Source organism: Bos mutus, chromosome 21, assembly GCF_027580195.1.
Source record: "Bos mutus isolate GX-2022 chromosome 21, NWIPB_WYAK_1.1, whole genome shotgun sequence".
NCBI classification, from domain to species: Eukaryota; Metazoa; Chordata; class Mammalia; order Artiodactyla; family Bovidae; genus Bos; species Bos mutus.
This window is the reverse complement of record NC_091637.1, coordinates 27,021,866-27,092,848: the sequence shown is the minus strand read 5'-3', so window position 1 is coordinate 27,092,848 and position 70,983 is coordinate 27,021,866. Positions and strand designations below refer to the sequence as shown.

Below are 70,983 nucleotides of genomic sequence, written 5' to 3'. Positions count from 1 at the left end.
CCAGAGAAGCCCACCTCAGCCCCAGACCCCAGACATCTGAGCGCTGACGTTCAGACGCAGGCACGGAGTTTCCCAGACAGAGGCCAGGCCAGGCCTCCACCCGAGTCCCCATGTCCCAATGCACAGAGTACAAGGTCAGGCCTAAATGTCCTCACTGCAGAAAGCGCACAGTCTCAGAAACATAATCAGTGTAGACAGGACTTAGAGAGGTCTAAATCTACCATGTAGACAGAACTTGGTCAGGTTCAGATGAGTTTACGGCTGGTCTCCCAGGAGGCACAGGTCACACACATTCAGGGTCTCTCATCGTTGGACATGGGAACTAGGATGTATATTTCTTGAAGAAGAAATCATCACTGGGATCCACACTTCACCCACATCAGGAAAGTGAAAGGTGTGTGTCATTACATATTTCAAAACAACAATGTTACAAATTTCTCTGGGCACATGATGGTCAGGATCCAGGGGAGATCCAGGAATTTCTTAGTATGCAGGCCAGTGTCCTGTAAAGACAGACAGGAAGCGGCCTGATTTCAGCATCCCAGGCTTCCAGCATGAGACAACCACACTGGAAGCCTTCTGGAAAAGTATATACTTTATCAGAATAAAAATATATTGTTGAAATTGCAAGCATACTAGTTATTATTTGCAAACCTAAAATATTCTTAAAAGCTTGGCACCCTGATCGTTGCAGTTATCATTGGTTCCTTTGTATTCAGATTTTCTGGGTAGAAACAAGCCATCATTTCAAATTAGTTTGTTCTAATTATGTTATTTATTCTTACATGAATGAAAGGTCACAGATGAAAAAAAAGGAAGGATTTTTTTGTATTTTCAATACAAAAAAAGTATTGAATTTGCAAACACTAGTGACTCAAAGAGCCCATAAGCTTCATGTCCTTTGTCTTCTAATAGTCTCATTTTTTCCCTGAAGAAACCTGAACAAATAGGCCTCCTGATTTTTTTGCTTCTCTGTTCAAACTGAGCTAAAATGAAATTGATATTCATATCAAAAAGTAACAGTTTTTGAGTTTTGAGATGTCATACCAGCGTAACAGAGGCTGGAGAAAATGGAACGCTCCTATGCTACTGGTAGGCAAACCACATTTTAAAATAAAGCTTTGGATGTTGGTTCAAGTACGTGCCAGAATATTGTCTGAAGTGTTATTCATTCAGTCGTATCTCTGTGACCCCATGGACTGTAGCCCGCTAGGCTCCTCTGTCCATGGGCTTCTCCAGGCAAGAATACTGGAGTGGGTTGCCATTCCCTTCTCTAGGGGATCTTCCTGACTCAAGGATAGAGCCTGGGTCTCCTGCATTGCCAGCAGATTCTTTACTGTCTGAGCCACCAGAGAAGCCCAGAATATTGTACAGACCCAAATTAAAACTGTCTAAAGCTTTCTTTGGCAGGGTCACCACCTTTGGGCATGATGATGTCCTGCAGTTGTCTGACAATTCCCCACAACAGCAACCTTAAAGGTTTCGCTTTTGAGTACTTAATATTCACCAAAATTGCTGGGCACTAAATGACACTTGATGTCAAGAAGACTCCAGAGCTAAAGAATAAAAGATGCAAAAAGGGTCAAACTGTCAGAAGAAAATATCAGGAGGTAAATACAATCTATTAGATTTTCTTAAGAAAGCACAGGAAAAGGTTCTCAATTAGGTGAATAATTAGACACAGGACAATCAAAATGACAATGATGTATGGCCATAGAGAAGTCCAAAAGACCACTCTCAAAAAATCTAAGAACGCGAGAGTGGGTGAAAAAAAAAGACCCTTAGATAGTGCTGGTGAATATTTATTGGTAACTGTTGCTATGAGGACATACTTAGATGTGCATTTTAATGGTTGAGATAGACGAACCATATAATCTGGCTGAGAGTGTATGTGGAGAAAATCAGATTTTGGAAAACCCATGCACACAAACATGCACCACAGCAGATTGCAAAAGAGCCCAGATGTGGAAGTAGGCAAACATACAGGGACAGATGAATGGATAAAGAAAAAGTAATACATGCAAAGAAATATGGCTCTGACTTTAAAAAATGAGATAATATCAACTGCAGGGACACAGACAAATCTAGAGGTAATATCATTAGGTAAAGTCAGTTAGATGGAGACAGAGTTATATGATATCATGTACAGGCAGGAAAGAGGTACTCATTGCATGCATGCATGCATGCTAAGTTGCTTCAGTACTATGAGCTTACTGATGTGAAATAAATAGTCTTAGGCAACAAAGTTATGGTCACCAAAGGGGAATGGTGGGAATAAGGCATAAATTAGGAGGAAGGAATTAACTCATACCCACAAATACATAAAAAATAAATGATCAGTATGGGCCTACTTGAGAAAGGGTGTTGGACTAAACACACTCTAATAATCTACATGTTAAAAAAAAAACCCAAAAGATGAATAGATATAGAAGTAAGTATAACTGAACAAGATTTTGTACACCTACAACAAACACAACCTGGTAAGTCATTTTTACTCCAATTAAAAAATACGTATTACTAGAAGAAACAAAAGTATTAAAGAGACACAAGCTTTGGGTGGCTTCTTCTCACATACTCCACTCTAGTTTACAACTGTGCTCTAAGGCTACAACCCAAGCCTTGGATATCATAGTAACAAGACTTGGGCATGGAGGCGTTCCTCTGCCTTGTGCCCATTTTTCAAAACAGCAGCCTAAAAATATTGCTCTAAGTTACTTCATATTCACAAGCAGTGCTGGGGTCTAAATGATACATGAACTTAAAAAACTTTCAAGGGAATCCCATCAAAACAAGTTAAACATTGGTAGACTCTCAAGAAAAATACTTTCAACCATAAATTCTCAACATGCTGTTTAAAAAAAAAATAGCCAACGTGCTGAACATCATGATTTATAAGAGGCATGAGAATCAAGAGCACACAAAAAAAAAAAGAATCAAGAGCACAATGAGGGATCATTTTGCACCAGTGTGAAAGGCCATCCTGAACATTTTGCAGAAAGGAAACGGTGAAAATGCACAGAGAATAGGGAACCCATTTATGGTGCTCATAGCATGTAAAAGATAAAAACAGTATAGAGATGAAAATGGAACTGCCTTAAAGAAATAAGGGAGCTTCTCTGGCAGCTTAGACAGTAAAGAATCTACCCGCAGTGCAGGAGACCTGGGTTTGATCCCTGGGTCAGGAAGATCCCCTGGAGAAGAAAATGGCAATCCACTCCAGTATTTTACTGGAGAATTCCATGGACAGAGGAGCCTGGCTGGCTACAATCCATAGGTAGGGTCACAAAGAGTCAGACACAACTGAGTGACTAACACACTTAAAGATATAAGATTTTGCAGAATTACTCCAAGGAATAGTTGAGAAGACAACGTTTTGAAACCTGTGTGCAACCAAACATTCACTGGACGACACTTTGCAATAGCCCCGAAATGGAAATAAACATATTGTTTATGGGGAGATAAATGAATAAAGAAAAAGAGATCCAGGAACATAATGGAACATGACTCTACCAGAAGAAAATGAAATAATGTGATTTTCAGGAGCACTGATAAAACTAGGGATGATCAAACAACGTGAAGAAATCCAGAAAAAGATATATATCTTTAGATATCATTTATGCTGGAATTGATAAACACACAACAATTTATTCACTGAGAAACATGAAGACTTGGCAACCTAGAAAACAGTCTTCTGATTATTAAGGAGAAAGCAAGTGGAAAGGGATAAAATAAAAGGCTCATTGAAACATGTATAATATCATGCATGAAACGAGTCGCCAGTCCAGGTTTGATGCACGATACTGGATGCTTGGGGCTGGTACACTGGGACGACCCAGAGGGAGGGTATGGGGAGGGAGGAGGGAGGAGGGTTCAGGATGGGGAACACAGGTATACCTGTGGCGGATTCATTTCGATATTTGACAAAACTAATACAATATTGTAAAGTTTAAAAAAAAAAAAAAAAGTTCAGTTCAGTCACTCAGTCGTGTCCAACTCTTTGCGACCCCATGAATCGCAGCACGCCAGGCCTCCCTGTCCATCACCAACTCCCGGAGTTCACCCAAACTCATATTAAAGTAAACAAATATAATCATTCCATGTAAAAAAGGTAATCATCAAAGACCTAGGTATAACAAAGGATTTCTGTGAACACATTGTAATGAACTGCACATGAAAAATGCAAATCTGGATACATGTATATGTATATATATATATACATATATGTATATGTAAAACTGAAAACACATTCGGTTTACCTGCCACACACAGCACATTTTGTATCAGTGTTACTACAAAATGGAATAAAGCTTAATTTAAAAAAGAAAGCTAGGGAAGAACATACAAGCTTTTGGGTGTTTGCTCAGGTACATTCCACATTAAATCACAGTCCTGAATGAAAACTCTTAAAGCTTTCATTTCCAGGGTAACCACAATTGGGCATTAGAAAATCCTGCAGCCTTGTGGCCATTCCCAGCAACAGCAACTGTAAGTTTTCCTTATGAGCACCTTGTTGTTGTTCAGTCGCTAACCTGTGTTCAACTCTTTGCAACCCCATAGCCAGGCATCCCTGTCCTTCACTATCTCCCAAAGTTTGCTCAGATTCATGTCCACTGTGTCAGTGATGCTATCTAACCATCTCTTCCACTGTCTCCCCCTTCTCCTTTTGCCTTCAATTTTTCCCAGCATCAGGGTCTTTTCCAATGAGTCAGCTCTTCACATCAGGTGACCAAAGTAATGGAGCTTCAGCTTCAGCAACAGTCCTTTCAGTGAATATTCAGGGTTGATTTCCTTTAGGATTAACTGGTTTGATCTCCTTGCTGTCCAGGGGACTCTCAAGAGTCTTCTCCAGCACCAAAGTTCGAAACCATCAATTCTTCAGTGCTCCGCCTTCTTTACTGTCCAGCTCTCACATCCATACATGACTACTGGAAAGACCATAGCTTTGACTATACAGACCTTTGTTGGCAAAGTGGTATCTTTGCTTTCTAACACACAGTCCAGGTTTGTTATAGCTTTCCTGCTAAGAAGCAATTGATTTCTAATTTTATAGCTGCAGTCACCATCCACAGTGATTTTAGAGTCCAAGAAGAAATCTCACATCCATGCGTGACTACCGCAAAAAACCATAGCTTTGACTATATGGACCTTTGTCGGCAAAGTAATGTCTCTGCTTTTCAATACGCTGTCTAGGTTTGTCAGAGCTTTTCTTCCAAGGAGCAAGAGTCTTTTCATTTCACGCCTGCAGTCACCATGATCTTAGTATTTTTTAATATTGAGTTCTAAGCCGGCTGTTTCACTTTCCTCCTTCACCCTCATCAAGAGGCTCTTTAATTCTTTTTTGCTTTATGTCATTAGAATGGTATCATCTGCACATCTGTAGCTGTTGATATTTCTCCTGGAAATCTTGATTCCGCTTGTAACTCATCCAGCCAGGCACTGCTCATGATTTGCTCAGCATATAGGTTAAAATAAACAGGGTGACAGCAGGCATTCCTGTGTACTCCTTTCTCAATTCTGAACCAATCACTTGTTCCATACAGGGTTCTAACTGTTGCTTCTTGACCCGCATACAGGCTTCTCAGGAGACAGGTAAGGTGGTCTGGTATTCTCATCTCTTTATGAATTTTCCATAGTTTGTTACAATGCACACAGTCAAAGGCTTTAGCGTAGTCAATGAAACAGAAATAGGTGTTTTTTTCTGGAGTTCCCTTGCTTTCTCTATGATCCAGCGAATGTTGGCAATTTGATCTCTTGTTCCTCTGCCTTTCCTAATTCCAGCTTGATTGTCTGGAAGTTCTTGGTTCACATACTGCTGAAGCCTAGCGGAGGATTTTGAACATAATCTTACTAGCATGGTATGTGACTGCAATTGTCCAGTAGATTTGAACATTCCTTAATACTGCCCTTCTTGGGGATTGGGATAAGGATTGATCTTATCCAGTCCTGTAGCCACTGCTGGATTTTCCAAATTTCCTGACATATTGAGTGCTGTACTTTAATAGCATCATCTTTCAGGATTTTAGATAACTGCTGGAATTCCATCCCCTCCACTAGCTTTATTGGCAGCATTGCTTCATAAGGCCCACTTGACTTCACACTCAAGGATGTCTGGCTCTGAATGAGAGACTACACCATCCCATCATGGTTATCCAGGTCACTGAGATATTTTTTTGTACAGTTCTTCAGTGTATTCTTTCTCTTTTCTTGATCTCTTCTGCTTCTATTAGGTCATTACCAATTCCATCCTTTATTGTGCCCATCTTTGGATGAAATGTTCCTTTGATATTCTAATTTTCTATGTCTACCAACTTAAAAAAAAATCACTTATCTGTGTACCCACTAGATTAGGCACCAACTTTGCCAACTTCCTGTTCATACTCCAGCGCTAGCCCCCAACATAAGGAAATCATGAACATGTGCTGATGCAGAAGAACAGAAATTCTGAGGTCAAGAATCCTTATCCTTAAACAGTTTGCTCTAAAAAAATTCTCCATAACATCCTTAGGAAGCCCTTCATCCCAGATAGGTGGCCCTGAGGCTGTCAGCTGTCCTCTATGCCTTCATCCTGCCCCCACTTCCACATAGCAGACACACTGTACTCAACCACCCCATTTCAGAACAGGAGTAATTTATTTCTATGGATACGATTTTAATAATATTCAATAAGTATTCAGTAATCAAAGCTTTCTCTAAATCAGGAAAAAAAGAATCCAAAGTAATCAGCAAATATTTTGTGTGTATATATACACACATAAAATTTTTTAAATCTCTTTCCATAATTTAGTTCTGACTTCTAAGTGACAGAAGCAGTGAAGGACTTGATGTTGAAGCACCCTGTGATAAGGTTTTTTCAGGGTGATCAGGTTCTTGTGGATTATTCATCAGGCTTGCTCCAATTCCACAAGGACTCCACCACAGTCACTGGGATGGAGAAAGATCACTGGTTTTCTGTGTGCTCCTATTTTGGCCTCTTCACTTAGAATACAAAACTTCTTTTCTTTCAAATCCATCACAGCTTCATTTATATTATCCGCCTTCAGAAAAGGAAATAAACAAGAACACTTCTGAGACCACAAAAAAAAAAAAAAAACAACACCAAATTATAGTATCATAAGACTTAGAAAAAACTTTGCAAACTCATGTGTCTAACTCCTCTGCTTTGGGGCAGAATAAGTCTTTAACCATCACAAAAATCAGCTTAATACTTCTAGAGACCAAATAAGAGGTTGCTAAATTTTCATAGGTGAGGAACCACAATGCTTAAGAATTTTCTCCATTAGTAACTATTTCTCCTTAGGACCTAAATGATGTCTGCTCCACTCCATAGCATGTTCCTGTGGCAGCTCTATTGATAATTCTTCACAAATTATTCTTCCTAAGAGCCCTGGGTGCCTCATTTACAAGAGGGAGATGAGGCCTGCCATATAAATGGCCAAGAGATCAAAATGAGATAACAGATAACAAGTTCTTAGCATAATTTACAGAAGGTACTCAACAAATATGAGTACTTCCCTAATCTCCAAACCTCCCTTCTGCTCAACTGTCTGATTATTACTTTTATTTTGACTGTGCAGTGCAGCATGTGGGATCCTAGTTCCCTGACTAAGGAATTATGAGCATTTCTAGGGAGTTACTGAGCATGAGGGTGGGTTTGGAAAACCCTAAATTTGCAGATGGTATCGAGGGAAGATGGTCTTCTGAAGGACTGTGTGTCCTTTAAACCTGAATTTTGTTGTTGTTGTTGTTCAATTGCTCAGTTATGTCCAACTCTTTGCAACCCCATGAACTGGAGCATGCCAGACTTCCCTGTCCTTCACTATCTCCCAGAGCTTACTCAAACTCATGTCCTTTGAGTCAATGATGCCATCCAACCATCTCATCCTCTGTCGCCCCCTTCTCCTCCTGTCCTCAATCTTTCCCAGAATCAGGGTCTTTTCCAATGAGTTGGCTCTCCGCATCAGGTGGCCAAAGTACTGGAGCTTCAGCTTCAGCATGAAGTCCTTCCAATGAATATTCAGGGTTGATTTCCTTTAAGATTGACTGGTATTGATCTCCTTTCAGTCCAATGGACTCTCCAGAGTCTTCTCCAGCACCACAATTTGAAAGCATCAATTCTTTGATGATGGCTGACTTTGCAGCCAGCCATCTGACTGCAGTCTGACTAACAGGCATCATATTAATTAAAGTTTACATACATATGCATCCATGCTAAGTCACTTCAGTCATGTCTGACTCTTTTTGACCCTATGGACTGTAGCCTTCCAGGCTCCTCAGTCCATGGGATTCTCCAGACAAGAGTACTGGAGTAGGTTGCCATGTACACCTGTACGTGTGTGTGTATGTATGTATACATATATACACACACATACATTGTGTGTGTGTACAGGTGCACATGATGTCTATTGTATGCATTATCTGTGTTTCCTTTTTTATTTAAGATGTCTTAGCAATTTTTCCATGTCAGTATATACAGGTCAACAACTTTTAACCTACTACATAGTACCCTAAATAATTATTTTGTAGAAATACAAAAGGTGACCTAATCCTTCCCAAACTAATAAACCTTTGGGTTATAAGAAGGGAAATAGGCTCTTCTCAATGGTTAGGTGATAAACTATGCTTCCCTGGTGTTGCCTGTTGAACAAGAGTTTGGTGCAAGTTTGTGGACAACACTCCACTGGCATCTGAGGCCACATGCACACAGCAGGGACTGGCGGAGACAGAAAAAATATACTAGAGTGAAATTAAGAGATCTGGTGTACAGCTTCAGATGTTCAAACAAACCTGAGCTAAAGAAAAAGGGACCAGATGGAGTAACAGTAGAAATATTTGAAGAGATACTTAATAATTCTATATAATCAAAGAGAGATATGAATTCTCAAAGTAAAAATGCACTTGTGAATGAAGCAGAATAAAGACAAATCAATACCAATACACATAGTAGAGAAACTGGATATCATCAGTGATACAAAGAATATCTTAAGAGCTCTGCAAGGCAGGAACAGAGGCACAGACATAGAGAATGGGTTTGTGGACACAGGTGGGGGAGGGGAGGATGGGAAGAATTCAGAAAGTAGCACTGACATATACACACTACAATAGCTAGTGGGAAGCTGCTGTATAACACAAGGAGCTCAGCTCCGCACTCTGTGATGACCTAGAGGGGTGGGATGGGAGTGGAGGGTCACAGGGAGGCTCAAGAGGGAAGGGATATATGTATGCATACAACTGATTCACACTGTTGTACAGTGTTGTATGGCTTTTGACTATGCCAAAGCCTTTGACTGTGTGGATCACAATAAACTGGAAAATTCTGAAAGTGATGGGAATACCAGACCACCTGACCTGCCTCTTGAGAAATCTATATGCAGGTCAGGAAGCAACAGTTAGAACTGGACATGGAACAATAGACTTGTTCCAAATAGGAAAAGGAGTACGTCAAGGCTGTATATTGTCACCCTGCTTATTTAACTTATATGCAGAGTACATCATGAGAAATGCTGGGCTGGAAGAAACACAAGCTGGAATCAAGATTGCCGGGAGAAATATCAATAACCTCAGATATGCAGATGACACCACCCTTATGGCAGAAAGTGAAGAGGAACTAAAAAGCCTCTTGATGAAGGTGAAAGAGGAGAGTGAAAAAGTTGGCTTAAAGCTCAACATTCAGAAAATGAAGATCATGGCATCTGGTCCCATCACTTCATGGGAAATAGATGGGGAAACTGTGGAAACAGTGTCAGACTTTATTTTTCTGGGCTCCAAAATCACTACAGATGGTGATTACAGCTTGAGCTTGTTGTTATTCAGTCACTCAGTTGAGTCCAGTGCTTTGTGACCCCATGGACTGCAGCATGCCCAGCTTCCCTGTTCTTCACTATCTCCCGGAGTTTACTCAGACTCATGTCCCTTGAGTCAGTGATGCCATCCAACCAACTCATCCTTTGTCACCCCCTTCTCCTCCTGCCTTCAGTCTTTCCCAGCATCAGGGTCCTTTCCAATGAGTTCGATCTTCAGATTAGGTGGCCAAAGTATTGGAGCTTCAGCTTCAGCATCAGTCTTTCCAAGGAATATTCAGGGTTGATTTCCTTTAGGATTGACTGGTTTGATACCCTTGACGTCCAAGGGACTCTCAAGAGTCTTCTCCACGACCACAATTCGAATGCATCAATTCTTCAGGGCTCAACCTTCTTCATGATCCAACTCTCACATCCATGCATGACCACTGGAAAAACCATAACTTTGATTATATGAGCCTTTGTAGGCAAAGTGATGTTTCTGCTTTTTAATACGCTGTCTAGGTTTGTCACTGCTTTTCTTCCAAGGAGCTAGAAATTTCATGGCTGTGGTCACCGTCCTCAGTGATTTTGGAGCCCAGGAAAATAAAGTCTCTCACTGTTTTCATCGCTTTCCCGTCTATTTTCCATGAAGTGATGGAACCGGATGCCAAGATCTTAGTTTTTTGAATGTTGAGTTTTAAGCCAGCTTTTTCACTCTCCTCTTTCACCTTCATCAAGAGGCTCTTTAATTCCTCTTCACTTTCTGCCAGAAGGGTGGTGTCATCTGCATATGTGATGTTATTGATATTTCTCCCGGCAATCTTGATTCCAGCTTGTGCTTCATCCAGTCTGGCATTTCACATGAAGTACTCTGCATATAAGTTAAATAAGTAGGGTGACAATATATATCCTTGATGTACTCCTTTCCCAATTTGGAACCAGTCCATTGTTGCATGTCCGGTTCTAACTGTTGCTTCTTGACCTGCGTACAGGTTTTTCAAGAGGCAGGTAAGGTGTTCCCATCTCTTCAAGAATTTTCCAGCTTGCTGTGATCCACACAGTCAAAGGCTTTAGTGTAGTCAATGGAGCAGAAGTAGATGTTTTTCTGGAACTCTCTTGCTTTTTCTATGATTCAACCAGTGTTGGCAATTTGATATCTGGTTCCTCTGATTTTTCTGAATCCAGCTTGTACATCTGGAAGTTCTTGGTTGACATACTGTTGAAGCCTAGCTTGAAGGATTTTGAGCATTACCTTGCTAGTATGTGAAATAAGTGCAATTGTGTGGTAGTTTGAACATCCTTTGGCATTGCCTTTCTTTGGGATTGGAATGAAAATGGACCTTTTCCAGTCCTGTGGCCACTGCTGAGTTTTCCATATTTTCTAGCATACTGAGTGTAGCACTTGAACAGCATCATCTTTAGGATTTGAAATGGCTCAGCTGGAATTCTATCACCTCCACTAGCTTTATTCATAATGATGCTTTCTAAGGCCCACTTGACTTCACACTCTAGATGTGTGGATCTAGGTGAGTGATCACACCATTGTGGCTATCTGGGTCATGAAGATCTTTTGTGTATAATAATTCATCTATGTATTCTTGCCACTTCTCCTTAATATCTTCTACCATTTATGTCTTTTATTGTGCCTATCTTTGCATGAAATGCTCCCTTGGTATCTCTGATTTTCTTGAAGAGATCTCTAGTCTTTCCCATTCTGTTGTTTTCCTCTATTTCTTTGCATTGTTCACTTAAAAAGTCTTTCTTATCTCTCCTTGCTATTCTCTGGGACTCTAAATTCAGATAGGTATATCTTTCCTTTTCTCCTTTGCCTTTTGCTTCTCTTCTCTTCTAAGCTATTTGTAAGACCTCCTTAGACAACCATTTTGCCTTTTTGCATTTCTTTTTCTTGGGGGTGGTTTTGATACCTGCCTCCTGTACAATGTTATGAACCTCTGTCCATAGTTCTTCTGGCACTCTATCAGATCTAATCCCTTGAATCTATTTGTCACTTCCATTGTATAATCATAGGGGATTTGATTTTGGTCATACCTGAATGGCCCAGTGGTTTTCCCTACATTCTTCAATTTAAGCCTGAATTTTGCCATAAGAAAAATTTGAGCCACAGTCAGCTCCCAGTCTTATTTTTGCTGTCTGTTTCGAGTTTCTCTATCTTTGGAAACAAAGAATATAATCAATCTAATTTTGGGACTGATCATCTAGTGATGTCTATGTGTAGAGTCATCTCATGTTGTTGGAAGAAGGTGTTTGTTACATAGGTATACATTATACTTAAACTTACTTATAAATAAATAACGTTATTTTTAAGATTTTTTTTTAAAGGAAGATTGCTGTTAAGGAAAGAGGTTTTCACCAGACACCTAATCTGCTTGCACCTTAACCTTGGACTTAACAGCCTCCAGACCTGAGAGAAATAAATGCATGCTGTTTCTAAGTCCCCTGGTTTATGATACTCTGGTTTAGCAGCCTGAAAGAACTAAGAACTCCTTCCACAAATGTTACTGCTTGGGCTAGATCCTAACTTTTCTGGCAGGAAGAGGACCATCACGTAGGGTAACAGACTCTCATCAAGGTGCCAGATACACAGTGGAGAAACCTCCAGGACTGCCACCTGCCTTGTGTTGGGTGCATCCAAGAAATGGAAGAGATCCCCCCTCTGGGGGACGCAGTTTGGGCTTGGCCAGGGAACCCAGGCTGGCTGGACATCAGTGCCTCACACCATCCCACCCCCACCCCAACACCTCAGCATGGGGCCACAGCATGCAGTGACCACAGGCGACACAAGGTCTCAGGTCCACGTCAAAAGGCGGCTTCTCCCCAAAGCTTCCACAGCCTGGACCCTTCCCTCTGGAGCAACATTTCCTCTAAATCCCTTGGACCTCTCATCACCATGCAACCGCATCTCATGATAAACAGCTAGGGTTGTTTCCAGAGAGGCAGGGTACGGCTTCTGCTGATTTTCCTTGGGAGAACCCATCTGGTGCTCACGTCTTCATCTCACAGCTGGGGTGGGGGGCTTGACAGCAGGCGACACGGTGTCCAAAATGAGCATGGTTGGAGGCCCATGTGGATGTGGGGTCCTGGCATCTTAGAGGAAGATGCTATTCAACCCTTTGTGCCCTCCCCATGGCACAGCAGCCAGGCACACCTCCAAATAAAATGCCAGCCAGGGTTACCTCTGACTTTCACAGCCAACGCAGATAGCCAGGACACATCTCTCATTAAGTAACTCCGGTGAGGGGGTTTCAGTGCCAACCACTGGAATTCCTACCGTTCACCACTGGGTAGGGAGAGGCGAGTGAAATGTGTGAACTGAAATATGCTAATGTGGCAGGGACCCCCGAACCTGTCCTTCATGGAGCCCTGAGAGTAGAACACTATCTGGTAGCACAGGCTGGACACAAAACACCAGGAGCAGGGGCCGCTGTTGAGGGCAAAGGCAACTTACCTGTGCGAAAAATACACTCATTGAATAAATTGGTTCTAATAAATGGCCTTCCCAGGTGGTGTTAGAGGTAAAGAACCCACCTACCAAAGCAAGAGACATAAGAGATGAAAGTTCAGTCCTTGGGTGGGGAAGATCCCCTGGAGGAGGGCATGACAATCCACTCCAGTATTCTTGCTTAGAGAATCCCATGGACAAAGGAGCCTGGGGGGCTACAGTCCATGGGGTCCATGGTGTCGCAAAGTTGGACACAACTGAGCTGACAGACACACACACAGGAGGAAGAAGTAGATGCAGCAGCCAGAGAACCCCAGAAGCACCAGAGACCTGGCTCTGGTGGGGGTGGTCTGGGTCTGAGCCCTTCTGAGGAAGACACTGGGGTGGGTGAGTCTTCAACAGAGCATAACCATTCACAGTCAGAAACCTGAGGCTCCGGGAGTTAAGGGTGGGGATACAGGCCTCCCAGCTGGCACCAAGGGCTACTTTGAGGGAAGCATGAGACCCAAAGTCTAAGTGGGAGGGGTCAGGGGCAGGGCAGGGCAGGGCTGCACCAGAGGTCAAAATGGGCAATGGAGGCAGAACCTGAGGCCATCTGCAAGCGTTCAGGCTGATGGAGAGGAGGACTGACCAAGGAGGGTAAATAGGCAATGCCCCCAACAGCTGATTGTGAAGTCACTCAGTCATGTTCGACTCTTTGCAACTCTGTGGACTGTAGCCTACCAGGCTCCTCGGTCCATGGGATTTTTCAAGCAAAAGTACTGGAATGGGTTGCCATTTCCTTCTCCAGGGGATTTTCCCAACCCAGGGATCGAACCCAGGTCTTCCACATTGTAGGCAGATGCTTTACCATCTGAGCCACTAGGGGAGCCAACAGCAACATCCCCCCAAGCTGACCTGGTGCCCCAGTACTGTCCTGAGCCATAGCCCCTCATCCAAAGTTTAGATCAGGCTCCCTGACCTATCCAGCCTTGCTGCACCCAGCGCAGTGCAAGTGGCCAGCAGAGGGGCAGACTCTGTGGTGCATCAGCACCAAGGACAGCGCACGGCCAGCTCAGTCACCATTCCTGAAGAGGACCATCTGTTCGCTGCTGGAATGAACTGGAGGGACCCGGCAAGCCCAAATCCAAGCATCTGTTCACTCCAGCAGTCTGGGCCTGGGCTTGGTCTCTGGCGGAGAGACAAGCTTTTCTCCTGGGAAGGCTGACAGTGGTCCTGGCAGGGTCTGGAGTCCACCCTCATCTCCTGGGGCACCCTCCTGTGCCATACACCCTTCTCAGCCTTTCTAAACTGTCCGTGGCATGCTCTAATGCAGGGCTGGAAGCTATTCTTGGTTAGCTTCCTATCACCACATGGCTGTGCCTTTCTTAGTAACCAATTAGCACTGACCGTGATCTGAGTGCTTTGGGGTGCAAACCCCGTGACTGCCTCTGTCACGCTGTTCCATCTCCCAATCTCATGCTCAGCAATGTGGTCTTTCTCTCTGAACAGAAGCTGTTGCTACATATTCTCCTATGGAACCCAGAACTTCCTGGGGAATGTTATGTGAATAACCGATCCCCTGGGATGTGTCTCAAGTTCCTGGAATATGTAGGGGATGCTGACGGTGTTCAGGGATGGAAGATGCAGGGGGGCCAGCACCGTGCCCCAGTCCCCCACCCACCTCTCTGTTCCCTGTAATCTGCCCTGGAAACACACTGCTGACACATTGTGCTGTTTGAGTCAAAGCAGTGCAATTCCAGCTCCACACACAGCAGGCGCCCTCTTCCTTGGCACCTGTTCTCATAGACGCTGCCCACTCACCCCCTGGTGCTCCCACTCAGGAGCCTCTGCCCTGGCCATGCACCTGAGATGCTCAGGGCCTTCCCGATGTCCTGCCCCTCAGCCCTCTCAAGGCTCCCAGCCCCCTGATGGCCCAGCTCTGTCCCTCTCTCGTCACCATCCTCAAGCCAGGTCCTTCACTTCCACCTGTTCTCCTGGCCCTGTCACAACCCCAGATCCCGCTGCACACTGAGGACACCCACGACCTCTATGTTCAGCCCGCCTGATTGATGGATTCCCCAAAGCCCCCCTCAAAGTTCCAGGCCTCCCCGTTTATCACCCACAAGGGAACCTGTCCCCAGGAAGCCTGCCTGGGACTCATGGGCTGGGCAGGTGCCTCACTAAGCACCCAGCCCCACCCAGATGGATGGAGAGTCTCTCCCTCTAGAACGAGGTTCTCCATGCAAGCTCAAGTCACTTTCATCTCTGCACCCCAGGGCTTAGCACGTGACAAGGGCAACTTTCTTGGGCCACATGGAGGGCTTGCAGATGCAGCCAGGCCAGGAGATCGGGAGTGGTGTTGGTGGGAGAGTGAACTCTGAAGGAAGGCAAGTTAAGTTCAGAAACTCTGGAGCCACCACCCTCATAGGGAGGGGGGTTGCCCCACACCCGCTAATGCAACAGCAGTTTCTTTACAGCTCAAAGCCCCAGTGTACACAGAACTGCCTTGAATCACAGGAACACCCCGAAAGTGAAGTCAACTTATGCTTAACAATCTTTAAAAAAAAAAAAAAAGACATCAAAGGGAACTTCCATAAATCTAACAGTGAGTCAATAGGACTTGCTGCCCAAACACAAGCTCTCACGATCTAAACTTCTCAAATTTATGAACTCTTCTGGGGAAAAAATAATGTTCATGAAGGCTTTAAAAAAGCACATATATGAAATGGAATATTACTCAGCCATAAAAAGTGATGAAATTGGGTCATTTGTAGAGATGTGGATGGACTTACAGTCTGTCATACAGAGTGAAGTCAGAAAGAGAAATAAATATTATGTATTAATGCATATGTATGGAACCTAGAACAATGGTACAGATGAACCTTTTTGCAGGGCAGGAATAGAGACACAGACGTAGAGAACAGACATGTGGGCACAGTGGGAAAGGGAAGGTGGGACAAATTGAGAGAGTAGCATTAAGGTACATATGCTACCCTGTGTAAAACAGATAGCTAGTGGGAAGGTGCTGTATAGCATAGGAAGCTCAGCTCTGTGCTCTGTGAAGACCTAGAGGGGTGGGCTGGAGGGATGGGAGGTTCAAGATTGAGGGGGATACATGTATACGTATAGCAGATTCACTTTGTTGTTCAGCAGAAACTAAGACAACATTGTAAAGCAACTATACCCCAATAAAAAAAATATTAAAGCAGTTCATTCTCATTTGTCCACAGAATTAGTCAAATAGAAGTTCCTTCATATGCATATAATAATCATATCTTCTTTTTATACACATGTAAGTTTTATTTTGAAAAGCAGCTTTTCAAAAGTGTTTTATTACAATACACACTTACTTTGCTATAATTAAGAAAAAAGTAGATTACGCTTAAATCTACTGGCCTTATTAGCATGCATTTCTTCTCCAAGACTGTCAAACTTCCAAATAATTATTTGCAAAATGGTTATTCACAGTGAACTGCCAATCACACCAAGGGCCCCAAGCTTTCAGAGAAGTGTCATCAGATTCAACCGCCCCTGTGAAATGCACTCAGTCGCTGCCCCTCACTGCTGGGCTGCCCCAACCACTGGCTGCTGCTGTCTGCACTTGCCAGCAGTACCAGATGCCTGTGACTGACTGAAACCACCTGGGGAGGGACAACAGTCTCAGGGACCACCCCTACCCGAGCAGATCCAGAGCAAGCAGGGAAAGGACCCAAGCTCTGCTGTGGAGCTGGGTGTCTGCTGGGAGCCCTGGCTGCCAATCAGCCTCAACAAGATTGCCTCAGCATTTACTACAAGCATCCAATGGGTGAACAGGAGTGGCAAGGAAGTCCACATATAACTGAACACGTGGAGAGCTGGCTCGAGTTCTGACCTGCGGGCTGCACAGACACCTTTGCTCTCACCCCCTCCCTCCACTTCCCCAGGGCCAGCCAGAATCTTACCTCCTCTTGGGGCCACTTAGGCCTCTCTTCCTGGGTCCTGGTCTTGAAGCTCCTCTGGGCATCGGCAGGGTGCTTGGCCTCGAGGGAGGTTCAGCAACTTGGGCCTGCCCTTGTGTCTGCTGGGGCCACGGCCAGACTTGGCAAGTGGGCAGACCTCTGGGGAGTCGCTGGCCCTGGCTCTGTCCACTCCTCCACCACCTCCTGGCACTCATCCATCTCCAGATGGCATCTCTAGGTGGGCTAAGTAGCCCTGCCTGTTGCAGTCCATCCCCTGCAGGTAGCTGTTGTCCTTGGGGCAGTAGCGGATGTAATAGGTGATGCCCTCCTCTTCAGGCAGCCCTCGTCATAGTCCTCCTCCTCCGAGGTGTTGTTTACTCTAGTTGGAGCCAAAGTACCCATCAGGGCCGCCCTTCTGGGCAGGCAACGGCCTCTCAGGCCACAGGGCCGCTAGCTCCAGTCCAGTGGGCATGTACTCTTCCAGGGCTAGTTCCTCCACGTCCTTGCTCTTGGGTTCCAGGCCCGGTCTCACCCTGTGGTCCAGCAGGCTGCTTACTGTGCTCTGACGCTTCCAGTGGGCCATGGTGGGGCTCATACGGCCATCGTCACCAGGCGGCAGCCACTGCAGGGAGGAAGGATGACAGGAGAGTCAGAACCTGGCCCGTTCAGATGACAGGACACCCCACCTCAGCTGACTCCAGTGTCAGGACCATTGCATGCCCTGCCAAAGAGACATGAGGGCACCAGGGCTGGAGGAGGAAAAGGGGACCCTGGTGACTCCCCAGGACACATGCTGCTTCCCCTCAACTCCCTGCTCATTCATGACTTCTCTTTTATTTAATTGGCATACAGTTAGCTAACCATGCTGTGTTAGTTTCTGGTATATAGAGAGTGATTCAGTTATATACATATAGGTATATATATATATATATATATATATTCTTTTTCAGATCCTTTTCCATCATATATTATTACAAGATATTGAATATGTTTCCCCATCCTATACCACAGGTCTTTGTTGATTGTCTAGTTTATATATAGTAGTGTGTATCTGTTAATTCCAAACTCCCTATTTATTCCTCTCCCTACCCTTTCACCTTTGGTAATCATAGTTTATTTTCTATGTCTGTGAACCTGTTTCTGTTTTGTAAATATGTTCATTTATGTCATTTTTAGATATGATGATATTATATGATATTTGTCTTTATTTCATTTCATTTACTTAATATGGTCATCTCTAGGTCCATCCATATTGGTGCAAGTGGCATCCTTTCATTTTTTATGGTGGAGTAATATTCCATAGGATATATGTACCACATCATCTTTATTCATTCATCTGCGGATAAACATTGAGGTCATTTCTACATTTGGCTACTGTAAATAGTGCTGTACTGAACAACAGGGTACATGTGTCTTTTTTGGATATAAGCCCAGGAATGGGGTTGCTGGATCATATAATAGCTCTATTTTTAGTATTTTAAGGAATCTCTATACTGTTCTCCATAGTGGCTGCTGCTGCTGCTAAGTCACTTCAGTTGTGTCCGGCTCTGTGCGACCCCATAGACGGCAGCCCACCAGGCTCCCCCGTCCCCGGGATTCCCAAGGCAAGAACACTGGAGTGGGTTGCCATTTCCTTCTCCAATGCATGAAAGTGAAAAGTGAAAGTGAAGTCTCTGAGTCGTGTCCGACTCTTCTCGACCCCATGGACTGCAGCCTACCAGGCTCCTCCATCCATGGGATTTTCCAGGCAAGAGTACTGGAGTGGGGTGCCATTGCCTTCTCCAATAGTGGCTGCACCAATTGACATTCCCAGCATCAGTGTAAGAAGGTTTCCTTTTTGCCACACTCTCTCCAGCATTTATTATTTGTAGACTGTCTAACAATGGGCTCTCTGGCCAGTGTGAGATGGTACCCTACTGTAGTTTTGATTTTCATTTCCCTCATGATCAGTGATGCTGAGCATCTTTTCATGTGCTTGCTGGCCATCTCACTAATGACTTCATGAAGATGGTTCCTAGGTGGAAGAGCCCAGGTGACCGAGGCAATGGTCATAAGATCAGGTTATTTACTCTCAAAAAGAAAAAGAGAAGCCTTCATTCCAAAAACATGAAGCCAGGGAGGAGGTGTCCTGCCCTTCCAAGTCTAATCTGCTGCCCCTGAAGCCCATCTCCAGTCTCCCTACTGCTCCCCTCTGACTCCCAGCACACACAAGCCTCTGCTTCCTCTTTGCTCCAAACAACACCACTGACGGGATTTGCCAGGAACCGTCCAGGCTGAGTGCCACACAGACACTGGATGTGAGCCCCAGCCTCATAGGCTTGATGTGGCAGGGGTCCAGGATGAGGGGACACCAGAGAGAGGACGGCACTATGGGCCACCACAAGAGGGAACCCAGGAGGGTGCAAGGGATGTAGCTGCCACTTCAGGGGTACAGGTCATGGTACTGCAGGGCATTGCAAAGATCCCATGGGCCCAAACCAGGGAGGTCCTGAACCCCACCATCCAGAACCCTACATTTCATCCCACAAACCATAGAATCCCTGGGCAATTCTCAGCAGGCACAAGACTTACAGGATTTCTCTTTCAGCCCCTTGGAGAGACAGTGGAGGATGAGTGCCTGGGGGAAGGGAGGTCAGTGGAAACCCTCTTCCTGTCCTCTAGGGAATGTGAGCAGCTCATGTGTGGTCTTGTCTCTACAGCATCGCTAGATGCTGGCAGATCCACAGTGCTTCCCCAGAGCAGCTCACACACCAGACGCAGTCCCACAGCAGGAAAACTGTCACTGAGATGGACCCTGCAGGGTCTGAACATCCTCCTCAATCACCCCAGCCCCAAACCTGAAACTGATGGGAACATTTCAGAGACCTGCTCCCAGGGAGAGGCAAGGTGTCCAGTGTTTCCTAGAACACAGGTGACCATGAGGATGCACCAAGAGTACAGAGCATCACTTTACAGCAGACTTCCCATGTTCGCTTTGCCGCGCAGCAGAAACTAACACAACATCGTAAAGCAATTACAGTTCAATAAAGAGATGAGAGAGGAGAAAAATGAAAACGGTTATAATTTTTAAAAGGCGTAACCTTTCTGGAAAGTAATTTGCAAATGGAAATTTAAAGCCTTTCAAAAGATGTATGCCCTCTGGTCTGGCAATTCCAAATCTAGGAATGTACACTAGATAAACAATCGTGTATATGCACAAAGATATAGCCTAAAAAGGATGTCCATCTCACCATTACACTGTTTAAAATAAGGAGAAGCAAAATTATTTAATGTCCAATAACACACAATTTGTACATTACAATAAAATAGTTTGATGAGTATTACAGTCATTAAAAAGATTACAACCATTTCATGAAAAATACAATAAGTAAAATACACAGGTTGTAAAATACTATACTCATTTATGAAAATACATATCTATATTAAATAAATGAATTTGTGTAAAAAACAAAACGAATCAAGGTTACAGATGGTGGCCAGACCTACCCACTCCAAGGGTACATGTCCAGTCCCTCTCATGGGGAGTTTGTATTCCTGGAAACTGGGGCAGTGGCACAGCTCACAGGCCAGGAACTTCCGAGTGAACACTTCCTGCCCACCAAGCGGCGTGCAAACATGTCCCCTGAAACAAAGATGTGGCCTAGAACAGCCCACCTCTGTCCACATTTAAAAAATAGAAGCTCTTTCCTTCTTCAGCCTCAACAAAGAAATCCAAGTGGCCAAGTCACTGCAGCCAGTCTGCTGAAAAAATCATCTCACGCCCTACTCCATACTGTCCAACAGTGATGGCATTTTATACACATGACATCAGGTCTTTTCACTCAAGATATGTCTCCCTGTTTATTCAAGCCTTAAATGTCAACAGCACTGTGGATTTCTACATAGCTGTAGACACAGGAAGCTTATTCTAAGACATGTGTTTTTGTAGCCATGGGGAACAGATTTTTCTCTTATATATCTGTTCAGTTCAGTTCAGTTCAGTCACTAAGTCGTGTCCGACTCTTTTCGACCCCGATGAATCGCAGCACACCAGGCCTCCCTGTCCATCAACAACTCCCGGAGTTCACTCAGACTCACATCCATCGAGTCAGTGATGCCATCCAGCCATCTCATCCTCTGTCGTCCCCTTCTCCTCCTGCCCCTAATCCCTCCAGCATCAGAGTCTTTTCCAATGAGTCAACTCTTCACATGAGGTGGCCAAAGTACTGCAGTTTCAGCTTTAGCATCATTCCTTCCAAAGAACACCCAGGGCTGATCTCCCTTAGTTACTGGTACATTAAAAAAAAAAAAAAAACAAAGAAAAACTCTGATCTTGTATCAGTCTTTTTATTTATTTATTTTTGACTGTGCTGCATCTTACTGCGAGGGCTTTTCTCTAGTTACAACGAGTAGGGGCTACTCTCTAGTTGCAGTGCATGGGCTTCTCACTGCATCGCAGTGGCTTCATTTGTTGGGGAGCATGTGCTCTAGGGTTCATGGGCTTCACTAGTTGAGGCATGTGGGCTCATTAGTTTTGATTTCCAGGCTCTAGAGCACAGGCTCAATAATTGAAGAACATGGGCTTAGTTCCTCCACAGCATGTAGGATATTCCTCGATCAGGGAACAAACCCATGTCTCCTGCAATAGCAGGCAGATTCTTTACCACTGGATCACCAGGGAAGCCCTAAAAGCCCATTTTGAAATTCTAATACTTATAGTTGACCATTTCTCTTTTCCAGCATTCTGTCTGGCTGCCCTGGCCTTTCAGTTACATGATGGAGGTACTGAGGCATCCCTGACTTTTTCCCAGTTTTGGGAAAAACTTTTTCCCAGTAATGAAAATGCCTTTACTTTTTAAAAATTTTCATTGTAGTTGCTTCACAGTGTTGTTAGTATCTGCTGTACAGCAAAGTGAATCAGCTACACGTTTACATATACCCCCTCTTTTTGGATTTCCATTTAGGTCACCACAGAGAACAGGACTGTCATGCAGGCTTCCCAGATGGTGCTAGTGGTAAAGAACTAATCTCCCAGTGCAGGAGACATAAGAGATGGGGGTTCGATTCCTGGGTCAGGAAGATCCCTGGACGAAGGCATAGCAACACACTCCAGTATTCTTGCCTGGATAATCCCATGCACAGAAGAGCCTGGCTGGCTGCAGCCCACAGAGTCAGAGAGTCAGACATGATTGAAATGACTGAGCACTCACACAAAGTGAAGTGAGTCAGAAGGAAAAAACAAATATCTGTTAAGGAAAATGCCCTTATTTTTTAACCAGGGCTGGTCCATGGTAAGGTAGGCATGACCCTCACCTCAGGTGCAAGATTTAACAGGGTGTCAAAGGCTCCAGTCCATGGGGTCGCCGAGGGTCGGACACAACTGAGTGTGTCCGACTTTTCACTTTTCACTTTCATGCATTGGAGAAGGAAATGGCAACCCACTTCAGTGTTCTTGCCTGGAGAATCCCAGGGACGGGGGAGCCTGCTGGGCTGCCGTCTATAAGACTGAAGTGACTTAGCAGCAGTAGCAGCAGCAAAAAACTCAGGAATCAAAACAGATACAATTTTAATGCAAGACTTTTTTTAAAAAACTAAAAATTAATGCAAAATCATCCATGATGAACAAGATATTAAAATGTTCAAGACAAGATTGATTATTACTGATTTGTTTCTTTGGGCTTCAGGCTCCAATAGGGCTTGGCTGGCCCCTGTGAATGAAACTTTTTTTTTTTCCTAAGTTTTCCCCATTACAGACTTCCCTGGTGGTTCAGTGGTAAAGAATCCACCTGCACAATGCAGGAGACATAGGTTCGACCCCTGATCTGGGAAGATCCCACCTGCTGTGGAACAACTAAGCCCAGGAACTGCAACTACTGAAGCCTGAATGTCCTAGAGCCTGTGCTCCGCAACAGGAGAAGCACTTGCAAGAAGAAGCCCTCACACCATGCTGGAGAGTAGCTCCTCCTCACTACAACTAGAGAAAAGTCCATGCAGCAATGAAAACCCAACGCAGCCATAAATAAATAACTAAATAAATAAAATTATATACAAAAAAGAACCCACTTTCCAATGTAGGGGACTAAGGTTCAATTCCTGGTTGCTGCTGCTAAGTCGCGTCAGTCGTGTCCGACTCTGTGCGACCCCATAGACGGAAGCCCACCAGGCTCCTCTGTCCCTGGGATTCTCCAGGCAAGAACACTGGAGTAGGTTGCCATTTCCTTCTCCAATGCATGAAAGGGAAAAGTGAAAGTGAACTCACTCGGTCGTGCCCGACTCTTAGCGGCCCCATGGACTGTAGCCTAGCAGGCTCCTCTGCCCATGGGATTTTCCAGGCAAGAGTACTGGAGTGGGGTGCCATTGCCTTCTCCAAATTCCTGGTTGGGGAACTATTAATAAGATCCCATATGCCAAGAGGCAATTAAGCCCGTGCCCCACAACTAGAGAAAGCCCACAAGCTGCAACAAAGAACTGTCACGGCCAAAATTAAAAGCAAAGTTTTCCCCCATTAAATACAGTGCTGTTGTCGGCTTTTCCAGTGCTTGATGGTGCAAACCATTCTCTCGTCCGTGAATGCAAATGGAAGGACCCAGGCTGGCTGCCCAGGACGGAGGTCTCATTGTTGAAGGTCTGCAGAATTAACCTATGGCACACTTGTGGTGTAAGAGAAAGTCTATTAAAGATGAAGCCAGGAGGTCCTTGTTTCAATTCAGACTTCCATTTACTGTCAGACCCTGAGCATTATATTTAATGAACAGATGGATGGCCTGCCCATCCTGGGAAACTGGAAATGATGGTCCTGACTGCTGGGCTTGAACAGGAGTGAACAGGAGAGCAACCCACACCGGCCTCAATCCTATGAACGCTTTTTTTCCCTACTATCTACAAGGAGTGGAGAAACATTTTTTTTTTACTCTCTCAGCCGCACCACACGGTATATGGGATCTTAATTCCTTGACCACAGATTGAACTCAGGCCCCCTGCATTGGCAGCGCTGTCTAAACCGCTGGACTGCCAGGGAAGTCCTGAGAAACATTTTAAGTGAAACATGAAGAGAAGGCAGTAGAAACCCTCTATTAAGTATTATTTAATGGCTATATAATGTTTCCTGTCCCAATAAATGTCGTCTGACTCTTCCCCTATTAAATACACGAACTGTGTCTTATTTTTGTGTAATAAATAGTGTCTTGGTGTTTCCGTAAGGATATGCTCCAGGCCTTTCTCTGCCCTCCAGGACTTTAACCAGGACCCTTAAAACACTTTTTTTTTTTTCCAATGCGAGGTCCGGTCCTCAGAAAAGGCCTAGGAGGTATGGGGCCAGCAAAGTGTTCACCACCTCTGTGATGGGGGCTGTAGGCAAACATGTTGAGGGTCTCTGCTTATATATATAATTGAAATATACTTGATTTACAATGTTGTATTAGTTTCTGCTGCACAGAAAAGTGATTTAAGGTCTATATATATATTTTTCATATTCTTTTCCATCATAGTTTATCACAGGATATTGAATACAGTTCCCTGGCCTACACTGTAGGACCTTGTTGTTTATCCATCCTAGATATCATAGTTTACATCTGCTAACCCCAAACTCCCAACCCTCCTCCCCCCACCCTCCTTGGCCCCACAACTCTGTTCTCTGGATCTGTGAGTCCATTTCTGTATTGTAGATAGGTTCATTTGTATCACATTTAAGATTTCACATATAAGTGATATCATATGGTATTTGTCTTTCTGTCTGACTTACTTCACTTAGTATGATAATCTCTAGGTCCATCCATATTGCTATATGCCCATGGGCCCTGCGTGGGCACATTGAGGCAGCTCTGCCTTCCTTATTGTTGTTTTCAGTCACTCAGTCATGTCCAACTCTTTGCAACCCTATGGACTGCAGCATGCCAGGCTTCCCTATCCTTCACTATCTCCCAGAGTTTGCTCAGACTCGTGTCCATTGAGTCAGTGATGCCATCCAACCATCTCAGCCTCTGCCTTCCTTGGGATGCAACTGACACCTCCTCCCTCCCCCTCCCTCCCTTCTGACACTCCCCCTCCCCAGTTTCCTTGCAGGGTGCTCCCTCAAAAACATCCACACATATTTAATCCTGTCTTGGGTCTGCTTCTCAGAGGACCTGACCTAACACAGTTCCTTACAGGAAACAAAACAGAATAAAAGTGACATACACAAAAAAACAAACTCCAATACCCTTTAGAAAGCACAGAACCAAAGACACAAGTATATTTATGGGTAAATTTACAATAAAAGTTCTAAGAAAATATGAGAGGCAGTGACTATTGTCGCAGGAAGGTGAGAAGCTTACATCAGCTGACTGCCCAACCTCAAGACTTTCTGAACATTTTTTTTTTTTTGTCAAAATAATCCTCAAGCAAAAAAACAACAGCATAAGGCAAATAGTTTAGCCTACTATGCTACATCACTTCAGTTGTGTCCAACTCTTTTGCGACCCCATAGAACATAGCCCACCAGGCTCCTCTGTCCAGGGGATGGAGTGGGTTGCCATGCCCTTCTCCAAGGTATCTTCCCAACCCAAGGATTGAACTCATGTCTCTTTATGTCTCCTGCACTGGCAGGCAGGTTCTTTACCACTAGCACCACCTAGGTCCTGATACATGACTATTAAACACCCTGGCAACCCCAGCCAGGTAGATAGACCTTGCCAGCCGCCCGAGGCCTCCCTAATGCTGCTCAGACACCAAGACCTCACCCTGTGTGCCCTGACCACCTTGCCTGTGTGGTCATCACTGCCTCACTTCTCCTTAATCATTTTCCACTGAGCACCCAGCCCTCAACATTGATTACGTCACCTTCAACCCATCGGCTTCTATTTCTCTATTTACCCTTGCAATCTATTCACTGCAGACACTGAATCATTTGTCAGGAGGGCATTTCCCTTGATTGAGATTTTGATGACTGTCCCTACAGCTGAGAACATCCCCTGACCTCTGCACTCCAACAGACTGGTGGTGGGAAATGGAGGCTGAGTCGGGTTCAGATTAGAATCCGGAGGCAAACGACTTTCCTGGCAACGTGGTGCCCTTCCTCAAGAGGCAGGAGCTCTGGACACCACTCTCTGCTACATCTCTGGCATCAGCACCACCACCCAAGGTGTCCATTCATGCATCCACATGCTGGACCCCTTCTTAACACAGAAACCCCCTCACCTGCTGCAGGGCTGCCCAGTGCTGCAGCTCGTACAGGGAAGCAAGACAAACAATTCAGTCTTTTCTGTTATTTACCAAAGTTCAAAAAATCATTCTCCAAAGGTGACCAAATAGGTTTTTTTTTTTTCAATATCATTCAGAAGTTACAGAAAACTCTAATTTGAAAAGATACATGCACCCCAGTGCTCACTGTAGCACTAGTTACAAAAGCCAGAACAAAGAAGCAACGTAAATGTCCATCAACAGAGAAATGGGTGAAAAAGATGTAGCACCTATACACAATGGAATATTACTCAGCCATAAAGAGAATGAACTAATGCTACTTGCAGCCACGTGGATGGACTTAGAGATGATCGTACTAAGTGAAGTTAAGTCAGAGAAAGACAAATACCGTATGATATCACTTATACAGGGCTTCCCAGGTAGCGCTAGCGGTAAATAACCTGCCTGCCAATGTAGGAGACATAAGAGACAAGGGTTTGATCCGAGTCAGGAAGATTCTCTGGACGAGGAAATAGCAGCCCACTCCAATCCATCTGTAATGCGGAAGACCTGGGTTCAATCCCTGGGTTGGGAAGATTCCCTGGAGAAGGGAACGGCTACCCACTCCAGTATTCTGGCCTGGAGAATTCCATGGACAGAGGAGCTTGGCAGGCTACAGTCTATGGGGATGCAAAGAGTCAAACACAACTGAGCAACTTTCACTTTTCACATTTTTCTAATATTCTTGCCTGGAGAATCTCATAAACACAGGAGCCTGGTGGGCAACTGTCCGTAGGATTACAGAGAGTCAGACACGACTGAAGCAACGTAGCATGCACGAACACATAACTTATATGTGGAATCTAAAAAAAGTTACAAATTTATTTACAAAACAGAAACAGACTCACATACATAGAAAACAAGCTTATGCTTACTAAAGGAGAAAGGGAAGAGGGATAAATTAGGAGTTTGGAATTACCATATACACACTACTATATATAAAATGGATAATCAGCAAGGGCCTCCTGTATAGCACAGGGAACTCTACTCAATATTGTTAATAACCTACAATGGAAAAGAATCTGAAACAAAATAGATAACATGTATAAGTGAAGCACAGTGCTGTACACCTGAAACTAACACAACATTGTAAATGATCTATACTTCAATTTTTAAAAAAATAACTCCAGATTTAAACTTCCTAGATGCATTTCAATCTGCTGCAGTTTTTCCTCTTGCTGATGTCCAAAGTGTCCCATCTTTGGTCTCTTCAAGTCCCAGATCCTTTTAATACCATTCCAGTGGGTCTGAAGGTTCCTCTGCTCTGACAAAATATTCCAGGTACAACTTGTACAGTTCCTATTCTTGACCCAGAATCTGCCATTTTTCCGAGGAGTCCTAGTTTCCTTTAGCAGAAAACTGAATTTCAAACCCACCATCAAGGGGCCTGGGTATCTTTCTGCTGTTGGTGAGGCCACCATTTCCAGGCCTCTCTGGGTAATAGAGCTGATCAGAGGAGATAATATTTAATGGGGAGAAAGTCTCAGTTTTACAAGATTAAAGAGTTCTGAACATGGATGGTGGTGATGGCTGCAAACAACATGAATGTACTTAATGCCACAGAACTGAACGCTTAAAAACAGTGAAAAGAGTCAATTTCATGTTGTATTTTACCACAGTTTTTTAAAAAAAAGCACTGAATACATGTGATTTATACAGTTTTCACACAAACAGTAGGATACAAATTTTATTCCAGTTCTCACAGGCTATAAACTAGGAACACTGGAACATATCCAGGGACATATGACAAAGTGCAAAAAAAATTATATGTTGAATTGGTTCATAGTGCTTTTCAGGTATATTATATACTTCTGCTCTGTATGTTTATTCTATTAATTATTGAGAGTTTGATATTGAAACTCCAGCCAAAAATCTTAATTTAGCTACTTAAAAATTGTAATATACAGTGGAACTATATATAACTTTGTTCTGTATTTTCCAAGTCTCCTGTAAATGTGTTATCATACTTTCAAAATTTTTTAAATAAAAGAGAAATATATAAATACAAAGCATTGAAAATTTTTTCCAATAAGCGAGTCCCACACAAAAGTTAACACTGACCAGGAAATGAGGGTGGTACCCAAACACTTCTAACAAGACTCTCCTTCACTAGTGAGCAACTGTGGGTGAGGATGAACTAAATTTGTTTCAATGTTACTTTGCAATCAGCTTCAAAGTTTTTAGGACAAATACTAAATCATTCAGCCTAACTATTTAATAAGCAGAGCTGTTAGGTATTTCTTTTGTCCTGGAGACTATGTGAAATTAAGGCAAAATGAAGGGTGCTGTGATCTGAGAAAGTTTAGGATCCTAAGGAAGGTTCTGGTTTCACCTTAACTAACTCCATTGCCATATGATCCAGCAACCCCACTCCTGGACATATACCTGGTTATAATAGCACTATTCTCAATAACCAAGACCTGTATAGCACAGGGAACTACATTCAACATCCTGTGATAAACCATAATGGAAAAGAACATGAAGAGAATGTATACATGTGTATAATTGAGTTACTCTGCTGTATAGCAGAAATTAACACAGCATTTGTAAGTCAATTACACATCAATAAAATGGAAAAAAAAATCAATTCCATATCCTATGTGGCTTCAGAAGAGCAGCTCAGTTCTACTGAGATTTATGTGCAGGACCCAAGACGGTGTAGCTCCAGGACTTAGTGCAGTGCCCTCTGGGAAGCAGCCCTCCCAGGGCCCCCACACTCCATCCAGCCAGCCAGCAGTGGGCAGAGCCAGGCAACAAACCCACTGTGTGATGTGTGAGTCCAGCCATGGCGGTCACCTGGAGGGGCTGCCATCCTGCGGAGGCCAGTGCACCTGGGCTTGACCCTCTGGACGCAGCCTCAGGCCCCAGCCCACGCAGCTGGGGAAGGAGACAGAATGTGCCAGCAGACAGATCCCAGCCCAGGTCCCCCGCATTGACCACACCACTTCTGACACCCCTGCAGGCAGGACCCAGCTGTCCCCTTGGCTGGGCACACTGGGCACAGGCTCAGATGGCCTCGAGGCCAGTGCCCGGCACACACAGGTGTGTCCTGTGTGCACCGGAGCCTGCTCTCCTGCAGGCACAGCCAGGAGGAGCTGAACAGCACTTGACCATTGATCAACTTCTTCCTCTTTCTGCATAAATATCCCTGTCTGTCAGATGCACACTGCCATCATGCCCATTTCAGACAGGAAGGAGGTGAGACTGAGGCTCAGAAAGGTGGGGGCTTCCATGGGGCGCCAGAATGAGCGGGAAGACAAGTCAGGATCTGTCTCTGCCTCGGGCCCCCCTTGTCCTTGCTCTGTCACCAGCCCTCAACCCTTGCTGCTACCTGCCCTTGCTCATCATCACCAGATCCCCAACCTGCCCCCGTCCAGGTCCTTCTCTGCTTCCCTTTCACTCCCCTTGGCATCCACCAGCCCACCTGCCCAAGGGCTCTGTGAACACTGACCACTCCCACCCTCTCTTTGCGTCCTGACTCTCATCCCCGGGGGCTGAGCTGTGAAGAGGAACTCACGGGTACCTGACGTGCTGGGCCATGGGCGTGATTACCTTGTGCCAGGAGCTGCCTGGGACACCAAGGGATGAGGTGGCCTGTGTGCTAACCCGGCCACCGACCACGTCCACAGTCTCAGGACCAGCCAGGGTGCTCTGCTCCATGCATGTGTGCATGCAAAGACACTTCAGTCAGGTACTACTCTTTGTGACCCCATGGACTGTAGCCTACCAGGTCCCTCTGTCTGCAGGTTTCTCCAGGCAAGAATACTGAAGTGGGTTGCCACTCCCTCCTCCAAGAGATCCTCCTGATCCAAGGATCAAACCTGAGTCTCTTGCATCTCCTGCATTGGCAGGCGGATTCTTAACCTAAACAAGTCATCTAGAAACCATTCACTTAAATATGGACGTATATGTGGTTTTTTCAGGTTCTTTTCACATTTAGTTTATTACAGAGGGCTGCACAAGATCCCTTGTGCTGTACAGTGGGTGCTTTTTTATTATGTTTTTATAAATAGTAGAGTGTATATGTTAATCAGAACCAGCTAATTTCTCCCTGCTCCCCCATCGTTTTTCCTGTTAGGAAAGCCTGTTTCTGTTTCTGTGAGCATGTTTCTATTTAGTAAAGTTCATTTATATCTATTTTTAGATTCTGTCTAGAGGTGACATCACGATACTTGCCTCTGCCTCTCTTACTTCAACTTAGTATCATCTCTTTAATACTTTCCTGTGGCTGGAAATGGCATTCTTTCATCTTATTCATGGCTGAGTAATACTGTATCGTGTATAGGTACCCATTTTCTTTATCCACTCATCAGTCCTTCTTCTCTTAGGCTGCTTCCGTATCTTAGCTAGTGTACACAGTGCTGCCATGATCATTGGGGTGCAGGTGTTTTAAAATTTTGGTTTTCTCTGAATCTATGCCCAGATGTGAGATTGCTGGGTCACATGGTACTTCATGTTTAGTTTTTCAAAGAACCTTGGCTGGCATTGTTCTCCCTAGTGGATGTAAATTCCCAACAACAGTGTAGGATTCACTTCTCTTCACACCATTTCCAGCATTCATTGCTGTAGATTTTTTGAGATGGCCATTCTGACAGGTGTGAGGTGACACTTCATTGTACTTTGACTTATCTCTCTTAAGAATTAGTGTTGCTGAGTATCTTTTCATGTTTTATGGCCTTTTATGCCTTCTTCGGAGAAATCTGACTCATTTTTTAAACTGGGTTATTTAAAGAAAAAAATATATTGACCTGCACTAGCTGTTCGTGTGTTCTGGAGATGAATTCCCTGTGGGTATCTTTGTTTGCAAATGTTTTTTTCCCATTAGGAGGGTTGTCTTTCTCTTTCATTTATGATCTTTCTGTGCCAACGGTTTTAAGGTTAATTGGGTCCCAAGTTTATTGCATTCAGAATTTGCTATTTTTATCAAAGCATGTTCTGCTTGTTTTCAAGTTTCATGGCATCCATTTTTCCATTTAGATCTTTAATCTATTTGGAGTATATTTTTGTGTATGGTGTTATGAAGTATTCTAATTTTATTCTCATTTTCCTCCTAGAACCTGCACACTATCCTCCACAGTGAGTTGAAAGTCACTCAGTCGTGTCCAACTCTTTGCAACCCTATGGATTATAGTCCATGGAATTCTCCAGGCAGAATACTAGAGTGTGTAGCCTTTCCCTTCTCCAGAGGATCGTCCCAACCCAGGGATCGAACCCAGGTCTCCCACATTGCAGGCAGATTCTTTACCAACTGAGTTATCAGGTAAGTCCTCCACAGTGGCTGTTCCCAATTTCTATTCCCAGCATCAGTGTAGGAGGGTTCCCTTTTCTTCTTCTCTTCTCCAACATTTGTTTGTAGTTTTTCAGTGGCCATTCTGACCCATGTGAAGTGATACCTTGTTGCAATCTTGAGTTGCATTTCTCTAATATTTAATAACATTGACATCTTTTCATGTGATGTTTTTTAAAATGTGAGCTAAATCTACCGCTTGACATTGACTCCTTGACCATCTGCCTTGTTTTGAACTCTCTTCCGCTGACCCCCGCTAGGATATTTCCGGCGCAGGTGTTTTTTTACCACAGCCCCAAAGGCCTTGTAAGTATTAAGTGCCCATCAGCACAGGCTTAAGTTGTTTTGCAAAGTGCCCACAAGGTGGCAGCATTTCTTCATGCCCCTTTTTTCTTCTTGTCATTTGTTATTTTATACTGGAGTCGAGTCGATTTCTGATGTTGTGTCAGTTTTAGGTGTACAGAAACTTGATTCAGTAATCTATAAACATCTATTCTTGTTCGGGTTTTTTCCCCCCATATAGGTGATTTCAGTGTGTTCAGTAGAATTCACAGGGCTATTCTTTAGGCCCTTTTTGATCATCTATTTGATATGAATTAGTGTGTATATATGTCAATTTCAAACTCTAAATTGATGCCTCCCCACTAACATTTTCTTATAAATTGGTTTCCTACATTTGAGCCTATTTTGTAAGTTAGTTCATCCGTATGAATATACAGCTTCCACCTGTAAGTAATACAATATTTGTCTTTTTCTGACTGACCTCCTTCCGTTGCTGGCCAACATCTTGGCCTTCTCTGCCCACCGAAGCCGAATGAAAACCAGAGAGGCAGAATTTGGAAGAAACAGAATAGTGGCTTTTATTCTCAGGTAGTGGAGAGGGGAACACAGCATGCTCCTGCCTCAACAACTGTGTCCCTAAGGCAGGTGCTCACAGTCAGGAGGAGTCAGGAGCCGGTGATGAGGAAACAAAGGTGACAGGACCATGATTTCTTCCTCTTGCATCATTTCAAAGGCAGTCATAAACTGGCATCAGTAACCCGTAACTGCATTGGGCAGTCTGGTGGCTCTGAGGCCTTCTTTCTGACATGTAACTACAAGGGGAAGGCTGTTGTAAACATCAGATAGAGGATGTATTTAGCACAGAGTCAAGTGAAGTGTGGCTCCTGCAGAGTTAGGGTGCAGAAAAGCAAACTTAGTTACAGACATTCAGAACCAGGAGCAGTTAAAGTAAAACAAACTAGGAATGTTCAGGCCTGCTCACTGTTCTTTATCTTCTTTGCTCTCAGAGCAGTGAAAAACAAAAACTCATTCCTCTTTTTTCCTTTTCACTGCACAATTCCCCCATCAGTTTATTCCCTCCTAACAATGGAGGAAGGGAAATACGTCATTCTTGTCTGGCTGAGGACAAACTTCAGTTTTGCTCCGTTTGAAAATCACCAGCTGTTCAGCCCAGGAACCATCTATCTCCTACTTCAAATCTTCCTTGAGACGTGAACCCCAAGAAACCTTTATTGGGGTGATAAGGGACAGACGGCAGTCTTCTCTAACTTCTTTAATGCTGTTGGGGTCATGGAGCTCTCACCCTGTTCTATTAAGTGGCCCCAAGGTGACTTTTGTGGTTATTCCTGCTGGATCTGTCTGGAGGAGTGGCTGTAATCTCTTTGGGGGCATGGGTTTTCTTTGCACATCATCTTTATCTTGATGTGAATCTGTGTCATCTGGAGAGACAAAATGAAACAGATATTTAGAAAAAAAAAAAAAAACAGAGGCATAGATGAGTAAAACTGTTACTGCAGCTAGGGATCAAAGCCAAGAGTAAGAACCAAGTCTTGTTTGATGACAATTTTGATTGTGTTCCAGACATAGTCAGTGCTTGGGTCATCCTGTCCAAAGGGATGGAGCCATTTGGACTCAGTAGTAGTTGGAGGAATGACAATCTCAACATTAACAGACAAAATAGAAAAAATTAAGCTTGAATCCTAATTTAGATTTAACACTTCAAGGAGACTTGTAGCCAGGTAGCCAGTTGTCTAGGTTTATTTAAGTAGGTCTTAACCTTTAAAGTGGCTATTGATCATTACACATGCATTTTTTTTCTGTGCAACATACAGTCCAGAGCAATTTCTCTTTCTACACATGTAAGAGTTATAAGAAGAGACCTTTAAAAAGTGGAGTGCTTTCCTGGTGGCTCAGACGGTAAAAGCGTCTGCCTGCAATGCAGGAGACTCGGGTTCAATACCTGGGTCAGGAAGCTCCCCTGGAGAAGGAAATGGCAATCCACTCCAGTACTCTTGCCTGGAAAATTCCATGGACGGAGGAGCCTGGTGGGCTGCAGCCCATGGGGTCACAAAGAGTCGGACATGACTGAGCGACTTCACTTTCTTTTTCTTTCTTTAAAAAGTAAGGCTGTAGTTATCTGCTGCTTTTATTTTTCGAATGGCTGACAGTATCCTAAGTCTAACACAGGTCAGAAAACTCAAGTTGTTAACAATACAAGGACTTGTCTGAAATCACACCATAGTGTCACCTAATCAGTTTTTTAACTACTCTATGTTGATTTTAACCATAATTTTTCCTTAAATAGCCAAAGCGACTGTCACTGTCAATGATGTTAATGTTTCTCTAGGTACAAGAGAAGATGCAAGACTCAGGGCTTACAAAAAATCTCCTCCTGAAAGTGTTTAACTATCTGAAGGCGTCTTCTGCCAATTTTTCCAGAGCATAGAGTGCCTCATTCCTAATTTCCACCCTGAATTCCTTTCAGGGGTTATTGAAGGTCAGCAGCTTCAGTGGCCATGATTTAATTTCTGTAGAGATAGATGGCAAGTGCCAATTGGCTGAGCCCCTTCAGGTTCATGAAGCTGACTATGGTTTGAGGGCATGACATGACCATTTTGTCCCATGGTGCTAAGAATGCTCATTCCCAAGTCTTATGAAGATTTTGTTGATAGGCCACTAAATGTGCTGTCACTGGACAAGGCCATAAAACAGTATTCAAAATTCTCTGGACTACCTGTGCTTCTGAATCTCTTGTGGTCCAGGAAAATATTTATTCCCTTTTGTTCTTTTTTCCCATATCTAGAGTTACACTGTTGCAATTACTGACCTTATATGGGACTGTATACTATCATTTTATCAGTGACTCGGTCAAATAGTTGGTAACGTAAGGGACCACACTATGAAACAGGCAATATACAAAACAATATGAAACAAAATAGCTAGCAGTTAATAGTAAGGCCATAAATAAGAACTTAAGAACTTCCATTAGGTGTAGCCCAGTATATACCAAAGTCATCTGACTTAGCTTGTTCTGTACCAATCCTTATTTCTTAGGGAAACTATATATATTGACATTGTCCATAAGGCACCCAGCCTGTTTTCTAGTATTACTAGACTGATTATCCTTAGTATGATTTAACTGTTCCAAGCATAGAGGAGGCTTTAAAATGTAAATTACCATAGCCTAATGTTAATAGCCTCATGGCTTCATTTAAATGCTTAGTTATGAACCAGGTATTTATATTACAATATGTACTTGCTAGTTTATAAGCAGTTGGTATGCATCAAGGTTTCTTGTTCAGATGACCAAGGCCTGCTATGTGTAAGTCTGGCTGACAAACCTTTACAGCATTTAGATTTAAGAGCCTCATACAGCCTTCTGTGTCCAAGCTAGCTATGCTCACTGCATGACAGGCCAATGGATTTGAGAGATGAGGTGTTGAGGCAAGGAAGAGAATTAAATTGGGGAGCCAGCTAAGAAGATAACAGGCTAGCACCTCAAAATAACCACCTTCTCAGAGCCTGGTTGCTAGGTTTTTTTATTGGGTGGGGGGAGGTAAGGAAACATAGTAAAGTAAAAAGACTATTCAATGCTTGCAACTGTCCCCTAGAATGGGAAGGCAGGGGAATGAGTTAAGTTTTACTTCTTTACAGTCCTTCACAGGTGGGTGGCTCAGGCTGCAGGCCATACGTAATGCTTACAATAACAAAAAGGGTTAAAGTCACAGAAGCAGACCCAGTATAAATTTAAAACTAACCCTTCCAGGTTACAACTCCCCCTCTCAATGTCCATCTCACCATCTTGTGAGAGAAGGGGGTCCATTTTGCCTGTCTTCCTGGGAGTGCCTGCCATTAGTGCTGGTGTTTTTAAATGTCAAGACTAGTCTTCCTCTGTTCCTCTTGGAAGAGAAGTTTACCCCTGCAAATTTAGAAATACTGAACTTCAAACATAAAAGGCAGCATCTCAAGCTAAGAAATTTAGCATCTTTCTACGCATGGGAAGATGCAAGATTCTGGGCTCATTAAATCATAGGTAACTGGGGCCTGTAATCCTGCATTCTCAGTTTCATCTAGGTTCACCATAGGGAGTAGTTGGAGTGGCTGTAGTTGAATGAAGGCCAGGGGGCAGGCATTCCCCTTTCTCAGGGCCCGCTGACTCACACTGAAAGGCTGCAATCGCTCATTCCATGCCTCAGGTCTTTCCTTCTTGGTCATGAATAACCATTATCTGGAAAACATTTCATGATTAACTTTAGTCCCAAGGCGCTGGAAAGTTCATCCCAATAGAGTCAAAAAATTTTTGATGTCACACCAGGTGTTAAGTTTTGGACCAGGCCCAATCAATAACTAAAAATTTCTGGATTCTAACTGTAATCCAGGAGACATTATCCCTTGTTGTTTCTTCCCATACCTAGAACCACACTATTACAATTATTTTCTCAAAATGTTTAGTCATATTAGTTTTGTTGGAGGCCTGATTTACACACTGGTTACTGTTAAGAGATAACAATCTAAATTAAACAGGATATAAGTCATACAGACAATGACATAGTACAGCATAGACACACAAAGCACAATCTGAAAACAAAGAGCAAATTCACTAATGATTGGTGTAACTAGTTATAATCCAGTTATAATTGTTGAGTGACCAAAGGAGCCATAACTGATTTAATGAGCTATCTGCAATTTCACTGTACTGGCCATGCACACTTATGCACGACTTAATCTCTGAGACAAGCATATGTTACTAGCACGATCAACCAGGTACAGAGAAAAAGACAGATGTTCCAAAAGGTATAATCTACCAAACTACTGCAAGTCATAATTAATTGAAGGAGTTTTACATACACCTGGAAAACACAGATTTAAATCAATAATTCTTTAAGATAGAAACCATATTCAACCGTATTTAGCAGTTTACTCAGTTCTATGTAACTAATCCTTTTTGTTAACAGCTTTAGGAAATCATCAGTTTTCTCAATAGAATTCTTCAATTATTTTTACTCAGTTCATTAGAATGTTCTAAAAGTCAGAAACTTGTAAAGTCCTGTTTATATGAAGAGGAAACATTTTGCAAAGACATTAGAGTAAAACCATAACTGTGTATATTAACAAAAGACTTAAGGAAGCAAGTTTATATCTGATTACTGCTGTGCCATACAACACCTTCATAACAAAAATTATGACTAATAATATTTTATCAGGACATATCAGATTCTTAGGAACTCCAAACAATCTCTAGAATATCTGTACCATTTACTATAAAACTTATTTATTGGAAAACACTTCCTTTATAGTTTAACACACCAAATGAACTTGATTAGTTTAGTATCTCCCTTTGGGGTCCCTCAGGGGCCCTTTGAAGCACTCCAAATTTAGTTAGAGGTCAAAGGAACTTTATTATAATTTGATCTTGGAAGCCCTGTCAAAGGAACACCCAAACATTTTAAAATACAGCAGGGGCATAGGTCACTGTGAAACTTAGCCAAAGTGACAATAACAGAGGCAAATACAGATTATTTAAAAGGTAAATAAATTTGAAATCTGTTATGAAAGACAGTTTAGCATCTTCAGAAAACTTGTCTGTTTTAACAGAGAAAAACCGAATTTCCGTTTTACACCAGCTTAAAGGTTCATTTACTGAATTAATAACTTATTTTAGGCTTAGTCAATCCTGACTGATCACCTACAAAACCCTTACTGGGGTCCATTTTCTACAAACCTTTCATCACTTATTTCAGCACAACTTTAAGTTTTAAGTTTTAGAATATCTGGAAGGATCCTAAAATATATTTCTAAGAGTTTTTTTTACATTTAAATTGGGCCTCCACCCACTTGTGGGTGTATCACTTAGCTTGCTGATGTGTTACAAAGAGTGTATTGAGGCTCAAGGTCTATTGGAAACTGTCTAGTCCACCATCCTGAACCTATTCGATTATATTCAGCCTGTGTAATGCCCTTGGATTATGTCATTCTTTAAAAGATTGTGCCCTGCCCCTTTTCTTCTGTTTCATTTCCCCCCTCAGATTTTATTCTCATATTCTCATGGGAAGCAGAGGGCTGAAGGGCTACCTTCTGTAATTGCTTTAAAGCTGACTGACCCTCAGAACTCTTCTCTAATAGGGGGCCCGCCCTCGTGTCCATGGCAACGGCCTGTAAGACCTGTTGCTGCTGCTGCTGCTGCTGCTAAATTGCTTCAGTCGTGTCCGACTCTGTGCGACCCCATAGACGGCAGCCCACCAGGCTCCCCTGTCCCTGGGATTCTCCAGGCAAGAACACTGGAGTGGGTTGCCATTTCCTTCTCCAATGCAAGAAAGTGAAAAGTGAAAGTGAAGTCGCTCAGTAAGACCTGTTAAGACCAGTGAATCAGAGGAAGAGGATGGTGAAGAGGCTTCCCAGGAGGAATGTATTGAAGGGGAAGGTACCATCCCTTCCAACCCTTCTAAGGAGGCACTCTCAAAGGCTGGCTATAATGCATTTAGGAATGGAGTTCCTTTATCCATCGTACCCAAGAAAATCCCAAAGAAAATCATAACCCCAGCTGAGCCAGATGATTCAGAAGGTGGGAGAAAAAAGAGAGGGCCAAAACACAGGTAAACGTCCCCTTGACCCCCTCACTTGCCCATCTCCAGAGGGTAACCCTCTGCCCTTCTGCAGCTGGGCTGGGATTCGAAGTCTTCCCTTTAGCCGGGGAAAGAGGACAGGAAACAGAGATCGTTTGGGCTGGCTTGGTTTAGTATTTCAGCACATTTATATTATCCTGGTCTTTCCCAGGTGGTGCCAGTGGTAAAGAACCAGCCTGCCAATGCACGAAACACAGGTTAGATCCCTAGGTCGGGAAGATCCAGCGGAGGAGAGCATGGCAACCCACTCTAGTATTCTTGCCTGCAGAATCCCATGGACAGAGATGAGCATGGCAGTCTATAGGGTTGCAAAGAAACAACTGAAGCCACTTAGCACGCAAGGTCTTTCCTTTCAGTGGCTTCCAGAGAACATAAATTGCACTGTTCATCTGTGCATGATCTCTTCATCTGGGTGCCTGGCACCCCAGGGTCCTTTTCTCCCTCTGCCTGATTTCTGTTCTTTCTCCATTCCACATAGCTGGCCATGAACCTGAATAACTGCAAGTATGAAAGTGGTAAGCATCTAGCTCATCACTCACACCACTGGGCATCAGAGGATATTTTGGGCTGCAGCTTTCACTCAGAAGATGTCCCCACAATTTGCACCCAGCCCCTAGATCTCGTTAGGCTGACTTATGACCTGGACTGAGCCTCCTGGCCCAGCTACCAACAGCTGAAACATCACTGTTTCAATTACTCTCAGCACTAGAGTGGGAACCTCCAGTTAGCTGACAAGGAAAAATAACAAAATCACCATCACTCCCACCCCCTTCATAGAATTTATCAGCGATGCCAACGAGACCAGGTTAAAACCGTGTTTTCAAGGCAGGTTTTGTGGGGGCTTCAGCAATTAAAAAAAGAAGAAAAATCACCAGCTAGTTTAGTCATGTCCTCCTCTGTTTATCTCCAATGGCATCTGCGCAAGGAGTCCCCAAAGTACTAGGCTGCCAGTGTGACTCCTTCCAAATGTCAGCTCCCCAGGCCAGAAACCCTCCTACTTGAGAGAACTAACAGAATAGAGAGCCAGGCTCTAGTTTTCAGAACAGATTTTGGAAGGGCCCCAACAGCCTCACGAACTTGGAATTGTCACAGTGGTAACTAAACTGCAGAAATGAGGTAAGAACTGCCTGCCCTGTTCATCCTGCTCTCCAGTCAGGTCTGTTCCTTCCCTAAGCCAGCTACAGTCCCATGGCTTGCTGTCAGGCTGGCTCCACTCTTCATAGTTTGTTGGGCAGTCCAAATGTGCGGTCTCAAGGAGGTGGGGAAGGATGAAGGGTGGCCTGTGTACTAAATAGACTGCTCTGTCTCAGTGGAATGATTCAGGGACATGAGGAGGTTTCAGGTACAACCTCCCTAATCAGTACTTTGAATCTGACCTTTTGGAGCAGGAGATGTGAAAGTAGACAGCAAAGGGAACCTACCACAAAGGTCAGGGACAGGACAGAGGCAGAGAGGGCAAGATCCTTGTGGATGACAGGGGACTCATCTGTGGAGATCCGGCATCATCTTTTATGTACCTTGTAGCTGCTACCAGTACACCTGGATCCTATGGAGTTGAAAGAAACTGAGGAAGAGGAGGAGCTGGAGCACAGGAAGGCCCTGCTTCAAAGGGAAACTCTCATCTGAAGTCTGGGAATGTAGAGCAGCTAGCCTGCATGCTGCACCTCAGGCAACAGGGCCAGAAAAAACCACCGACTGTCAGGTGAGGGTCCCTGCGCAGGGTCTCACAGGACAAGGGAACAAGGGCTGTAGCGGAACATGGTGGTGGCCACAGCCGAGGAAGCTAATGGGATGGTCTGGCTGCGGAGTCCGGGAAAAGCCGTGTATCCTGGACCTTGGGAAAGGGTCTCTTGGCTCTTTTTGCATCTGTTCCAAAGCACGCTTGTTTCTAGTAATGACATCCAGCTACTAAGGGCTGTCTCACTTACAAGACACGAGCTCTCTATATTCCTATCTTGCAACAACCCCAAACTCATGACTGACAACTAGTATGTTCAAACTACCGCACAATTGCACTACTTCACACACTAGCAATGTAATGCTCAAAATTCCACATCACTCCAGGTGCCATCTGCAGAATGTCAGCTGGCTAAGAGATCCAGCAGCCATCGACCCCTGCTCACTGTCAGTGAAGACATCTGGACATCTGAAAGCCAAAGTCAGGCTCTGAGCCTTATATGCCAAACTAGCCTTGGTCACTCTGACCTGGGTTAAGTCCCACTAGTTAACATTACAGCTGGGGTGCTCCCCAAATACTCTATGATACTGCCAACAGCATGGGAACAGGGGAGGGAGTGGAACCATTTATTTACCTCCTTCTATGTACTAGACCTGGAGAAGGCAATGGCACCCCACTCCAGTACTCTTGCCTGGAGAATCCCAGGGACGGGGAGCCTGGTAGGCTGCCGTCCATGGGGTCACACAGGGTCGACACAACTGAAGTGACTTAGCAGCAGCAGCAGCATGTACTAGACCGGAGAAGGCAATGGCACCCCACTCCAGTACTCTTGCCTGGAGAATCCCAGGGACGGGGGAGCCTGGTAGGCTGCAATCCATGGGGTTGCTGAGGGTCGGACACGACTGAGTGACTTCACTTTCACTTTTCACTTTCATGCATTGGAGAAGGAAATGGCAACCCACTCCAGTGTTCTTGCCTGGAGAATCCCAGGGACGGCGGAGCCTGGTGGGCTGCCGTCTATAGGGTTGCACAGAGTCGGACACGACTGAAGCGACTTAGCATGCATGCAATGCTGTTTATGTCTTCCCATAATTCCATCTGTTATAATTAGATGTAGAATATTCATGAGCCCTTAATGCTTAAGGTTACTTGGAGAGTCCCACTTCTATCCACTATGTGCTTAGGGAGCCTGTGCAAGAGTTGAAAAGACCCTGTGGTTATTTTGCAGCATATCTGTGAGCTCTCCTGGGTGTGTCTGGGATGGAGTTTAGAGATGGGTTTGCATCCCTTTCAGCCAGGCCTCTCCTTGATGCTTCTACCTAACTTCCTACCTAAGAGTTCTCTCCCCAGTGCCCTGAAACAACAGAAAAAAGCCATCCAGTTCCAGAAAATTCAGAGACAAATGGAGGTGCCAGGTGCCCTGTGCAGGACCCAGTCGTGGGAAGCCATGGAGCAGCTCCAAGACAGACTAAGTTTTTTGTTTTGAATACATAATACATTACATATGGCTCAAAATTGAAACAGTATAACAGGGCATATGCTTTGAGAAGTGTTAACCCTCCTCAGATCAGATCAGTTGCTCAGTCGTGTCCGACTCTTTGCGACCCCATGAATCGCAGCACGCCAGGCCTCCCTGTCCGTCAACTCCTGGAGTTCACTCAGACTCACATCCATTGAGTCAGTGATGCCATCCAGCCATCTCATCCTCTGTCGTCCCCTTCTCCTCTTGCCCCCAATCCCTCCCAGCATCAGAGTCTTTTCCAATGAGTCAACTCTTCGCATGAGGTGGCCAAAGTACTGCAGTTTCAGCTTTAGCATCATTCCTTCCAAAGAAATCCCAGGGCTGATCTCCTTCAGAATGGACTGGTTGGATCTCCTTGCAGTCCAAGGGACTCTCAAGAGTTTTCTCCAATACCACAGTTCAAAAGCATCAATTCTTCGGTGCTCAGCCTTCTTCACAGTCCAACTCTCACATCCATACATGACCACAGGAAAAACCATAGCCTTGACTAGACGAACCTTTGTTGGCAAAGTAATGTCTCTGCTTTTGAATATGCTATCTAGGTTGGTCATAACTTTCCTTCCAAGGAGTAAGCGTCTTTTAATTTCATGGCTGCAGTCACCATCTGTAGTGATTTTGGAGCCCAGAAAAATAAAGTCTGACACTGTTTCCATTGTTAACCCTCCTAGTGTCCTATGGATCCTCTTTTTAATAATTTTTTGTGTGTGTCACTTTCTAGGTTTCCTTCTGCAAATACAAGCAAGCTCATAATATAGAATGTTTCCACTTTCATAGTGAAAACAGAATCTATAAATACTTTTCTATACTGTGCTTTATTCACTCAATACATACCATTCCACTTCTCAAAAGAGCACTCCTCATTCTGTTTTGTAGATGCTTAACAAACTGTAGTTTATTTTACTGGTCTTTTATGGTGGGCACTTGAATTGTTTCCACTCACTCGCTATAACAAATAGTGCTCTAGTACATAAATTTGTGTGCACATCAATCTACGTATCTGCCAGAAGTATCTGTTATTCACATTCCCAGAAGTAGGGTTGCTGAAGCCAAAGCTAAATGGATTTGCATTTTGATAAATATTGCTAAATAGTCCTCTTTAGGTCATGTTCCACTTTTCATTCTCATCAGAGTAACTTTGGGGTTGAGATTTAGAATGAAGGGTGTTTTATGATTTTATGAGCCTATAACACCTCTCTTCTGTCAGCTTCCTCTTGTGTATTGAATACCAGCCTTTTCAACTCTTCCAAATTCTTACCTGTCAACTCCCCTTTGGGGATCAGTAAATAACTTTTTCTTTCAGAGAAAAGTCAGGCCATTAAGTAAAGAGCTATTAAAGCCTCTTGGCCTCCTCCTTACCTTCCACACTCTCAATCTTGTACTCTATTCACATCACTGGGGAAGTGGCCGTCCTTCACTTATCTAGGACCTGTCCTCTGGGTGCTCTAGGTCAAATTACTACCTCACAGACCTCCATCTGTCAACTTAATGTTGTCGGTGTTGTGGGTCGGGCTCAGTCTATCAATAACCAGTGCTGTGGCTGGACCAGCCCTTGTGGGTCTTAAGATTACAAGATTCCCTTCAATAATCATCAACAAACTATGGCAGTGGGAAGGGGAAGTTTAACACTTACTGGACCTGGAAATTACATGGCAAACCTGAGGCCACACCACACGGTCATGGGTAGAGAGAACAAGGGCCTGGATTTCTATTTTTATTGGGGTCAATCGCTGGGGCCTAGAGGTTTTTATTTTCGGGGGTTGCAAAGAGTTGGACACGACTGAGCGACTGACCTGAACTGAACTGAAACACCCAGTACTGGAGAAGGCAATGGCACCCCACTCCAGTACTCTTTCCTGGAAAATCCCATGGATGGAGGAGCCTGGTCGGGTGCAGTCCATGGGGTCGCTAAGAGTCGGACATGACTGAGCGACTTCACTTTCATGCACTGAAGAAGGAAATGGCAACCCACTCCAGTGTTCTTGCCTGGAGAATCCCAGGGACAGTGGAGCCTGGTGGGCTGCCATCTATGGGGTGGCACAGGGTTGGACACGACTAAAGTGACTTAGCAGCAGCAAACACCCAGTATAAAGCTGATCCTCTTTTAATTGCTGGGGCTCTGAAAAAGATTAGGGTGTGGGGGTCTGTCCAAACACAAAAAATACAGGGCATGCACAGGCTTTACAGGCTCTCAGCATAATCTCCTGCCACTTCCAAAAGCTTAAGCAGAATCTTATTTTACAGTTTTTTATCAGATTTTTACAAGGTTCTTGTGATCTAGGCAGAACAGATAATAGATTACTTTTACAAATTCAGTCTCAAGGGTTTTTGGATATACCCACGGCCATGCAACTGTGAGTACATGACAGCACTGAGACTTGAACCCAGGTCTTACTTTTTTTTAAGGCTTCTAAAATTCCAGGAATCCTGGCATAATTTCTGTTAATTACACTGTTTCTTTTAGAAATATTTAATGAATATAATCACCAGAAAGTGACTTATCAAAAGACAAATAGAGACATATTCAGGCAACATAAGAGTCCAATGACAGTTCTCAACAATGTCTCATTTTAACAATTTACCAGCAAAATGGGATAGTCAGAATTTAATATATATGCATTAAATATATACAAAATGCTTTTCTAGTGAAAACACTGGTATCCCAACCCTGTCATTGATAGTCTGTTCATGTATCTTGTTGCTACTTCAAATGTCATTAATAGCAATTATAGTATCACTGACTGTTGTTAACTGGAGCATTTGCTCAGTATAAGTGGGCAAGGCCCTGTAACATGCCAGTCAAAGGAATTCAGATTCTGGTAACAGAGCAGAGCAGTAGCCACACATGGCCTTTGTTCTCACCACTCTGTCACTTTCATGTAACTTACAATAAAAACAATGGTATTTTTATGATGTTAGAACCTAATCTGCCATTAGAACCTTAGAGCAGCAAGATGCTATTCGACTGCTTAAATAGGCATTTCTAATTCCTGCACATGATTTGACTTGCCCTTTCCTGCTGCTGCTACTGCTGCTAAGTCGCTTCAGTCGTGTCCGACTCTGTGCGACCCCATAGAGGGCAGCCCACCAGGCTTCCCATCCCTGGGATTCTCCAGGCAATAACACGGGAGTGGGTTGCCATTTCCTTCTCCAATGCATGAAAGTGAAAAGTGAAAGTGAAGTCGCTCAGTCGTGTCCGACTCTACGACCCCATGGACTGCAGCCTACCAGGCTCCTCCGTCCATGGGATTTTCTAGGCAAAAGTACTGGAGTGGGGTGCCATTGCCTTCTCCGTGCCCTTTCCTAGGGGACTACAAAAAAACAGAAGCATTTACTACTACCTTGGATGTTTTCCATTTACCTCATCCCCTACCATCCTAATGCTCACTAGCTTAAATCTTTTGTTCTCCAGCTTCCCTGGTGGCTTAGAGGGTAAAGCGTCCGCCTGCAATGTGGGAGGATCCAGGTTCAATCCCTGAGTCGGGAAGATCCCCTGGAGAAGGAAATGGCAACCCACTCCAGTACTCTTGCCTGGAAAATCCCATGGACAGAGGAGCCTGGGAGCCTGCAGTCCATGGGGTCACAAAGAGTCGGACACGACTGATCGACTTCACTTTCACTTTGTTATAAATGCTAATCTCAGGCTTTTGCACTTACTAGTTTGTTGTCCCCAAATTTTCACTTGGCTGGGTCCTTACCACTCAGGTCTCAGATCAAATGTTCATAGGCCTTCCTTAATCACCCTAGTCTAAGCTCCCTTCATGGTCTTAACTATAACCACACCCAGATTAGTTTTTCCCAGTGTTTGAAATATATTAGTAATGCATAATTCATTATCACCTTCCCATTAGAAAGTAGATCCCAAAAGGGCAGGAGACCTGTTTCATTGCCGTAGTTCCAACCCCAACATAGTTGTGTTTGTTTTTTATCCCCCGAATCTTTAAGAATTTTTTTTTTTTTTTGGTGAGTGGCAAGTGGGATCTTACTTCCCTGACCAGGGATTGAACCCATGTCCCCTGCAATGGAAGCATGGAGTCCTAACCACTGGACCTCCAGGGAATTCCCCCAACATAGATTTCAATATTGGTTGAGTGAATGAAAAAATGGCTGGGAAACCTGATGTGTGTGCTCGGTCACTTCAGTCGTGTCCTATTCTTTGCGACACTATGGACTGTAGCCCACCAGGCTCCTCTGTCCATGACGATTCTCCAAGCAAGAATACTGGAGTGAGTTGCAATACCCTCCTCCAGCGATCTTTCCAATGCAGGGATCCATCCCATGTCTCTTATGTCTCCTGCACTGGCAGGCGGGTTCTTTTCCACTAACTATACCTGGGAAGACCAACCCACCAGCCAATCCACAATGGCAGAAAGCCCTGCCTTTTACCTTTGCCAGTTAAGGTGGTCTACACTTCCTGCAGGTTGACCCATCCCTACTCTATACGGTCAGAGTCTCAGATCCTAATCTACTGGCACTGAGGTGTTGGGGATACTGTCATTCTCTCCTCCCTGGTCCCCCACTGCCCCAGCCCAAGCTGGGAGGCTGGACAGGGGAATAGAGATTCATTGGGCAGGGGTCAGAGGACTCCATGGTGCCCTATCTCCAGTCAGTCCTAGTTCCTAACACCATGAAGGACTTTCACATCATACTGGATGAGGGTGAGCTGCATTAGAGGGCACAGGTGTGGCATCTGCTGGAGGAGGCAACAGGTGACAAGATCACCGAAGCTGGAGTGAAAGTTACTCTGGACGGAATGGGCAACTCACAGCAACCTTGGGGCCAGACTCAAGAGGCTAGCAAACTTAGTACAGAAGGCACTCAAGTCCCTGTGATCTGGTGGATGTATGTGTCACTCATCTGCAAATCGCAGCTTCTTCCTTTCTGTGCAGCTGAGATTTGATCTAACTAAAGGGGAGGGAGTGAGGGAAAGCTCAGTAAAAAATACTCGGTGAGCAAAGAAGGTTTGTTGTTTTGTTTTTGGTTAACCTATTATAGAAGTTTTCAAACAATCAAAAGCAGACTATTGGAATGCAATGAATCCCTGTGTAGCCATCACCCAGCTTCAATATTTAACAAACGGCCAATCTTTCTTTGTTAACATGAATCCCAATCAACTCCCATATTTCCCAAAGGTGACTCAGGGCTTTCTGGAGACATACCATAGACTCCTTGGCCAGGACCTCACTAAAAAGCAAAAGAGAAGCCAGCTACAGAAGCCACTGTCTCCAGTCTAAAAGCAGTATTTACAGAAACCAAAACTAGTTTCTCAGTGGGGTCAAGCCTAAAAGAAATTGGTAACAGCATTCAATTTAACTCATCTTTAACACTCCCCTATCCTTCCCCCTCCAACAAAACAACCCTGGCAAAGCAAAGTATCATGTTATATTGTGGAAATTCAATATTTTGAATAACACTCAGAATCTGGACTTCAGTGATTCTACCTATAGCAGTATAATATGGAATTTCAAATGCTTTTATTAAAGAAAACACTGACAAAAATGTCAGCACCTATAAAACAGCTGGGAGTTTATTATGAATTTGTTATTCATTTTTTTCCCTTCCAGTTTTATTACACTATAATTGATATACAGCACTGTGTAAGTTTAAGGTATACAGCACAATGATTTGATTTACACACATCATGAAGTGTATCACATGTTTAGTAAACATCCATCATCTCATATAGGTGAAAAAATATTAAAGAAATAAAAAATTACTTTTCTTATGAGAACTCACAATCTCTTAACAACTTTCATAAATAACATACAGTCATGCTATGTTTATCATGTTGTATGTTATATTCTTATTACTTATTTATCTTAAAACTAATTAATCTGGACTTCCCTGGTGGTCCAGTGGTTAAGAATCTGACTGCCAATACAGAGGACATGGGGTCAGTCCCTGCTCTGGGAGGACTGCACATGCCATGGGGCAACCAAGTCTGTGCACCACAACTACTGAGCCCACGCACCCCAGAGTCCGTGCTTTGCCAGAGCCCATGCTTTTCAAGAGAAGCCACTGCAGTGAGAAGTCCGTACCCTGCAACTAGAGAGTAGCTCCCACCCACTGCAACTAGACAAAGCCCACAAAGCAACGAAGACCCAGGGCAGCCAAAAATAAATTAAGAATTAAATTTAAAAACTTTCAAAACTGACTTAAAACCTTTTGACTGCCCTCATCCAATTCTCCTTTCTCCCCACCCCCAGACTCTGGTAAGCTAAAACCCTAATCTGTTTTTCTATGAGTTTGTTTTTGAAATATAATTGACTCATAACACTATGTCAATTCTTGCTAGAGAACATAGTGAATATTAGTGAACATATTTCTATACATTTCAAACTGATCACCAGAATAAGTCTAGCTACAATATGTCACCATACAAAGATATTAAATAATTACTGACATTGTACAGACTGTCCATTTCATACCTGCAACTCATTTATTTTGTAACTGGAAGTTTGTATTTTTCTTTTTAATTTGGCTGCACTGGGTCTTAGCTGCTGTGGGATCTTCACTGCAGCATGCAGGATCTTTCAGTTGTGGCATATGGGATCTCAGTTTCCCGACCAGGGATCAAACCCACATCCCCTGAATTTCAAGGCAGATTCTTAACCACTGGAAGACCAGGGAAGTCCTTCATAGTTCTATTTTTAACCCTTCTGAGGGATCCTCAGCTTTTCCATGGTGGTTATTCCAATTTACATCCCCACCAACAATGCACAAGATTTCCCTTTTCCCAGTATCCTCACCAATACCTGTTATCTGTTGTCTTTAACAACAGCCATTCTGACAGTTGTGAGGTGATTATCTCATTGTGGTTTTGATTTTCATTTCCCATTTGATTGTGATGTTAAACAAGCATCTTTTCATGTGCCTGTTGACAATCTGTATGTCTTCCTCGGAAAAGTGTCTATTCAGGTCCTCTGTCCATTTTTCAGTCAGGTTGTTTTCTTAATATTGAGTTTGTGTAAGTTTTTTGTATATTTTGGATATTAACCCCTGATCAGTGTTGGTGATATAGAAAAGCCAGGACCATCATATACTACTGGTTGGAGTGAATTAGTACACCACCTTGAGACTGTTGGCAATATCTGCTAAAGTTAAAGTCTGAATGTCTTTTGCTACCAGTCATCCAGGAGGCCTAGAACAAGTTACTGAAGCTCTTTGTGTGCAATAGATGAGGCTAGAGGATCTCACTGGCCCCCTCTCTATTGCAGCATTTTCAGGGGTTCTGAATCACCAGCCTAGATCTACAGGATCATCGGTTTCTGCATAGTTTTAATATATTCATTTCCAAGACATTTTTTCCTAGCTAAGAAATCCCAATGTAAGGGCTGCCTGTCCTAGTTGAAGAAAAGCTTTTACACAAATACTAGTTGCCTATACCAGATGGCAATATCAATGTCCACATAATCAAGAGTGTTTAAAAGAATTTACTGAGACTTCCCTGATGGCTCAGTGGCTAAGAATGTGCCTGCTGACGCAGAGGACATGGGTTCAATCCCTGCTCTGGGAAGATTTCACATACTGTGGGGCAACTAGGCCCGTGCACCATGACCACTGAGCCCATGCTCTAGAGTCTGTGCTCCACAGCAAGAGAAATCATTGCAATGAGAAGCCCATGCACCACAACAAAGAGTAGCCCCCACTCAGCACAAGAGAAAGTCTGTGCAAAGGAATAAGACCCAGTGCAGCCAAAAATAAATAAATAAAGCTGTATGGTTCTCATGATGCCTAAGTGCAATCATTATGCCAGAGAGTTAATTAAGCAAGAGGCATTAACTCTCCCAGACTTCAGACAATACTGCAAAGCTACAGTAATCAAAACAGCATGGTACTGGCACAAAATTAGACATTTGGATAAATGAAACAGAATAGAGGGACCCAAAATAAACCCCTACATCTATGGACAATTAATCTTCAACAAAGGAGGAAAAGTTAGTCTTCTTCAGTAAGTGGTGTTGAGAAACATTTCCTAGATATGTCACTGGACAGTGTGTGTCACCCCACCTGTTCTGCCCCCAACCACACCAAGACGCCCCCATATCTCCAAGGACGCTCAAGCCCCTGACAGTCAGGACCCACCACCTCTGGCTCTGGCCTGCCCAAACCACATTATCCCACCACCAGACATTTGGCCCCCACCCCCATATCAGGTACCACCGCTTCAGCCTGGCCCCTCTGCCTGGAGGCTCTTCTGGCCCGAGCTCTAGATAGGCAAATCCACCTGCTCTTCCAAAGGGGTACCAAGTCCCCTGCCCCATGCTAGGTACTCACACCTTCCAGCCTGGGCTCCTCTGGGGCCAGAGTCACACTCAGGGTCTGATTCCCCCCACACTCCCCATCAGCCCCCCTCCACTCCTCTCCTGACTCCACCCAGCTCTAGACAGGGATCAGAATGATGGAACAGAGCAGGCACTTGGGAAATACCTGTTGGATGCACTGCTGGATGGATGGATGGTTGAGTGGATGGACAGGTGCTGGATTGATGGATGGATGGATGGAAGGGTGGATAGATGGTTGGATGGATGTGTGGATGGTTGGATGGATGAGTGGATGGCTGGACGGATGAACGGCTGGATGAGATGGGTGGACTGATGGATGGAGATGGATGGATGGATGGTTGGATGGACAGACAGCTGGATGGATGGATGAATGGATGGGTGGATGGAGAGATGGATGGATGAGAGAATAGGTAGGTAGGTGGATGGATGGATGGATGAGTGGATGGATAGATGAATGGATGGATGGTTGGATGGAGCCCCTGGCAAAGGGGTTCCGAGGTAACTAAAGAGAAGGCACCCACCCCAGCACTAGCACTGCAGAGACCTCACAGATGAGAGGGCTGGGAGGGAATGCTAGGGGCTGCCATTAAAGTGCCTGGCACCTCTTTTTTTATTATCAGACAAGTCATCTCATAATGGATGAAAGAAGCAACACACGCAGAGTTAAGGCAGGGTCCCCAAAGCTGGGAGTGGGGAGAACACTGCCATATCCAGGAGCCCCCAGGGAAGCTCCCTCATTAAGTCAACCCAAGCAAGAGATGTCTGCCTCTGGCGGGTGTGGGGGCAGGAGGGGGTGGGTGACACAGCCATTGAAGCTGCACCTTTCTCACTGCTGATTAAGCACTGACCAGCTTGTGATCAAGAAGAAAACTATTCCTTGAGGAAATGCAATTAACTGAAAAGCCAAAAACTGTGAAAGTCCAAAGGAGACACACAATCAAGAGCTCTCAATCTGGAGGGGCTCCTGCTCTGAAGAGTTGCAGCGCAGGAACATTCCCCCAAGAGCAGATGGCACCGTCCACCCTGCCACACACCAGCTCCCTCCTATCTGCCCCATGAAGAGCAAGGAAAGGTCACGAGTAGAATCTTTGCTGCACACGGACACAGAATAAGGCACGTCCAGGCGGGGCTGAGGTCAGGTCTGCCTGAGGGACTCACAATCGAGCAGTCAGGCCAGGTGGGCAGCACCAGGACTTGCTCTCTAGCTTGGATCTAGAGATCCAAGGTAGCTCCTGGTGGGTAGGCCTGGCAGGCAAGCTGGGACACACACCAAAAACACACGACTGACACTTAGCAGGCACTCTACTGTAACAGATGTTCATGCACATATTTCTGGTCTTGCTCCATCCTCGCCATAGCGGCTGGCTGGCAAGAAGAAAAGAGCAGGCCTCAATGTGCCCCTCTCAGGAGGAGGCCCTGGCTGGCTGGCAGCTGCTGGGGGCTTCCTGGATCTCCTAATTCCCCACCCCATAGCTGTCACCGGCTCTGGGTGACACGCACAGATATCAGAACACATGGGCCATCATCACACTGGAAGACCCAAGAACACAAATCACGTTTCACTGGAGCAATGTGCACCCTTGCTGCCCAGTGGGGGTGGGGTGGGTTGAGAAATCCATCACTGCTAAACACAGGCATTGGCTCAGCGAACAGGTCTCCTAGTTTCCAAATAATGGATTTTTCCAAGACTTTGACAGACCAACCCGGAAAACTACACAACATTTCTTTTTCCAACTTTAAACTTTTCTTTTGTATTGGGGTATAGCCAATTAACAATGCTGTGATAGTTTCAGGTGAACAGCAGAGGACTCAGCCATACATGTACATAAAAATCTCTCATAGTAAATGTTACAGGCTATTCAATCACAAACACCAAAAATGAATAAGTAATCAGATGTGGTATTTGTGGGCCCCAAGAAGAAAGACCCATCACGGACAAAGAGCTCCACAAGCTGAATATTGTAGAATATGTCCAGTCTACAACCACTGTCGATGCCCAGCAACATCGATACACCACTGCTTTATTTTAAAAATAGCTCTTTGGAGTAGAAAACTAGGTCTGGAATTAAATTTCTGTACCTGTGTTAAACCATATGCTAAGAGTGAACCATGTGAATTCACTTTGTTAGTATTTAATTATGCTTCCAGAGTTCAAAACCTGAGTTGGTCAACGCATCTGTCAAACAAATTAGGCAATTTCTAAATCTTTCCCCCTTTCTTGGTAGAAAAACCCATTGAGGTTTGAGTATAAACTGCTTGAAATACCATTTTTAGTCGGTAAAGTCTGTGTTAAGGCAAAAAAACTCAAGGTGTTATAAAATGTATCAAAACCAGAAAATAGCTGGGCTAACGACTTATTAGTCATGAGTTTGAGCAAGCTCCAGGAGTTGGTGATGGACAGGGAAGACTGGCATGCTGCAGTCCATGGGGTCGCAAAGAGTCGGACACGACTGAGCAACTGAACTGAATAACTATTACATATTATACCAGAACACAAGAAATATGCCAAGAATGTAAAACAAAACAGCTGTATACCCTAGTTTCTATATTTTCATCATACTACAAATGGTTCAGCTTTGTTCTAATATATATTTACATTATAACTGTGCAAGAACTAAGAAGCATATGCTTCTATCATTTTATGACACAAAGCCTCCTTGTAAATTATAAATAAAAATTGCTTTAAAAAATCTAGTACTTTTTATTCCAACCACTGAAATGTAAAAAGTATTTCACTTGTTTATCCTTCATGGCAACTTACAAACTGAAATAAAAAAGAAAAAATTAACTTAGAAATACTGAAGGAAAAAAAAAAAAAAGACTACCTGAGTACAGTTATCTTTCAAAGACAAGCTCTACACGGAAACTCTTTAGTGGCCAAAATGAGCCTAATGAGCCTCTTGAAAAGAACATTATTTAAGCCTTTAGACCACTTAAGTATTCAAAGTTATACTGCTGAACAGTCATAAAGTCACTTGTTGGGAGTTAGTCCAACAAATCTGAAGAACCATAAGCACAGAAGCTCACCCTAAACCTTAAATCAATGGGCTAGATAAGCTATCCAAGAATAGCTAACAAAAGTTGTAGTTGTGCTTTCTCAAAGTCTAACTAGTCAAAAAGCTAAAATGCAAAAACAAATTCAGTTAAAGAAAAATACTTACACCACATTATTTTAAAAGTTCATTAGTTTACACAAGTCAATAAGTTATTCTGCTGCAGATTATCAGCAACCAGCAAAGTAACAGATGAAAAAAATCTTGTGTTCTTCTTGTGGGCTAAGTCGTTTCAGTCGTGTCCGACTCTTTGTGACCCCATGGACTGCAGTACACCAGGCTTCCTAGTCCATCTCAAACTTATGTCCATCGAGTCTGTAAGGCCATCCAAGCATCTCATCCTCTGTAGTCCCCTTCTCTTCCTGCCTTCAATCTTTCCCAGCATCAGGGTCTTTTTCAATGAGTCAGTTTTTCGCATCAGGTGGCCAAAGTATTGGCACTTCAGCATCAGTCTTTCCAATGAATATTCAGTACTGATTTCCTTTAGGACTGACTGGTTGGATCTTCTTGCAGTCCAAGGGAGTCTTCTGCAACACCACAGTTTGAAAGCATCAATTATTTGGCGCTCAGTTTTCTTTATAGTCCAACTCTTACATCCATACATGACTACTAGAAAAAACCATAGCTTGGACTAGATGGACCTTTGTTGACAAAGTAATGTCTCTGCTTTTGAACATGCTGTCTAGATTGGTCATAGCTCTTCTTCCAAGGAGCAAGCATCTTTTAATTTCATGGCTGCAGTCACCATCTGCAGTGATTTTTCAGCCCCCCAAAATAAAGTCTGTCACTGTTTCCATTGTTTCCCCATCTATTTGCCATGAAGTGATGGGCCTGGATGCCATGATCTTAGTTTTTTGAATGCTGAGTTTTAAGCCAACTTTTTCACTCTCCTCTTTCACTTTCATCAAGAGGCTCTTTAGTTCTTCGCTTTCTGCCGTAAGGCTGGTGTCATCTGCGTATCTGAGGTTATTGATATTTCTCCCAGCAATCTTGATTCCATGCTTATATATGCTGTACCATTGTTTAACAAGAGAAACTTTCAAGTTTAAAAAAGAATCATGATAAAAGCTTTACCATCATTCATATTTTCACCATTACAGAAGCTCAATTCTTCTTCAGTGTTTTAATAAAGGTGTTAGTTCCAAAAGAATATTCCTTTTTCCTTACAAGAAAGGAACTAACTAACTAACCCATGAGGTCACAGCACTGCCAGGCTTCCCTGTTTTTCACTGTCTCCTAGAATTTGCTCAAATTCATGTCCACTGAAGTCTGTGATGCTATCTAACCATCTCATCCTCTGCAGCCCTCTTCTCTAATTCACTGCTTGCAGCAGCACATGGATACACCTTTACTCTATCTCCTCTCCCACTATCATTCTGCCAGTTTAGAAGTAAAGCACTTCCTCCAGAAAGCCATCCTTAACTATCCCAAATCTGCGTCATTTTCCTTCGATGTCCTACATCGAGGATTAATTTTTTGTGCCATGGATCCTTCACAGTCCGGTTGTCTTTGGGCCAGAATTTTTCTACAAACATGTAAAACAGTACTACAAAAGAAACCAACTGTATTGAAAGAGTTATAAAAACATTTAGAATATCATGTGCTGTGGTATTCTATGAGCTCCTTCATTGCTACAACAAACATTTAGCTGCTGATCCACGAGCTACCACAATTCTGAAATAAGGAACAGCATACATTACACCTGAATGTATCTCCCACAACTTTATGCTGGGATGTGAAAACATACAGCTAATACTACTGTGGGAGGGTTGTTTTGCTTTTTTGTGGGGGAGGAAACCTAGTCATAACTGAACTACAAATTTTAGTTAGAAAATAGAAAAAGCTTTCTCCCGTCAAAGTTCAAGGGGTGTTCTGAATTATAAACACCCTACATCAAGAATCCTTGCTCTGAAACATCTGGTTTAAAAAAAGCAATCCACAGAAGTAGTCACATAGCTTCTCCGAGTGGGAGAAAGCAAGTATTAAGAGTCAGTTATGGGGAAAACAACCTCGGCAACCTCTTAAATATTCCATAGTTACAATACACTTGGGTTTTGTGTATATGACTAAAAGTAATTCTAACACACATCAAAGTTTGAAAATTCCTACAATTTTTTGCAGACATCTTGACATCCATGGTAACTAACACGTACAGCCATAATGCTGCTGCTGCTGCTGCTGCTGCTGCTAAGTCGCTTCAGTCGTGTCCGACTCTGTGATAATGAAGGATAATTTTAAAGTTGCTAGCCTTACAAAACTTCACTTCCACTTTAGTTTACTGTTAAGTCTCCAACGTAAATTAATAGATAAAGTAATTGTGAAAATTACAGAGCTGTCTTCCCCTGGAAATCAAGCTCTCTACAATCAGATGGCATCCCACTCCAGTACTCTTGCCTGGAAAATCCCATGGACGGAGGAGCCTGGTGGGCTGCAGTCCATGGGGTCGTGAAGAGTCCTACACGACTGAGCGACTTCTCTTTCATTTTTCACTTTCATGCAATGGAGAAGGAAATGACAACCCACTCCAGTGTTCTTGCCTGGAGAATCCCAGGGACGGGGGAGCCTGGTGGGCTTCCGTCCATGGGGTCACATAGAGTCGGACACGACTGAAGTGACTTAGCAGCAGCAGCAACAGTCAGCCTACACGTTGATGGGAGACAGTAAAAACTCAACTTTCAAATCACTGTTAATCAAATATTACCGCAATTAGCCAAACCACTGCCGTACTTAAAAGGCTGACATCAAGGTAACGGGACTTCTAAATGAAAACATATTAAGGCAGTTTTCAGTTATTGTTTTACTAATCCACAGCGCGCCGAGAGCGCGCTCACGTTCCCATAGGACCTTGGCACTCGGCTTTTCGGACGGCAAAAGGATACCTTCGGGAGACACAAAGCCGACTCGGATGCTCGCGCTTTTTCTCCTGTCCCCACCCACCTCCACGCCGGCCACTGCAGAAGAACGGGTTCCCGCTCCGAGGCGGGGGAAGAAGGAGACACTCCTCTGCCCTAAAGCCGCGTGTGCAGCCGCAAGCCGGGAACCTAGGCGCCGGCGCCTGTGATGGGGCGGCCATCTTAACACGCAGTTCTCCCAGCCGGAGGCGCAAAGCTCACGCTCTCCGCGAAGTACCCCACCTCCCGGTTCCGGCTGCCCCGGAGCGACAACCCTCGAACGCCCAAGCGGACGGGGGAGCCCGGCACGGCGCCCGAAACAGCCGCCGCCGCCACCCTACAACAGATTACCTTCTCCGCGCCCTCTTCCTCTCAACGACAATCACGGTACCAAGGCTGTGCCACGTGGCAAGGGCTCCCTCTCCCACTCTAACGCCTGCCTAACGCTTCCGCCTCCCAAAATATTTTTAGCCTCACGACGCACAGAAATACCCCGCCGCGATGCGCTTCCCCCGCACAAAGCCGTGCCCACCGGGTCCCCAGGTCGCGACCCCCGCCGTCTCCGGCCCCGTCTCTCTCCGGCGCCGTTAGGGGCCTTTCCCCTGGGGTTCAGACTCACCCTCCTGGAATTTAGTCTCCAGGTCCTGCTTCGGAGTCATTTATAAGTGATTCACCGCCGCCTCCCTCCTTCTCCCACCTGCCGCAACTACCACCCTCTACTCTACCCCACCCAGCTTCGTGTCAGAGGCGCCATCAGGCACCGCCAACTTCACATACTAGGCCGGATTTGCCACCGCCCGCAGAGCCCATCTCCTCAACCCAGGCAACCGCTGGTCCAGCCAACGGCTACCCACCGCGCACGGGCCCCTGCGCCCGCGCCGACCGGGGCACGCCGGGATTGGTAGTTCCCACGCCCTTGAGGCGTCCCGGGGGGCGCGGCAGGGTCCGAGGCCTACCCTCTTCCTCCACCCTTTATGCCCAACCCCCAACCCCGCCCCCGAGTCGCCTGCGTTTTTCAGTTCAGTTCCCTTCAGTCGCTCAGTCCTGTCCGACTCTTTGTGACCCCCATGGACTGCAGCACACGAGGCCTCCCAGTCCATCACCAACTCCGAGAGCTTGCTCAGACTCATGTCCATGGAGTCAGTAATGCCATCCAATCATCTCATCCTCTGTAGTCCCCTTCTCCGCCTGTCTTCAATGTTTCCCAGCATCAGGGTCTTTTCCAATGAATCAGTTCTTTGCATCAGGTGGCCAAAGTATTGGAGTTTCAGCTTCAACATCAGTCCTTCCATTGAATATTCAGGACTGATTTCCTTTAGGATGGACTGGTTGGATCTCCTTGCAGTCCAAGGGACTCTCAAGAGTCTTCTCCAGCACCACAGTTCAAAAGCATCAGTTCTTTGTTGCTCAGCTTTCTTTATAGTCCAACTCTCACATCCATACATGACTACTGGACAAACCATAGCTTTGACTAGAAGGACCATTGTTGACAAAATAACATCTCTGCTTTTTAATGTGCTGTCTGCTGCTGCTGCTGCTAAGTCGCTTCAGTCGTGTCCGACTCTGTGCCACCCCATGGACGGAAGCCCACCAGGCTCCCCCGTCCCTGGGATTCTCCTGGCAAGAACACTGGAGTGGGTTGCCATTTCCTTCTCAATGCATGAAAGTGAAAAGTGAAAGTGAAGTCGCTCAGTCGTGTCCGACTCCTAGCAACCCCATGGACTGCAGCCTACCAGGCTCCTCCGTCCATGGGATTTTCCAGGCAAGAGTACTGGAGTGGGGTGCCATTGCCTTCTCCGAATATGCTATCTAGGTTGGTCACAACTTTTCTTCCAAGGAGCAAGCGTCTTTTAATTTCATCTGCAGTGATTTTGGAGCCCAAGAAAAGAAAGTCTGTCACTGTTTCCATTGTCTCCCCATCTATTTGCCATGAAGTGATGGGACTGAATGCCATGATCTTCCTTTTTTGAATGTTGAGTTTTAAGCCAGCTTTTCCACTCTCCTCTTTCACTTTTATTAGAGGCTCTTTAGTTCCTCTTCACTTTCTGCCAAAAGGGTGGTATCAGCTGTGTATCTGAGGTTATAGATATTTCTCCCAGCAATATCAATAACCTCAGATACGTGCAGATGACACCACCCTTATGGCAGAAAGTGAAGAGGAGCTAAAAAGCCTCTTGATGAAAAGTGAAAAAGGAGAGTGAAAAAGTTGGCTTAAAGCTCAACATTCAGAAAACTAAGATCATGGCATCTTGTCCCATCACTTCATGGCAAATAGATGGGGAAACAGTGTCAGACTTTTTTTTTGGCTCCAAAATCACTGCAGTTTGCAGCCATGAAATTAAAAGATATTTACTCCTTGGAAGGAAAGTTATGACCAACCTAGATAGCATATTCAAAAGCAGAGACATTACTTTGCCAACAAAGCTCTGTCTAGTCAAGGCTATGGTTTTTCCAGTGGTCACATATGGATGTGAGAGTTGGACTGTGAAGAAAGCTGAGCACCAAAGAATTGATGCTTTTGAACTGTGGTATTGGAGAAGACTCTTGAGAGTCCCTTGGACTGCAAGGAGATCTAACCAGTCCATCCTAAAGGAGACCAGTCCTGGGTGTTCATTGAAAGGACTGATGCTGAGGCTGAAACTCCACCTCATGTGAAGAGTTGACTCATTGGAAAAGACCCTGATGCTGGGAGGGATTGGTGGCAGGAGGAGAAGGGGACGACAGAGGATGAGATGGCTTGATGGCATCACTGACTCAATGGACATGAGTTTGAGTGAACTCCAGGAGTTGGTGATGGACAGGGAGGCCTGGTGTGCTGTGATTCATGGGGTTGCAAAGAGTCGGACACGACTGAGCGACTAAACTGAACTGAATCTTGATTCCAGCTTGTGCTTCATCCAGCCCGGCATTTCACATGATGTATTCTGCATATGAGCCAAATAAGCAGGGTGACAATATACAGCCTTGACATACTCCTTTCCCAATTTGGAACCAGTCCATTGTTGCATGTCTGGTTCTAACTGTTGCTTCTTGACCTGCATACAGATCTCAGGAAGCAGGTAAGGTGGTCTGGTATTCCCATCTCTTTCAGAATTTTCCATAGTATGTTGTGATGTACACAGTCAAAGGCTTTGGCGTAATCAGTAAAGCAGAAGTAGATGTTTTTCTGGAATTATCTTGCTTTTTCGATGATCCAAAGGATGTTGGCAATTTGGTCTCTGGTTCCTCTGCCTTTCCTAAATCCAGCTTGAACATCTGGAAATTCACGGTTCATGCACTGTTGAAGCCTAGCTTAGAGAATTTTGAGCATTACTTTGCTAGCTGTGAGATGAGTGCAATTGTGCAGTAGTTTGAACATTCTTTGGCATTGCCCTTCTTTGAGATTGGAATGAAAACTGACCTTTTCCAGTCCTGTGGCCACTGCTGAGTTTTCCAAGTTTGCTGGCATATTGAGTGCAGCATTTTCATAGCGTCATCTTTTAGGATTTGAAATAGCTCAACTGGAATTCCATCACCTCCACTAACTTTGTTCATAATGATGCTTCCTAAGGCCCATTGACTTCACATTCCAGGATATCTGGCTCTAGGTAAGTTATCACACCATTGTGGTTATCTGTGTCATAAAGATCTTTTTTATGTAGTTCTTCTGTGTATTCTTGCCACTTTTTCTTAATATTGTTTGCTTCTGTTAGGTGCATACCATTTCTGTCCTTTATTGTGCCCATCTTTGCATGAAATGTTCCCTTGGTATCTCTAATTACAGCCTAGATTTGATTTTACATTATTGTCAGGGCGAGGGAAAGCGAGGCTTTGCCTAACCCAAACAAAAGAAGGGGAAAGGCCCAGTTGCAGAAGTCTATAGGCAATATAGAACTGCAACGATGTGGGCTTGGGAATGGCCAGAGAGAAATAGCAGCTTCTGAAGCCCCTTGTCAATAGCATTTTGAGCAGCTTCTGCACAGGGAAGCTTCAGGAGCAGCAATCTGGCCAGAAAGGGGGTAGGTCATGGAATCTGCCTTTGGATGTTTCATCATTCAGCAAGCTCACTGCCATTTTATTTGATGGGACTGATGGCCATCTGTGGAGTCCTGCACCTCCCCTTCTCCACCAGAGTCCTGCGGAAATGGGATGAAGTGGGCGATACTGGGCAGGCTGAGAGGTTGACCTCTGGCTTTTTGAGATGATGGAGCTCTGCCTGCCGCTGAAAGAGGCGACCATGAATAACACTACATGATACCAACGTCGGGGTTATGTACCTGTCTTACTTGTGCAATTTTTTGTCACTTAATTGTTATTAGGTGACAGTTAGGTGCTGTTATTGAATATACATGAGTCCGCCTGCAATGCAGGACAAGCGCGACCCGTAGGTTCACTCCTTGGGTGGGGAATATCCCCTGGAGAAGGAAATGGCAACCCACCCCAGTATCCTTGCCTGGAAAATTCCATGGACAGAGGAGCCTGATGGGCTGCAGACCATGGGGTCACAAAGAGTCGGACACGACTGAGAGACTGAGCACAGAGTTTAAAGGAATTTTCTCCTGTCATTCACCTGTTCAAAAAATCCTTAGTTTGCTTAGCTGCAAAATGGGGAGAATAAGACTACCTTCCCATCGGTTTCCTGTAAGAATTGCACAGACAGGCTGAATGATGAACTGGTGCTCAACAAACGGTTAAGCATTATTAATGTTAATAATAATAAATGTTAAGCACATCCTAAAGTCCTTACCTTGATGTTTGAAGTCCAAACAGCCCCCAACTGTCCCTCCAGGCTTTATTCTTGTCCTCACAGCTTTCTAAACCCTGATGTGAACAGGCTGTGCACCCCATGAATTCCAGACCCCTCTTCATTTATCTGACTACAGTTTCTCCTTCAACTTTCCCTTAATACAACCCCTTCTCTGACCACAGAAACCCAAAAAGAACCCTTTTTCTGTATAGCATCTGCTCTGCACTACTCCTGAGAATATCAAAGAAAGAGGCAGGGGCCTCCTTGCGACCCCACCACCACACTAAAACTCTGAGGTACATGTCTTGTTTTAACATTTTGAACACAAAATATTTTAAAATCATTGAAAAAGTGAAAGTTGCTCAGTCATGTCCGGTTCTTTGCAAACCCATGGATTATACATTCCATGGACTTCTCCAGGCCAGAATATTGGAGTGGGTAGCTGTTCCCTTCTCCAGGCCATCTTCCCAACCCAGGGATTGAACCCAGGTCTCCCACATTTCAGGTGTTCTTAAACATTAAACACCTCCCTATTCCCGCTCTGCCCCTGGTAACCACAATTCTACTTTTTAAATATTTATTTAATATTTATTTATTTGGCTGCACCCAGGGCTTCCCTGGTGGTTCAACAGTAAAGAACCCGCCTGCAATGCAGGAGACCTGGATTCAATCCCTGGGTTGGGAAGAGCCCCTGGAGAAGTAAATGGCAACGCACTCCAGGATTCTTGCCTGGAGAATTCCATGGATAGAGGAGTCTGGCAGGCTACAGTCCATAGGGTCACAAAGAGTTGGACATGACTGAGCGACTAAAATCACTCAGTCATGTCCATCACAACCTATCTGGCTGTGCCAGATCTTAGTCGAGGAACTCAAGATCTTCCATCTTTGTTTCAGCATGTCAGATCTAGTTCCCTGACCAGGGGTTGAACCCAGGGCCCCTGCATTGTTAGCGTGTAGTCTTAGCCACTGGACCACCAGGGAAGTCCTCCTGCTTCCATCTTTTGACTCCTGTGGATCATGCTACTCTGAATGTGGTGTACAGATATCCAGTCGATTCTCTGCTTTCAGTTCCTTTGGGTATCTATGCAGAAACGGAATTGCTGGATCACATGGTAATTCTATGTGTAATCTTTGGAGGAAGTTCCTTTGGAACTTTACCCTCTATTGTAAGTCACCTCCTAGTGCTGGCCTCTGTTTCTTCTTCTACAAAATATGAGATGGAAGGGAAAGATGAAATGAGAGCGGAGGCTGAGATAAGGCAGGGCTTAAGGAGGTCTACAGAGAAGGCAATGGCACCCCACTCCAGTACTCTTGCCTGGAAGATCCCATGGACAGAGGAGCCTGGTGGGCTGCAGTCCATGGGGTCGCTAAGAGTCGGGCTCGACTGAATGAATTCACTTTCACTTTTCACTTTTATGCATTGGAGAAGGAAATGGCAACCCACTCCAGTGTTCTTGCCTGGAGAATCCCAGGGACAGAGGAGCCTGGTGGGCTGCCGTCTATGGGGTTGCACAGAGTCGGACACGACTGAAGCGACTCAGCAGCAGCAGCAGCAAGGAGGTCTAAGAAGCTCAGGAATTCGTGAACACCTGGGAAAGTGAAGTGAAAGTGCTAGTCGTTCAGTCATGTCCGATTCTTTGTGACTCCATGGATTGTAGCCCACCAGGCTCCTCTGTCCATGGGATTTTCCAGACAAGAATAATGGAATGGGTTGCTATTTCCTCCTCCAGTGGATCTTACTGATCCAGGGATTGAATCCAGGTTTCCTGTATTGCAGGCAGATTCTTTACCATCTGAGCTACCAGAAACATGCTGGTTGCCCTTCCTTGAGTCTCACTGAGTGTTAGGAGGAAAGCTTTCCTTATTACAAAAAGGAAACACACAACTTGATTTCCACTGGATATTGGGCCTGGAGACCCCTAGAGTTGGAGGGTGGAGGATGGGTGGCCAAGGTTGCACCAGTTGGCCTGGCGGCATGGCTGGGACCCCTCTGCTTCACTGCATCCCAGTCCAGCATTTCCTCCTCTTCTCCCTCCAGTTCTCAGTTTGCCTGTCTGTATTCAGAAGAAGAAGGTGAAGCCACGGTTGAAGCATGTCTGCAATCCAAACACTCTTGAAATTGTAATAAGGAAATTGCCTTGAGAGGAACTGTAGCATCTTCCAGTGTCAACCATGGACATGGCTGAGATGAGCACTCTGAAGACCCTGGTACTCCTGTCTTCTCCTCCCTCTGGGTGTACTAGCCGAAGCTAAACCCCACTCCTTAGTGGTCTGGGGAGATCTTTGTAGCCAATACCACCTTTCTGCTATTTCCCTTAAAACTCTCCAAGGTCGTGCACTGCCTCAGGATCAAGCCCCAGGTGCAAACACCTTAACAAGACCTGTCTGATCCTGGCCTGATCTTGCTTCAGTCTACCTCTCTGGTCTTGATTACCCATCCCCTCCTGCACTAGATGCTCCAGCCACATTGGGCTAGAAAGAGCAAAGCCCAGTGGACTTTCAGGCTTCCAGGATGCCACATGTACTTTTTGTTTTTCTTCCTTTTCTCTTGGCCATACTGCTTAGCATGCAGGATCTTAGTTCTCCAACCAGGGATCAAACCCACAGCCCCTGAAGTGGGAGTGCAGAATCTTAACCACTGGACTGCCTGGGAAGTCCCTCACAGTTAACATTTAAAGACACTGTGAGAGATGGGAGGTCCAGAGATGATGGCCCAGCATTGTCCTCAGTCTTGGTTGGCTGAAAAGGAATTAAGTATCATTGGAAGGGCTTGGTGCTCCAGGACCAGGCAGACATGTGAAGGGACCAGGGCTGCCTGAGAGACTAGAGGTCTGACCTCAGGGGAGCCACTGCCAGGCAGGCAGGCCCAGCACCACCAGCTCTTCTGACTTTATGTAAAAAGGAACCAGAAATCTGGATTTCAAGCATAAAGCCCTGATTTACAAATGTTGACAACTCTTTTAAAATGCCAGTATGTGTCGACTGAACAAAACCCACCTGCAGGTCACCTGTAACCTGCAGACTGCCAGTCTTCACCTCTGGAGTGGACTGAGTCAGTCCTTGAACCTTGCAGGATGGGTTCAGTGGGTGGGTACAGGCCTCCATGCCCTCCTGCTGTCTCAGATCTGGTGGAAAGAGTCCTGCCACCAAGGGTGAGAGCAGGTGCCCCATGCCTATCACCAAAGACACCCCTCCCTGGAAGCCAGCACCTCCCACCCTGAGTCCCCCAGTCCTCAAGGAATTAGCACCTGATCTGGTGGGTCAGACCAGGATGCCAGGCTAGGACATAATGGGGGTGGTGGCTCAGGCAGTGATGGGAGGGGAGCAGGTGGCAATAGTGAGTGCAGAGTCAAGTCTAGAGTCCAGCCTCGTGTCCGTGTCCCTGGGGGTTATTCTGAACCCCTCACCCTTTGTCTCTGTGGCCAATGTTTCTCATAATAGTGTCAATTTGATCTCTTGTGTCTGAAATTTGTAGTGTATGTGTTATTGACACTTTTATCTTTTTGTTTTCTTTTTTACAGTATGAAAGTGAATGTGTTAGTCACTCAGTTGTGTCTGACTCTTTGAGACCCCATGGACCCACCAGGCTCCTCTGTCCATGGGATTCTCCAGGCAAGAACATTGGAGTGAATAGCCATTCCCTTTAGGGGATCTTCCCGACCCAGGAATTGAACCTGGGTCTTCTCATTGTAGGCAGATTCTTTACCATTTGAGCCACTGGGGAAGTATCTTTTACCGTATAGAGCTTCTCATTTAGTTTTCCAAGTGAACATTAAAATCAGCTTGTCTGACTGCAAGAAGGAAAAAAAGTGCTTCTATTTCTTTTGGGATCATATTAAATCTACAAATGAGCTTAGGAATAAACAATGAGTACAAAGTCTTCCACATTTAGGACATAGTGTGTGAGGTTCTACTTGTGTGCCTTTTGACGATAGTATCATTTTCCCATATATGTGTTTCACACATCTCAAGTTCACTTCTCAATACTTTTGCTTTAATTAACATTATAAATTAAATATGCTCTTTCATTATGTCTTCTAACTTCCTTTTGTTTCTTGTCGTTGTTCAGTCATGAAGTCGTGTCCTACTCTTTGTGACCCCGTGAACTGCAGCATGCCCATATACTTCATGTTCTTCACCATCTCCTAGAGTTTGCAAACTATGTCCATTGAGTTGGTGATGCCATCCAACCATCTCATCCTCTGTCATCCCCTTCTCCTCCTGCCCTCAATCTTTCCCAGCATCAGGGTCTTTTCCAGTGAGTCTACTCTTTGCATCAGGTGGCCATTGGCCAATGAGTTCTTTAGATCAGTCCTTCCAAAGAATATTCAGGGTTGATTTCCTTTAGGATTCACCGGTTTGATCTCCTTGCCAGTTCAAGGGACTCTCAAAAGTGTTCTCCAGCACCACAATTTGAAAACATCCAGCTTTCTGCATGAAGGCTATTTTTCATGTATGTCAATTTTACATCCTTTTTGTTCATGCTGTTCACAGACTATGCCTGGCCGTCTGCCTCCCTCTTGTGGGGACATGGGTGCATTGCCCATTCTGGCCCCTGTGATTGGATGCACCCTTTGCCTCAACTGCCTTTTACCAAAACTCCATTTGTTCTTGACCCACTGGAACTCGTCTTCTAGTAATCTTCTCTGAAAGATCCATCCATTTGACTAGTATTTCCAGAACTCATACATGTTTTTAAAGGATGTGTCCATAGCCTTTATCCATGAAGAAATAGCCTCAGTTCAGTTCAGTTCAGTCACTCAGTTGTGTCCAACTCTTTGCGACCCCATGAACTGCAGCACGCCAGGCCTCCCTGTTCATCACCAACTCCCAGAGTTCACTCAAATTCGTGTCCATCGAGTCAGTGATGCCATCCAGCCATCTCATCCTCTGTCGTCCCCTTCTCCTCCTGCCCCCAATCCCTCCCAGCATCAGAGTCTTTTCCAGTGAGTCAACTGTTCGCATGAGGTGGCCAAAGTACTGGAGTTTCAGCTTCAGCATCATTCCTTCCAAAGAACACCCAGGACTGATTTCCTTTAGAATGGACCGGTTGGATCTCCTTGCAGTCTAGCCTAGATGGGTGTAAACATTTCTCAGCTCACACCTCTTTATTTCTTTCAGTATCTTGTAAATGTGGCCCCCTGTGTCTTCAAGCATTGAATTTGGCTTCCAAGAAGTATGTTACCAGCCTGACTTTCTTTGTAGCTAACATATTCAAATAATTCTCTTTGCCTTTAAAACTTAATAATATTATGAGGCTATATCGTGGTGTCAATTATGTTAGGACAGTTTCCTTATATACAGTGTGCCCTTTCAGTGTGTAGATCGAGTGTTTACGTCAGAAGTTCTCTCTTTTGAAAGGCTAAATCTGTGAGTGCTGGTCTTAGGTTTCTCTTTTAAAACTGCCATCTCTGCTGCTCTTGATTCTCCTCCACTTTTCCCTAATTGAATATCCAAGATCACTCTATGATGGCTAACCATTTTTGTCTCTTCTTTTCCAACACAGACATCATATATTTTTATTTTATTCTTTTAATTATTTAAAAAATTTTACTGTTGGAGTATACTTGCTTCACAATATTGTGTTAGCTTCTGCTATACAACAACGTATATCAGCTATCTTTATACATATATCCCTCATTTTGTTTCTTCTTAATTAATGAAAGGATATTAAGGGGATTGTACATTTTAAATTCTTTTAATATTTACATTTGTGTGCAAGCATTTTTTTCTGAAATGATGAGATAAAGCCGAATATATGTGCATGGTGATTGTTGTCGTTGTTTAGTCGTTAAGTTGTGTTCGACTCTTTGCGACCCCATGGACCATAGCCCACCAGGCTTCTGTGTCCATGGGATTTCCCAGGCAAGAATACTGGAGTGGGTTACCACTTCCTCCTCCAGGGGAACTTCCTGATCTGGGGATTGAACCCATATCTCCGTGTCTCTTGCATCTCCTGCACTCATAGGCAGCCACCTAGGAAGCCCTTCTTTACCTCTAGTCTCTTCTGTGCCATTTGCCTTTAGCCTTTAGTTCATTCCCGTGTGGCTCAGCTGGTAAAGAATCCGCCTGTAATGTGGAAGACCTGGGTTTGATCCCTGGGTTGGGAAGATCCCCTGGAGAAAGGAAAGGCTACCCTCTCCAGTATTCTGGCCTGGAGAACTCCATGGATCTTGTAGTCCATGAGGTCACAAAGAGTCGGACACAACTGAGCGCCTTTCACTTTTACTTTAGTTTATTACTCTTCTATTTTGTTCACTTTACTAATTTTCATTTTTTACAGTCTTTACTATGCTGGTTGTCCCTGTTCTCTCTCTGCTCTCTTGTAACTGGATTTCATCTCTGAAATTATTTTAACCTTTTTTTTGTTTGCTTTTCCCCTGAGTTTAGTCAACTCTTGTTTCACATCTCCCTGTGGGCTCATACATCTCTGCTTCTAGGTTTTCCTTCACGGATGGGATGCTTTAGTGCTAAATTAAAGCATAATATACCCCTTTGAGAGACAAAGCAAAATACCCTGTTTAATTTGAGGTTGAACCCCACTTGATGTTCCTTTAAAGACAATACGAAATAAAATAAAATGAATTAGAAGTTTAAAACACATTATTAGCAAACTGTGCTAGAGGGTGAAACCTGTACCTGGATCACCTGCCATGCATGACAGTCACAAACCCATGTGGAACCCACAGAAACTGCTCCTAACAGACGACTGTTCTAGAACAACGTTTCCCAGATTGGCTTGATTTGAAGGTCCATGGAGGATGCTTATTTAGAGTACTTGGCATGGAACTCTGCTCAATGTTATGTGGCAGGGATGGGAAGGGAGTTTGAAGGAGAATGGATACATGTATATGTAAGGCTGAGTCCCTTCGCTGTTCACCTGAAACTGTCACAACATTGTTAATCAGCTAGACCCCAATACAAAATAAAAAGTTCAAAAGAAAAAAATAGAGTCCTTGGGTCCGTTTCCTAGACACTCTGGTTGGGTTGTCTGCGGCGTGGGGGCCTGCAGTGGGCGCCTTTACCAAGCGCTACAGGGAGCCATGCGCCCCATCTACAGAGGGAGCCTCTACCCCCTGCCCCCACCCATGGGTGGGATGCTGCGCCAACCCTCTCTGTTGTCGTGGTGACTCTTGGAACTTTGGGAGTGGCTCCTGGGAGTGGTCTAAGGGCGGTTGTTTGGGAGCCAGCCCGCAGTCTCCCTGGGCGTTGACTCGCCGTAGTTCAGCCCTGGGAGGGGCGGCCTGTGTGTCACACCACACCAAGGCAGGACCTAGCCAGTCTGCGGCAGAGGCAGGGCAAGCCGCCCTTTATCTCCCAAACCTGAGCACAGTGCCGCCCAGCTCCATCCACCTGGAAAGGAAAATCCGGGGGCAAACCTGTTTTTCCTTTATGGGGGGAAGGGCGTGGGGTGGGGATGAGTTGAAGAGGATTATCTGTGTAACTTTGTCAACACTAGAGGGCAGCACTGAGCCACTGTTTCCGATTTACAGGAAAATCCGCTATTCATGGTATTCGATCTTGGATTTTTATGTATTTATTATTTATTGATTTGCCTTTCTTTTTATGCTATGACACCCTTGTCATGAATCTTCTGGAAATGACACCAGACTCAAGGCCAGCACCTGGGGGTGGGGAAGGGGAGGAGAAGTAAGGAAGAGGACGTCAGGTATACCTCAGCAGGAGACTGGTCCCGCTTCCTGGAGTGGTGCCGGGGGGCTCAATGTCAGAGATGGGGTTCTTGGTGCCAAAGGAAGAAGCATGCAGGAGACCCCAGGTGCTCAGTCAGGATGGGAGAGAGGTGCTCCAGGGCAGGAACAGGTGAGGGTGAGCCCAAAACAGGGAGGCCCCCCCACCTCACCACCTGTCAGCTCCTCATCCACTTCCCCAATGATGAATGGGCCAGCCACACCTGCTGCCTGAGCCAGTGGGACAGCAGAGGTGAGACCTCCTCGTGGAGGTCCTGGCAGGGCCTGTGTGAGGCTGCAACAAGACCCTGCACCCACGTGTTACCATCCCCAGCAGAATTTCACACCCAGTTCTCCCTCCACTAGCAACTGGCACAGAGCCGGGAAGCCCACCTCCAGCAAACCAAGCAGTGGCCTGGCCAGGCCCTGGGCTGTGCTGCTCTGCTGGGCCTGCCGTGCAGGGGGTCTGCAGGCATCTTAGTGCAGCCTCCCCCACACCCCCCAGCAAGGCTGCCACTCTGTTCAAGGGCAGAAATGGGGTGACTCCCACTCTCTCTTCCCATTCTCTCTGCCCCTGACAACAGGGGTTAGCACATCACTAGGGTGCTGATCTCACCAGGCCCAGAAGCGCCCCGCAGATCCCAGACAAACCTGCAAACACAAGCCTCCACCCCAGCCTTTCTGATGTGGGCCCAGGTTCCTCCCCCCAGCCTAAATCAATCCATCGGGGCAGAGTGGGGCCCATCTCTCGTCATCACTGCCTTGTCTACCTACACACTCTCTCATGGGAAGGCTTGCTGGCCGGCCTGCCCTAGAAAGGCTTGCCAAAGCTCCCTAGGTCTGCAGTTCACCACCTGACAGCTGAGCAGTGTGCCACCTGTCTATCCTGTCCTGGGTACAGGATGTGAGTTCCTCTGGCCAGGGTCCCTGGATCCCTGGGTCCTGCACTGACACACATTTGCTGAATGAATGAATGTAGGAGCAGGTGGGCCTCCAGCCCTCTCTCCCCAGGCCTGGCCACAAGCCCCCTCCTGGGTGACCGTGTGTGGTGCTCCATCTGACCCAGGTCCTTCCTCAGAAACTGCAGCAGCAGTAACAGCTTTTTTGGTCTGCTGCCCAAGGAAGGCACTTGCTTTTCAGCCCATGTCTCAGCCAGGTGATGTCTCCAACTGTTCTTTAGTGTCCACAGTAAAGAGGAAATACTTAAAACGGCTAGTGGTGGTTTTGAAAGCTCCAGCCACAATGCCCATTCGGGTGCAGACGTTCTGTGTACATCTCCATTTGGTTTCCTTCTTATTCTTTTTATTGGCTGTACTGGGTCTTGTTGTACAGGTGTTTTCTCTAGTTGTGGCGAGCGGGGGCTAATCTCTACTTGGGGTGGAAGGGCCTGTCATTGTGGTCGCTTTTCTTGTTGCGGAATACCGTCTAGAGCACACACTCAGTAGCTGTGGTTTGGGCTTAGTTGCTCCACTGCATGTGGGATTTTCCCAGATCAGGAATCGAACCTGTGTTTCCTGCATTGGCAGACAGATTCTTTACCACTGAGCCAACACGGAGGCCCTTTCTGGACATTCTTATCTTCTGAAATTAAGCAATCATTCAATTGGAAACCTAGCATCACTTAATGAAATTTCCCTTTAAATCAGTGTGTGTGTGTCGCGCGCGCGTGCGCGTGCTCAGTCATGTCTGACTCTTTAGGAATCCCTGGACTGTGGCCCACCTTACTCCTCTGTCCATGGGATTTCCCAGGCAAGAATACTGGAGTGGGTTGCCATTTCCTCCTCCAGGGGATCTTCCCCACCCAGGGACTGAACCTGTGGCTCCTGCATTGGAGCTTCCTCCGGGAAGCCCTCCATACAGTTTCTTTAATCACGGAGACATCTGGTCTCTGTGGCCCTTTCCTGTCCTCAGTGAGGGTTGCAGGGGCTCTGAGCCTCCGTCTCCTCCTGGGCCACCTGGCACAGGTCTCTCTCTTTTGCGTTCCAGCCGGGATCCCTTTGAGGGACTCTGCACTTTGCAGTGGACACTGGGCTGGACTAGGGGTGGGATAACGCCCGCGGGGCGGGCCTAATAAGATCCTACCCTATGCCGCCTCCCCGAGCGCCAAAACAGGGCGGCAGGCTGTCTCTGATTTCTGTGGAGAGGCTGGGGGCGGTGCCTGGGCCTGGCCGGCCTGTGGGCGGGCGGGGAACACGCTGGAGAGCTGGGCTCCGTCTCACTCGGTGTGCCTCTCTACAAACACCGATCCTGATCCTCTCGCTAGAAGCTAAGCTGGACCTTCTTCGCAGCTGCATGAATGTGACGCGGTTATGGATCCCTTCCGAGACCCGGGGAAGCCTGGCGTGCGCCGGGACAGACCGGCGGGCGGGGCGCATCCTTCACGCGGGGCCTCCCAGGCCTGCCCTCGGCCACCGCCGCCCGGGCCCCGTCTGGAACGCGTGCCTGTGCGCCTTTGTGCCTGCGGGTCTGGACGTAGGCGCGCGCTCCGGCTAGGGGAGTTTTTGTCCCCTTAGTTTCTCCAGAAGGAGAGGCATAAACACGCCTATGCAGAAAACAAACCGTAGGCAAGTCACAACCAAAACTCTCTCTGCCGAGAT

General features: G+C 45.0%; 1 long non-coding RNA gene across 2 annotated transcripts; it reads right to left on the bottom strand.

Moving 5' to 3' along the window:
* Nucleotides 1-33,158: 33,158 nt before the first annotated feature.
* On the bottom strand, nt 33,159-57,188 carry LOC106700863 (uncharacterized). 2 transcript variants are annotated; one of them, XR_001351476.2, is made up of 3 exons: nt 56,592-56,952; nt 36,085-36,151; nt 33,159-33,362 (listed from the first exon to the last, which is right to left on the bottom strand). It is a non-coding gene; the product is annotated as an uncharacterized lncRNA (long non-coding RNA). The 2 variants fall into 2 exon arrangements; XR_011461670.1 differs by lacking the exon at nt 36,085-36,151 and having other exon boundaries at nt 56,592-57,188.
* Between the last annotated feature and the right edge of the window lie 13,795 nt (nt 57,189-70,983).